This window comes from Eurytemora carolleeae, unplaced genomic scaffold (genome assembly GCF_000591075.1).
Source record: "Eurytemora carolleeae unplaced genomic scaffold, Eaff_2.0 scaffold876, whole genome shotgun sequence".
Classification (NCBI taxonomy): domain Eukaryota; kingdom Metazoa; phylum Arthropoda; class Copepoda; order Calanoida; family Temoridae; genus Eurytemora; species Eurytemora carolleeae.
In genome coordinates, this window is record NW_019396779.1 from 1 (window position 1) to 68,901 (window position 68,901).

The 68,901-nt window shown below is 33.0% G+C and overlaps 4 protein-coding genes across 4 annotated transcripts in view; 3 read left to right on the forward strand and 1 right to left on the reverse strand.

The window, feature by feature from the left end:
- Window positions 1–3,686: 3,686 nt before the first annotated feature.
- Window positions 3,687–9,784, reverse strand: LOC111708604 (protein FAM184A). Its single transcript, XM_023482030.1, has 9 exons — window positions 9,172–9,784; window positions 8,968–9,030; window positions 8,381–8,509; window positions 7,959–8,000; window positions 7,195–7,211; window positions 5,740–6,990; window positions 5,309–5,433; window positions 3,952–4,519; window positions 3,687–3,777 (listed from the first exon to the last, which is right to left on the reverse strand). The coding sequence occupies exons 1-9, from the start codon at window positions 9,298–9,300 to the stop codon at window positions 3,687–3,689; spliced, it is 2,415 nt and encodes an 804-aa protein (XP_023337798.1). The 5' UTR covers window positions 9,301–9,784.
- Window positions 9,785–11,885: 2,101 nt separating this feature from the next.
- On the forward strand, window positions 11,886–18,371 carry LOC111708614 (uncharacterized). The gene is made up of 7 exons (XM_023482040.1): window positions 11,886–12,359; window positions 12,457–12,911; window positions 12,967–13,069; window positions 13,642–13,708; window positions 16,450–16,579; window positions 17,462–17,602; window positions 18,139–18,371. The coding sequence occupies exons 1-7, from the start codon at window positions 12,239–12,241 to the stop codon at window positions 18,196–18,198; spliced, it is 1,077 nt and encodes a 358-aa protein (XP_023337808.1). The 5' UTR covers window positions 11,886–12,238; the 3' UTR covers window positions 18,199–18,371.
- A 1,295-nt stretch (window positions 18,372–19,666) lies between these two features.
- Window positions 19,667–39,704, forward strand: LOC111708612 (ATP-binding cassette sub-family D member 2). Its single transcript, XM_023482037.1, has 19 exons — window positions 19,667–19,967; window positions 20,751–20,881; window positions 21,517–21,600; window positions 22,398–22,460; window positions 23,083–23,180; window positions 24,106–24,216; window positions 25,537–25,601; window positions 25,912–25,973; window positions 26,763–26,929; window positions 29,293–29,396; window positions 31,394–31,524; window positions 33,942–34,104; window positions 34,540–34,712; window positions 34,960–35,104; window positions 35,170–35,228; window positions 35,618–35,687; window positions 36,066–36,191; window positions 38,343–38,396; window positions 39,544–39,704. The coding sequence occupies exons 1-19, from the start codon at window positions 19,716–19,718 to the stop codon at window positions 39,619–39,621; spliced, it is 2,136 nt and encodes a 711-aa protein (XP_023337805.1). The 5' UTR covers window positions 19,667–19,715; the 3' UTR covers window positions 39,622–39,704.
- A 26,382-nt stretch (window positions 39,705–66,086) lies between these two features.
- The window catches only part of LOC111708613 (calmodulin-beta), a 10,592-nt gene continuing 7,777 nt past the window's right edge, over window positions 66,087–68,901 (forward strand). The window contains exons 1-2 of the mRNA XM_023482038.1: window positions 66,087–66,288; window positions 68,363–68,563. Of these exons, the coding sequence (XP_023337806.1) occupies window positions 66,190–66,288; window positions 68,363–68,563 (300 nt within the window). The 5' untranslated portion in view covers window positions 66,087–66,189. The remainder of the gene's footprint in view (window positions 66,289–68,362; window positions 68,564–68,901) is intronic.

A 68,901-nucleotide genomic window follows, 5' to 3' on the forward strand; every position in this document is an offset into this window, starting at 1 on the left:
AAAGTATTTATCATTCTAGTCATCTTTGAGCGGTAAAATCTGGTTGGTTGTGTTCCAAATTTTAAATTAGTTTTAAATGCATCTCTTTTTTATCTAGTTTTGAGCCGGAGGGTAGAATTCCATTCCTGGAGGAGGAATACCAGCCAACCTTTTACCAAACTCAGAAGCGTGCTCCAATGAGGTTTGGGAAGCGTGACTCCAGTGAGCTCCTGGAGGAAGACGACTTCGACGTGGAAAAGAGGGCTCCAATGAGATTTGGATAGATGAATAAACCTGGGCGCGTGGAGCTTTACATTTTCTCCCGGAAATGTGACCATTATCTTGATTATATGTACAATGTACAAAAATACATAAAACCATATTTTAAAGTTTTGTAATTGTATACATATGTATCTAGTTGTAAAAACATTGAATATTGGTTATTCAATGAATAAGAGAATGTGATCTACAATATATAAACGAAAATTTGGACAATATCATAAAACCCTCAAAAGAGAAATATATATATGAAGCCCGCAGATGTTCTCAGAATCTCCTCAGAATTTCCAATCTTTGTGATTTACAAGATTCAAAGGCAAGTCTATGGTGTTACATACAATTAGACCCATAAAACTGTGGAATAGAAAGACAACTTTCAGGCTCAAATTACCATTTAAGACTAAAAATATCAAATACATACACAAGATTGTTGTCTTCTTAAAGGGGCTGTAAAGGAAAAATGAAAGGGGGTATAGGCTGAAAGCCAATCACTTTAGCTCTTGATGTTCCTGTCTCGAGAAATTGATTTAAAACTGTGTTAATATTTTTATGCGAAATTTCATATATGTAAAATTTAGAAAATCTTATACTTAAATCACGTGACCAGAACTATCACCAATGGCAAAGCAGTATACTGATCACCTGTCTCCACCTGTATCACGTGACCACTTTACTGCACTGTCATTGGTGGAACTTCTGGTCAAGTAATACGGAAGTATAAATAATATTATGAATTAAATCTATTAAAAATAGATATAACAAATATAAAATTAGCATTGGAGTAAACATAAGTTACAATTAGCTTTCTCTGGGATATCATAGTTTTCAGATTGGTTGCATATTTGCTGAATTTGATCTATTTAAACCCTCTACTTTTATACAAAATTGTATATATTTTAATTTTCGTATAAATTAGACACAGTTGTATATCAATATCTCGAGATAGGAACATCAGATATAACTTTCATGGGTCGCGATCGAGAGCTAAAGTGATTAGCTTTCAGCCTATACCCCCTTTCATTTTTTCCTTTACAGTCCCTTTAATCTCTTAAAAACAGGGTATTTTTGACAGATAGACTTCAGTGGAAATAGGGTTAAGATAACGTTCCAAAATATTTTTTCAATATTTTTGGCCACATTTTAAAGTTTTTAAACCTATAATCCGAAGCAAAAAATTTAAGGTTTTGTTCAAAACTTCACTAATTCCTGTAAAAGAATTGAGTTTTTGCCACAAACTCTGAGTTTCAAATCTCTATATTTTTGCAACCCATTGTCGTAGATCTTAGTTATTTCAAACTATGAATTCTGTTAGATCAAATGATGTAAGTTTGAAATATCAAAGGTATACATACACCATCGGATTGATAAGATATAGGGATTAGAAGATTTGAGTTTGTGGCAAAGACTCATTTCCTTTATTCTTTTTTTTACCATTTCTTGTCAAAGGCTAGGTTTATGTAATTTCTCTTAAATGTACATATAAAATTTTTGGATACTTTTAACATTTTACATATTCTCACTCGAGATATATTTTTATTCTTTTTTCTAAATGATATTTGCTTATGATTGCTATGATGGTCCCGACTTTAAAGAAAGATGGAACTGTAGTAAAATTTGACAATAGAGAAATAGGAAAATTATTCAAAAGTATGAAACAGTGAAACTTTATGTAAAAATTCAGAACTTGAAATAGGAAATAGGAATAAATAATCTAAAGGAATTGAGAATTTGTCTAAACAAAAAATAGGAAATAGGATTAAATAAACTAGAGGAATTGGGAATTTGTCTAAACAAAAATAGGAAATCAAAGTACTCAAAACATAGAACCAGGAAATGAGAAATGAACATAAACAAGAAATATAAGATGATAACTAAACAAGAATCAAGAAATATAAGATAAACTAAAACCATGAAATTAGAAAAGAACATATACAAGAACCAGGAAATAAGAAAAGAGCATAAAATAGAACCAATAGAAAAGAAAATAACAAAAACTAGAACTAGAAAATAAGAAAAGAACATAAAATAGAACCAGGAAATAAGGAAAGAACATAAACAAGAACCACTAAATAAGAAAAGAACATAAACTAGAACTAGAAGATAAGAAAAGAACATAAAATAGAACCAGGAAATAAGGAAAGAACATAAACAAGAACCAGGAAATAAGAAAAGAACATAAAATAGAATCAGGAAATAAGAAACGAACATATACTAGAATCAAGAAATAAGAAAAGAACATAAACTAGAACCAGGAAATAAGAAAAGAACATAACTAGAACCAGAAAATAAGAAAAGAACATAAACTAGAACCAGGAAATAAGAAAAGAACATAAACTAGAACCAGAAAATATAAAAGAACATAAACTAGAACCAGAAAATAAGAAAAGAACATAAACTAGAACCAGAAAATAAGAAAAGAACATAAACTAGAATCAGGAAATAAGAAACGAACATATACTAGAATCAAGAAATAAGAAAAGAACATAAACTAGAACCAAGAAATAAGAGAAGAACATAAACTAGAACCAGAAAATAAGAAAAGAACATAAACTAGAACCAGGAAATAAGAAAAGAACATAAACTAGAACCTGGAAATAAAAAAGAACATAAGCTAGAACCGGGAAATAAAAAAAGAACATAAACTAGAACCAGGAAATAAAAAAAAGAACATAAACTGAAACCGGGAAATAAAAAAGAACATAAACTAGAACCAGGAAATAAGAGAAGAACATAAACTAGAACCGGGAAATAAAAAAGAACACAACTTTTAAAAAACTTTTAGCAATTTTTTTTGCGACACCAGTAATTTTATTTGGCATTCGAATGATAGCATTAACAGAAAGTTTATGAAAACATTAAAGAACCATTTTTAATTAGTTATACTTTTTATTTAAATCTATAATTATCATAAAATAATGCTTTTCTGGCAGTGAAACCGCTTTATATAGTATATACATGCAGTGAATGTACATATTTGAAGTGTAAAACTTGTTAAACACGTGTAGTAGACTGTAGAGGAATAGCTAAAACTATTGGAACATGTGTAATGGAATATTTATATTTATTTTATGTTGTTGTAACACGTGTAGTGTAATATATACAACTATATTGTTGTAACACGTGTAGTGGAATATGTGGAACTAAGTAGTTGGAACACGTGTAGTGGAATATATACAACTATGTAGTTGGAACACGTGTAGTGGAATATATACAACTATGTAGTTGGAACACGTGTAGTGGAATATATACAACTATGTAGTTGGAACACATGTAGTGGAATATATACATATAGTTGAAAAACGTGTACTGGAATATATACAACTATGTAGTTGGAACACGTGTACTGGAATATTTACAAATATGTAGCTGGAACACGTGTAGTGGAATTTATACATATAGTTGTAACACGTGTAGTGGAATATTTACAACTATGTAGTTGGAACATGTGTAGTGGAATATANTTGTTGAGTGCAATTTGATTTTTTATTTGATTTTCCAGATGCTGTCGAATTCCTTTTCCTGAAATTGAAGAATTCATTAATATTATTATATTATTATCAGTTTGATTTAAAATTGATGATTATTTCAAGTGACATTATGTTAAAACAGTTGCAGCCCTTCAAAGTGTACCGTTGTAGATTGGGCAATGAGTATGCATTGTTGACAGTCCCTTTAAGATAAAAAGTTACTAACGTCGTTAAATCCTCGTCTGTCGTTACTCCGTTATACTCCTCAGTTCCTCTCTCAACTCGTCTTGATATTAACTCTGGACTATCCATAACCTTGGAACCTGATCCGTCCTGCCCAACCATTGGATAGAAAATATCCTCTTTCAAACTAATCCGTCCTGATTTAGGGGTTGTTGTATGGTCTAGAAAGTCCGTGCTTACTGTGGTGGAGTTAAGGTGCATGTTGTGAGTTCTCCCTCTTGAAGGGGGTCTGGACGAAGGTTTGATGGATTGCTGGGATAAGGACGGTTCTTTATTCTCATCCTCTTCCTCCCACCATTCACAATTATCAAACTCAGTTTGGAGTTTGATATAGTTTGCAGTTTGTTCCTGGAGCCTAGTCATCAGTTCGTCAATCTTGGTTTCCAACTCCGACTCCCGTTGGGTGTAGTACGCGATATTGTCGTTAATCTCTTGTTTTTTCTCTGTAAGTTTCAGGTTCAGACATCTTTCAATATCTTTCCATTTTTCTAGATCTTTCGCGTAGAGTTCCTGCTGCTGCAACATCTCAGTTCGGTAGATTTCCCGCAAACCTGGAGACAAAGGAGTTGAGTCCTTGCCACAAACTCTAATTTTCTAATCCTTTTATCTTTGCAACCCCGTTCAGATTACCTTAGATATGTCAACCTCTGATTCTGTTAGATCAAATAATCTTACAGAGTCAGATTGCAAAAATATTAGAAAATTTCCAGTTGTGGCAAAGACTCAATTCCTTTAAAGATGAATAAAATGTTAATCTAGGCGATATCTTTATGCAGAGAATTCTGTCCTGTACGTTGACCTTCAAACATGCTTTAAGATATAAATACACAGCAGAAAATATTGCTAGTCAGTAAGAAACTAAGGAAATCTATCTTGCAACCCAATGACGTAAGCCCTTAGATATTTACAGGTTTACACCATCTGGATGCAAAGATTTACTGATTAAAAAATTTGAGTTTGCGGCAAAGATTCAATTTCTTTGGTTAATTGCCTCAATTATATTTGTTAAGTTAGAAATTAAAGCTGCAGCTGCGGGAGGACTGTTTTTAATTTGCCGGTGTATAAATCGTTTCAGAAGTTCCATTCCTGTACTTCTGCATAATCAAACTTATTTTGACTTACTCATCAAATTTGGATCGTCGAGACATCATAAGCAGACATTGTTGAGTAATGGTTCTTATTAAAAAAGTCTTTGTGCTATAGGTGTAATTGATGTAAACATAGTCTATGGAAATGAATGCGGGGAAAAAGTCATTTAAAAAGTACTTTCACAATTTAAAAGTTTGGAACGGACTCAATCTGTTAAGCAAATAAACAGTTTTTATTTTCCTGGATTATACCTGTCATTCGTTCTAAGAACTCGGATTCAACTCCTTCCTTGATTTGACAAATTGTATCAGTTTTACCAGATAACAGGTTCGACATCTTGGATTCATATTCCTCTATCTTCTCAGCGTTCTCAGCTCTGGGAAAACAAAAATGTTTTTTCTTATGCTGTTTAAGAAATATAACCCCCCCCCCCGCTGCGTTAAAAGCGTAAACAGGAAATTAGAAACTCTCTCAGTCCATAAAAACCTGGCAACAGATCAATATCGTAATACGTAAAAACTTAAATTTAAGAAGGCTTAGAGCCTCCCCCCTTTTCCTCCATCCCAAAAATACGTGACCAAAATGTTGCTGACCCAGCAATGTCATGATCTAATCTAAAACGGAGCGGTAAAAAAAAAATAAAGAAAAAAAACAAGAACATAAAAAATCTAAGATTTTTTTCCTAAGTCTGTTGATTTTTCCCTCCATTTCATCTCTCATTGAATCATATTCTTCCTGATATTTCTCCACAACCTGATCATGTTTCCGTCCCATCTCCAGCATCTTCTGATCATTCTCCGCTCTAACCTTATTCACCTGAACCGCAATATCTGTTTCCAGGACCTTTTTCTCTCTGTCCCAGGACTGTTTTAATAATTTTATCTCTCTATCCTTCTGAGCAGTGATATCTTTAATAATAGTTTCTTTTTCAATCTTTGCAGCGTCAAGAGTTGATTTCATGTTTTGTGAAACATTTTTCTCCATATCTCGTCTTGCCTGTATACACATAGTCGTGAGATCTATATCCTTTTGTCGGTTCATTTCTCTCTCCTTCTCTCCTATTCTTAATTCTAAAGATTCTTCTAATGTTTTTATAGTTTGTCTGTGGGCTCGTTCTAGTTCTCGAAGTTTCCATTCGAAATCCTCCATCATTTTCTGCTCTAACTCTATTGCAATATTTCTCTCTTGTTCAATCTCCTTCTCACAAGCAGCCAGGATCTGCTCTCGTTCAACGATAGCTTCCTCAAGAGCAGTTTCAAGATCTTTCACGAGGTTTGAATCACTTTGATTCTCCAGCTGTTTTTTAGTTAAAGATTCTATTTCTTTCTCTTTTTCTTTAATTTTATTTTTGCTCCAACTCAATTCTTTTTCAAGTCTGGACAATTCCTCGTGGGTTTTCCCTATATCCGCCTTTGTTTGTTCCACAGTCACGTTTAATTGGCTTATGTAGTTTTCTCTCTGTGCGACTGTTGTTTGTAAACACTGAACTTGTTCTTGCAGTTCAAGGTTTAAAAGTTGAACTGATTGAGTAGTTTCTTGGCTTTGAGCTAACTCTTCTTCTACCCTACTCAGTTTATCTCCATTCTCGGATATTTGTTGAAGAAGATGTTCAATTCTCTTCTCATGTCGGGGCTCCTCAGCTAACAAATCACACTTGATTTGTAAAACTTCAGCCTTTAAAGAGTTGAGTTCGTCCTCTCGACTCAGAGCTAGATCTCTGAAACTCTTTACCTCAGTTTCATACTCATACTTCATCTTTTCAAACCTTTCTTCATAGTTTATACTTAGCTCTTCTATCTTTCTCTTCTCATTATCCTCGTATTCAGATCTTAGTTCTCCTATTTTTATTCTTTCTCTCTCCGCGTACTCTAGTCTCAGTTCATCTAGTTTTCTTCTCTCCACGTCTCTGGAATCACTGGGATCGATTGAACCACTATAAAATTGGTCTTTAAGGTTTCCACTCATTTATAGAACCCCCCCCCCTTAATTCATATAATTTAAATGTTATGCTTAAAAACATATTAGATTGAACATTATTTTAAAGATGATTAATTTTAGTTAAAAAAATTGTCTAATTTTGGCGGCTTAATTATCTAACACAAGGCATTAGCTGTGTCTGGTCAAAATCCAAACTTACTTTCTGCTCTGGTCAACCTAAACAAAAAATGCATCTTTTTAATCATAATTTTGAAGAATAATTTGCTTTTAGATTGCTAAATCTTTTTTCAGGTTTTTTCTGTATTTCGTTCCAATATTAGGTTCCGGGAAATTAGGTATTGAAGGTTGAAAACTTAAAATAGGATTAAAATGAAAAAGAGATTCAATCAGATTTTGTAATTTCCGTGAATAATATTTTTCATAAATAATGTATTTCTAATTATTTGTTAACATTTTTTGTAAATTAACACAACTTATTATTTTCACCCATACTTAGAATTGCAATTTAATTTTTAGTTCCCTAATTTAACAATTTTTTTTCTCATTCAAGAATTCTTAAAAGAATGTATCCTACTTAAAGTACAGTTTGGAGTTTTCATTAATATACAATATAGATTCATACTGTCCTAGCTTACATATCTTGAGATTACTCCTCTCCTAATTTATACTATACTATGAGATTATCCATTCCATCTGCAAAGTATACCTTGATACTTCTAATATTTTCCACTGGGATATTATTCCTTTCTTACTTTTTAGTCTATGCCTGGAGGTTCAGTCTTCCCTCCCTCCCAGTCCCCCTTAATTTACTAGAAGACCCTTCCTTGTCTATATAAAAGTGTACCTGGAGTCTACTACAATGCTCTACAATGTATATACAGTGTACGTCGAGATTCCTTAACCTTAATCGTACTCTCCCATAAACATAGATTTAGCTTTTATCCGTCCTAATATCTTGTTTACCTGCAGATCTGATTTTTCCAACATTGCTGCTTCACTCTTTATCTAAACAATTCAAGGATTCAATCTAATTTACAAATGTCAACTTCAACAGTTTTGATATTAATGTATTAGACATCATGTGATTTTATTTTTTATTGTTTTAAAACTTAAAATAAGTATATAATATATGTAAATAAAATCCTAATGTTAAAAATTATCAGAAAATGGAGAAAAATATGGTACGCAGAAACACTTTATGCGATGAAATTGATAAACTTGATAAATTCCGTTGCAAATCCTTCCGTTGGAAAGAAAACGTAAATACTTCAAATATTTGAAATGTTAAATTCTAAACGCTATTTTAAAAATCCACTGATAGCGAAAACAAAGTATTTATAAATGTTGTGTATATTTAAGTATTTGGAATTTAAAACTCATATCACCTTTTTTGTGTGATTTTCTTCAATATTCTTCAGTTTCAGTTCATACTGCCTCAGTTGGTTAGTCGCGTTCCGGAGTTCTTTTTTTAGTTCTAGCTCTTGGGTTTCAATATTCTTTTCTCCAGGTCTCTCCTGAATACAGAGATTGAAAATTCATGTTTACCTTCCTTCATCCATACTGTCCCATGACAATATCCTTTCTTAATACATGCCAACACTGATGGCAAAGTGATGAATTATATTTGTATATTATTATTCTACAGTTCACCCTAATGCATTTTCTATGTACATATATTGTATTCACGATTGTAAGAATAGAAGTTAATTCTCTCCTACAACATTGTGTATGTGCTATGTTCATGTATATGTACTATATACATTGTGTATGTACTATTTTTTAGCAGGGTTTTTTATAGTACTAATGCAGATACTAAATAGAACTAGCATAGGATACTGAGTAGGACTAGGATAGGATACTGAGTAGAACTAGGATAGGATACTGAGTAGAACTAGAACAGAGACAGATATGAACCATGTAAAAAGGAGAAGTTTAAAAAGTAAATTTAAGTAACCTCTAGAGATTGTCTCACCTTTTTTAACCTTTCAATTTTAAGTTCTAGATCATCATTTTTCGTGTTCAATGAGTATATAACCTAAAATATATGCAAAATAAAGTTATCTGGGTTTCTGCTCTTTGATGATTTTTAAGTTATAAAATTTAGTTTGAGAAAAAACAGAAAATCTAAAAAGTTACATTTTTTGAAGATTCTTTGTGTAAATACCTAACTCTTTACCTTTGTTAACTGAGCAATCTTTTTGTTTAGTTTGTAAACCATCTCGTCAGAGAGTAAAACCATCCCGGGTTTAACATCAGGTTTCCGTCCTGCTTCTAAACCAGGATCTAAAATTGCTCCCTCTGCCATTATAATGTGTACAGATGTATTTCAAATCACTGAATCTCCGGGTATACTCTGAGAACTGGAGAGAAAGCTCCAGGTTCGTGTGTAGCTGCTTAAAATAGATGTATGAGTGCGTCCCACTATGTAAACGCATAATATAACATAAAGGTTTTACATTTAACAGAATATTGAAAAATAAAGTTACCGGTAACATAGAAAAAGAAAGAGTAAGAAAGATACTATACAAGTTTCCAAGGTATAAACACTATAGAAGATTAGAGTTGAAGAAGTGAAAGAGGAAAAGAGACTAGATGGGAAGATAATAAAGAAGAGGCAGCATAGGAAATAAATAAGATTAGAGGGAGTAAAAGAGAGGATGAGAGGGGAAAAAGAAGAAGAGTTTAGGGATTAATTGAGAAGGAGGTGAAGGAGTATAGAATAAAAGGAGAGGGAGTGTAACGAAAAAGAGGAGAGGGGGTAAATAAGTAGAGGAGAGAGAGTAAAGGAGAAGAGAAAAGGAATTGAAGGAGATGCGGAGTGGGAGTAAAGGAGAAGAGGAGAGGGAGTAAAGGAGAAAAGGAGAGGGAGTAAAGGAGAAAAGTAAAGGGAGTATAAGAGAATAGGAAAGGGAGTATAAGAGAAGAGGAAAGGGAGTATAAGAAGATTGGAAAGGAAGTATAAGAGAATAGGAAAGGAAGTATAAGAGAATAGGAAAGGGAGTATAAGAGAATAGGAAAGGAAGTATATGAGAATATAAAAGGAAGTATAAGAGAATTGGAAAGGAAGTATAAGAGAATAGGAAAGCGAGTATAAAACAATAGTAATGGAAGTATAAGAGAATAGGAAAGGGAGCATAAGACAATAGTAATGGAAGTTTATGAGAATAGGAAAGGAAGTATATGAGAATAGGAAATGAAGTATAAGAGAACAGAAAAGGAAGTACAAGAGAATAGGAAAGAGTGGCAGAGAATAGATTAAAAGAGAGAAAAGGAGAAAAGGAGAAGATAGAAAAATATACAATGGATCGAGAAGACTAATAATGTGTGGAGTTGATGAGAGATTTAAACAATAAGAAGAAAATATAGAAAAGAATATGATACAGTTAAACCCTAAATATTAAATACATCAAAAGAATTTATGAAATGACAATTGTTCAATTGGTTTTATACTATTTTAGGTAAATTTCATTATTTGTGAAAATAAATAAATAGCCCTGAATAAGGAAGAAGAGTTTTAAAGAGCTCAATATAATCATTTAAATAAAAAACTAAATATCTGCAACATTCCATTATCAAAAAGTAAAGAATACGACATTTGATAAATTATTTCGATGTATCTAATATTTAGGGTTTAACTGTAGGAAAACAAAAGTAAGCTAGAAGAAAAGAAAAATGAGCAAAAAAGAAGGATAAGATAGTGGAATATAAATGTTTTACACAATACATTTTTTTGCAGAGTTTATGATTTATTTTGAAAAATATTAAAATAAAGGAGAAACAAATTAATGCAAAAATATTGTTGGTAAATATGGAATAGTCATCTAAAGAAAAAAATTGGCAAAAATAGTATTTTAAAGAACACTTATTTTTTATCAAAAAATTGATTGAAATATATTTGTTCTATTTTTCCAAAGTTTCATAAAATCTATTCATAAAAGAAGAGTTGTTACGAAAATTCGCCAAAAAAAATCAGTACAAATCTGCACCAAAATTTGAGCAAATCTGACTAAGCTGTCAAAACGGAATTTTCTTATAACATTTTTGTTATTTGAAATGTAAATCATATCATTAAAGATTCGTTTCATTTTGTAATATTTAATGCAAATTTAATTGCACAAGTAAATTCTCGCAGAATTTGTCCGACAAAAATGTGTTAGTGCATACTACATAGCATCAAAATGGAAGATCTTACCTATATATATGTTTTGTACCAAGCTAAGCACATTTTATACTACTAGACTTCCAGGGCGCTTCGCGTCCATATTCTATTTCAATTTTGAAAATTTTCTCTTTGTATAAAATGTAAATCAAGAACAATAAAGAGGATTTAAAAAAAAACGTGAATTTCAAAATTGGAAATCGAATTTTGTTGGAGGATAATTTTAAAATTTGAATCATCCATAATCCCTCCCTGGGGTCATGTGAAGTACAGCAAAAAAATTGGGCCCAATCTGTTCAGCCGTTTTGAAGTTTAACGATCAGATCGGACATACAAACAAAGAAACGTCAGATCGGACATACAAACAAAGAAACGTCAGATCGGACATACAAACAAAGAAACGTCAGATCGGACATACAAACAAAGAAACGTCAGATCGGACATACAAACAAAGAAACACACTTCACCGCACTTCCCACCAAAATGAGAGAGAAACGTAAATGTCGGAACTTAATTTGCCACTGAAAAAAAGTTTATAATCTGTTAAAATGTTAAACGGAACTGAAATCTGAAATCTATTCGAATAGATCCAATAATTAAAGTTTGAAAGTTTAAAGGTTTACACCATCAGGTTCCAAAGATATAATAATTACACAATTAGAATTAGCGGCAAGACCTCCTTTATTTGAAAAAGATTGGAAAATGTTATTTTGTGATAATACAACTCAAATTTTTTTTACATTCCCAAACAGAAATATTTTGTGTGAGAAATATTCGAAGGTTACGATCCAAAACAGAGGAGTGAAATGTCGTATTCCAAGAAGAAAGTATTCCTTTAACCTTCTCTTTATATTTCAGCTTACCATTCACCATTCTTTTCTCTCTCTGTCTCTTCACCTGTAACGCAATAAATATTTAGTATATTTTTTAATCGGGAATTCTTATTAAATCAGGTTAAAATTAAGCTGGTTTTAGAACTAACATATTATTTACAAACCTTAACAATTATTTCCTCCGAAGCCCGGAGGCTCTCTCATCTGTCCTCAGCTCTCAACCTCAGAGTTTAGTACAGCCAAGACCATAGATGGTTCAGGGGGAAAATGCCGTAAAGTTTTTCCCAAAGGGGATTTTATCTCCAAGTATGGCGGTTTCTTGTCTAATTCTGGTTTCTATATCATCCCTTGTATCTGGATCAAGGCTAAATGGTAAATTATTATTTCATAAATATTTAAATAAAACTTTAAATGAGAAGCATATGTTACAAATGCCACATAAATCTATAAATAAATTCTTATTGTATAGATATATACCGTGAGCTGCAGGAGGAATCAGGTTTAAACGTTGATTATCCGAGTTATCAGTTCCCCTTCCAGAACTACCAGGAACAACCTCGTCAATATCAGCCCAGGAGGAATCCTAGTGGACCAAGACAAACTAAACATTCCTTCGTTCGACCCAATGTATTTAGCCAGGACGAGGATCTAGATGATATGGTTCTGGGTCTAACCGAACCTCAGCTCGGAGTTCAAGATTTTCCAGCTCCGGAGCCGGTTCAAGCTGTACGCTCAGGAAAGTTTCCCAAACTTAGTTTCAAGATGAAACAGTTTGGTGTGCACCCAGAGACGGAAGAGTACTACGCTAAGGACCCAGATTTTCTCGGGTTTCGGCTCCAAGAGAGAGAAGCAACCCAATCTCTAGTTGAACACGTCGATCATTCTGTGTTCGAAGGAGTTCCTGAGATAGAAATTGATACAGAGGTATATTATTTAAAAGAAACATTTTGGATGATTAAATTTACAAAGTATTGATTAGGATCCACAGAGTGAAGAGAAGAGAGCAAGGATGGGTGTTGCGTCCCGACTCCGATGGGATGGATACACTGAGGAGACAAAGGATGACGACTTTTTCTACACAGGTTAGATTCTTCAAGTTCTTTAGAATCTAATCCATAAATATTTATTCTTAAACTTAAATACTCTTTCAAGCTGATAATCAAAGATAAAATGATAAAATTCAATTTTCAAAATTGTTTTATTTAAAATTCTTGTCTACGTTAAAACATCCTTCAGTATTTGAAAATATGGTAAGTAAAATTAATCCCCTAAGCTGTTTTACTATTTATAAAGGAATAATTTTTCAAGTTTGAGATTTATTTTTGACTGCTATAATGTGTACACAGATATCAGTAAGGGGAAGATCATATAGAAAATATGATTGTTATGAACAGGAATATTTTTTGCAGTGAAAAACCTCTCATCGGTTAATCTTCATGCAAAATTAATTAAATCATTTAGTTGATCTAAAAGTTTTAAGTTTATTTTTTTATTTCTTTTTCTCGATAAGAGAAAAAGGAATTGAGTCTTTACAGAAATGAAAACTATCCAATCTCGTATCAAAAAGACATCAGAGTAAAATTTTCACTTATAGTTTTCATTGCTGGGGAACATAATAAGTGCAACCCTTTCATTTCAACAATGATATTTTTAGTATTTGTCGCCAGTTCAACTGCATTCGTTGTTCTTGGAGTAGCTGGAGCTGGATACTGCTACCAGAGGTAAATAGTGTTAGTTCTAGGAGTACCTGGAGTACAATTTTGCTACCGCGACCGGAGGTAAATATGTGTAGTTCTAGGAGTACCTGGAGTACAATACTTCTACCAGAGGTAAATATGTGTAGTTCTAGGTGTACCTGGAGTACAATACTCCTACCAGAGGTAATATGTGTAGTTCTAGGAGTACCTGGAGTACAATACTTCTAACAGAGGTAAATATGTGTAGTTCTAGGAGTACCTGGAGTACAATACTTCTACCAGAGGTAATATGTGTAGTTCTAGGTGTACCTGGAGTACAATACTTCTAACAGTATCTTTGCAATCTGATGTCGTAGACCTTTAAAATTTCAAACTATGAATTCTGTTAGATAGACTACTCAAAGTTGAAATATTATATATTATTACATTATAACAACATTTTAGTTTTTTTATCATAAAATGTTAGTTCCTTGCGAGTGTTTGATTCCTTTGCACCTAAAATGAATAGATCTACTAAGATTTGTAGATTAGACTTAATTAGATTAAGTTCTCTAAAAAACATTAAATCCATAAAAGAATATTTTTATTCATATTTTCTGGGTAAACAGAAAATCATTCATTCAGAAACACATCTTCAAGGAATCCTCTATTAGAATATAAAACGTTAATTATTTTGTTTCCCTTGCGAGGGTTTAGGTTTCATTATTATCCTATTCAATGATTTTCTTAGGCTACATTTTTATTATTTAAAGGAAATTAACCATTTTTTCGCATTTAAAATGAAAAATGTTGAACCTTGAAATAAAGAGAGGCAATTATGAAATTATCTCATATTTTTTTAAGGTTTCGAGCATAGATTTATTTAAAGAGTGGTTTGGAAGAAAACTTTTATTTCTCCGTAAAGAATCCAATTTGTTATTAAAACCTGAATAATGAATGAATGACAAATTACTTTGAATTAATGATAAGTTTTATGGAACAGGGAAACTCATTAAACATGAATCCATTTCACTTTATTTGTTGATTTTTACGCTCTTGATAAAAATATTTGCTTTTCCGTCATCTTAACATTTTTTAACAAGGCTATGTAAAACAATGTCTGGGATGGATAAAAAATATTTTAAAGAGAGTGTTCACGAAAAATGAAAGGGGGTATAGGCATACGGCGAAAAATAATCGCTTTTGATCGCTACTAATATTACTTCTATCTATTGAGTCTATAAGGAGAAAATTGTTAAAAACGACTTATACTGAAGAACGTAGCGTCCAGTATATTAAACAAATAACAAATATTATGAAATATTAACTATATACGAATGCTTCGAAAAATAATCGATGACTTTAGGTTACTACATCTGAATGATTTGTTTGAAATTAAATTGAGTAGTTATTTCTTTCCGAATTTGTATGGACGCTACATTCTTCAGTATAAGTCGTTTTTAACAATGTTTTCCTTACAGACTCAACAGATAAAAGTAAGATTAGTAGCGATCAAAAACGATTATTTTTCGCCGTAAGCCAATACCCCCTTTCAATTTTCGCAAGCACTCCCTTTAAATAAGAGTTCTCAGACTGTAACAGTAAACAACATAATAAATAACCAGCATAAAATATGTCAAGGTTATATATGTACACACTAACAAGAATATATACATAGATAAAAATTATATTGAAAGAATAATAAATAAAAGTGCCTTTTCTTGCTACTTTCATACTATCACTTTTGCGAAAGCATATTTTTCTTTTTTTATTTTAGAAATAAGTAACAAAATAAAATATCTTATGATTTAATTGGGAGATACCTTTACCGCCAAATATCAAGTTACTCTCGAAAAATTACTGCAAATATACAGGAATAAAATGGTATGCTTTTATATAGGCCTCTATGGAAGGTTTTTTAAATGGTCTTTTTTGCACCACAAGGAATTTAGAAGGTCACTAACAGGGCTCTCTAGAAAGCCTCTAGCAGGTCACTAAAAGGTCTTTATAGAGGGTCGCTAGAAGGTCTCTAGATGGTCGCTAGATGGTCGCTAGAAGGTATCTAGAAGGTCCCTAGAAGGTCACTAGAAGGTCGTTAGAAGTTCTCTAGAAGGTCGCTAGAATGTCGCTCGAAGGTCGCTAGAAGATCGCTAGAAGGTCGCTAGAAGGTCTCTAGAGGGTCGCTAGGCGGTCTCTAAAAAAATCGCTAGAAAGTCGCTAGACGGTCTCTAGAAGGTCTCTAGAAGGTCGCTAAAAGGTCGCTAGAGTCTATAAGGTCTTAGAAGATCGCGCAAAAAGGTCTCTAGAAAGTCGCTAGAATGTCTCAGAAAGACCCTTGAAGGTCAGTAAAAGGTCACAAGAAGGTCTCTCACTCTCCACTAAACCCTGCTATTTTTTCGGTCAGAGTATAACAAATCAATCTTATGATCCTACTTAATAGATAGATCTCTAGAAGGTCTCTAAAAGGTATCTTACGGTCCTACTTAATAGATAGATCTCTAGAAGGTCTCTAATCTCTAGGAGGTCGCTATAGAAGATCGCAAGAAGGTCGCCAGATGGTCTCTAAAGGGTATCGTTATGGTCTTGCTTACTAGATAGGTCTTTAGAATGTTACTGATAGGTCTCTAGATAGTTCCTAGAATACGACGGTTTATCCAGAAAGTAAATTGAATTATTTATTCACAAGATCAGAACACGTATTTCATTTTACACGGAATTAAATTATTCAAGATTTTTTTGTTCTTCAAAATTTCTCTAATCTCGTTTTAAACGTATATATGTTTAAGGACAATGAAACGAAGGAAGGATAGTGAGGAGCTAGAATATCCTTCCTATGGTATCACTGGTCCAGCTAAGGATGCATCTCCGGGTGGGGATAGGAAACTGGCACAGTCTGCACAGATGTATCATTATCAGGTGAGCGGCTGAGAGGAACAGTAGTTGTAATTTCCTTCATTTATGCAGTGGGATGTTCGATAAACAACGGTACCCTCAAAATATTTGTCTTTTGACTTTCTGATTTATGCAGCTGAAAATAATAGATAGATAGATAGATAGACAGAAAGATGGATAGATAGATAGATAAATAGATAGATAGAGATGTAAAGTTCAATAAAAATGACTTTTGTGAAACATCTGGAAAATTCTTTAAATAACGAGTCATTAAACAAATTGTGAGCAGTTGGTTATAAAGTATTGTAAGCGTAATGTCCAATGACCATCTATTGCTAGACGTCCCCATCACAGTGTTGTCTGATCAAGTATAAATTAGATATCAGTGGTTATCGTTTTGAAAATTAATTATTATCATTTGTTGTTTTGAGATTTGAGCATTTTTACTGAAGGAAAACATATAGGAATTATTAGGATTAAACACATTTCCGGAGAGAAAAACGACAATATCTTCAGAGGCGTATTCAGGGGGGGCTAAGCCCCCCCTGGACCAATGAAATCTATTGATTTCAGGGGGTTTTCAGGCCCCAACGGGTGCTGAGCCCCCTCCCCCCTGGAAAGAAAAAAAATTTAAGCCCCCCCTGGACAAATTCCTGAATACGCCCCTGAATATCTTACATTATATTGATCAGATAAATGTTTCTAAGGTACCGGCGGGAATCTGACACTATATTGATCAGATAAAGGTTTCTAAGGTACCGGCGTGCATCTGACATTATATTGATCAGATAAAGGTTTCTAAGGTACCGGCGGGAATCTGACATTACCATCTTTGTATGGAGGACCACTTGAAATTATGCTTACAGTCACTTTCAGACGGAACATATATATATTTGTATATTCTAGCACCAGAAGAGTCAGATGATCGGAGCCGGAGAGAAGTGTGTCGGAGGAGGTGTCGGAGGAGAGCATAGTGAGGTGGAGGAGTCAGACGGAGAGGAGGGGGAGGGGGACTATACTGTTTATGAATGCCCAGGACTTGCTTCGGTAAAATTTAAATCTTCATATTAATATGAACTTTTTAAAAAAAAAATTCAACAAACACATGGAAAAAACCTTTTAATAATAATAATTTGATTGGGTATTTCAAAACAAATATAATAGATGTCAAAACTAAACCAATTGAAACCCTTACATTTCTAAATATATCTATTTAAATCGCGGTTGAAAAAATAAATGGGACATTTTTAGTATTTACAACTTATTTTTCCTGGTCGATAAATATTCAACAATTAGAAATAATCATGGTCATCGAAATTGGTCATTAGAAATCGGTTTTTTTTAGCTTGAACGTTTTTAACACTATTTGCAACGTGTTTATTTTTTGATAATGACGACGATTTTATTTAAATTTAGTTTAAATTGTTCTCTCACAAGCATGAAATGTCATTGATCAAGCCTTAAAAAAGAAAAAAACCAACATGTGTACTTTGGAATGGCTGAATGATCCTATTATAGAAATAAGAAATTGAATAATTAAAAAATTAATTAATTAATAAAATTTATTTTTTGATAATGTTTAGACTGATGAGATGGAAGTGAAGAACCCACTATTTGACTACGATCCAACCCCCAAACCTTGAAAACATATCAGAATATAAAATTACAAGTTTTACATAATTTTCTCATCGGCCATCTTCTTACTATGTTCTTAATTCAAGATGTTTAAACAATACTTTGTTAGATCATTTAAAATATGTTTTAATTATTACTCAAACTTTTGTTAGAATATATACAAATAATATAAAAATATATTTTAATCATTACAATTTCTAAAATAGTGTATTATTTATTTTATTATAAATAGTTTGAAATAAATATTTTTAATTATGAATTTTTCAACATCAGAAATATGTAGTGAATGTAATAGAAAAAATATTTTTTAAGAAAAATAATTTTTCTATTCTTTTTAAAACTTACCTTAACTTATATAAAATAATCAAAATCTTCGGTTTCAAAAGTTCAACCAAAATTTTAAAAATCATCTTTGGTAAAAAATTATTTAAAATAGTTAAATGGTCATATTATAGAGTAATTTTTGCACCACGAAAACATGTGCAACTGAAATGCAAATGAAGTTTATACCGAATATCGTAAGTGAGTCGTTATTTTTTTACCCTTACTGAATTGGTTTGAATAAAATATTTGCACTGCATGTATTATTTACAATTACTTGCATTTTATCAATTAGACATTGCACTGTGAACTAGACAAAGGGTCAATATTTCCACTGCATGTATTATTTACAATTACTAGCATTTTATCAATTGGACATTGCACTGTGAACTAAACAGAGGGTCAATATTTCCACACTGTGAACTAGACAGAGGGTCAATATTTCCACTGCATGTATTATTTACAATTACTAGCATGTTATCAATTAGACATTGCACTGTGAACTATTCAGAGGGTCAATATTTCTTTTGCATGTATTATTTACAATTACTAGCATTTTATCAATTAGACATTGCACTGTGAACTAGACAGAGGGTCAATATTTGCACTGCATGTATTATTTACAATTACTAGCATTTTATTAATTACACATTGCACTGTAAACTAGACAGAAGATCAATTTTATGCGGCATTACTAATAAGATTTTTTGCCCTCGTAGATCCTCTAGTTTTTATTTGATCTTCTTATAACTTTTCCATGTTATTTTTAAATTGGCTTTGCCCCGAAATGCCCTGCTTCGCGCACCTCTGCCCCTCTAGTAAAAGTAAATTCAACCTATATGAAGCATAAAGTCTGACCGCGTCAACCTTGATGCACCAGCTAGTCCTGTCCTTAGAGCTAGGTACATTACAAACTGGGACCGGAAAAGTTGACCAGGCTAGGAAATTCAAATGTACTACGGCTGCCCGTGGTTTGACAAGCCTGAAGTGATATCTAGAATATGATTATAGATGATATGATATTGGCCATAGATAATTAAAAATGAAAAAAAGTCTAAGTTAAAAAGTATTTAGATTAAGAGTACATTACTCCAGGTACCCAGTATACCTGATAGAATAATAAAGATAACACTGTTTGTTTTATTATCACTTGAAGTACACTGAACTAGGAACAAGGTTCTGTATATTCCAGAGCAGCATTAGTATGGGAGCTTTTTCTAAATTTGCAGAGCAGAGCAGCTCCGGCCCTGCTGTCTGTAGAGCTCTATATGTTGGTGCTATCATGGCATATATCGGGGGCGTGGCAGTTCCCCGCTGGATCAACTACAAGAAGGCGGAGAGGGATTTGAAGAAAAAAACTATATCCTCGGTTTCTAAACATTATCCAGGAAAGGAGTCAAAACAGAAGGCTGCAGTTAATAAACAGTTCTTTCAACAGCTCAAGAAACTGTTAAAGGTTAATTAAGCTTGGTTGTACTTGTCAATTTGTCCTTTAAAGGTTAATTCAGTTTGGTTATACTTATCAATGTGTCATTTAAAGGTCAATTAAGCTTGGTTATACTTGTCAATGTGTCCTTTAAAGGTTAATTAAGTTTGGTTATACTTGTCAATGTGTCCTTTAAAGGTTAATTAAGCTTGGTTATACTTGTCAGTGTGTCCTTTAAAGGGAGTGTTAAAAGTTAAACCGGCATGGAAAGCTTAATTTAAGATCTCTTTAAAAACATAAAGTAAATATTGTTAATGTTAACTATAATTGTCAAGTTTCTTTTACAAGACGTCACATATTTCCAAAATTCTTGAATCGTCTTTTTCTTTATAAAAGCACAGATTACTCAAGATAGAAGAAGAAGAAATATATTCATTGATTTTGTTTGGTATTTTTATCATTAAAGAGAGTGTTCGTGAAAAGTTAAAGGAAATGTTTGCTGAATACTGAATACTTCGGAATTGATCACCGCCAATTTTACTTCTAGCGAGAGTGGTGTAATGAGGAAAAACGAGTTTTTGTTTAAAATGGAGAGTACATGTAAAGTTGCATTATTCCACTCAAACCGTAAATTATTCAATCAAATCTATACAGTTAATTACTTAAATATTAAAATACATCAATTCTGAATTTTATAATGATAATACATCATAATATTTTTGTAATTGTATATATATGAATATATGTACAATGAATTGTAATATATAATATATATGTATAAATACATATATTTACCATGAATTACTTGTTTAGATAATGATTCCTGGTTTATGGAGTTTTGAGGCAGGTTTACTCTCCATTCACACTTTTGTACTGGTGGTTCGAACCTTCCTCTCCATACACGTAGCTCAACTGGAGGGACGGATGGTTAAACATATTGTCAGGTAGACCAGTTTTATAATATATCTGATGGTGGACCTCGTCAAGTTTATTCTATTCTAGAACTGAGCAAATAAATTGAGTCTTTGCCTCAAACTCTGATTTTCTAACTCTGAAACCCAATGTTGTAGACCTTCGATATTTCAAACTATAAATTCTATATATTCTATATATTTAGTAAAAAAATTAAGCCCAGCTCAAATAAACTAAGTTTAAAGTTTCAAAGGTTTACATTATCAGGGTTTAAAGATATAGAGATTAGAACATTCGAGTTTGTGGCAAAGACTCGCGATACCTTTATGATTACAATGAGGTATATTTAAAAACAAGTTTAACGAAGAAACATGTTATGAACTCTTTATAAATCATATAGATCCGGAATGATATGAAAAGTTGCAAGTACAACTCTGGAGAAATTGTTTTAAGGTTTAGTTTTTGGGAAGTTTTTGAAAAAATTCTCATCGATTTTTGCTTGAAGGCACCTTTCGACACCGACGATAATTTGCAGTCGGAATTAATTCGGAACCATAGCCAAGGGTCTGTTCCTCTGTAACTGAGAAGAAGTATTTTCTAAAAATTGAATTTAAAGTGACATATTTTCGAAAGAGAGAAAACGAAAGACGAATGTTTCTTGTTTAAGGAGAGATGTCTCTAGTTTCGCCTGGTTGTTTGCTTCCTGGTTTGGGGTTGCTATACCTGCTACTTTCATCAACTCACTCATCAGGTTCAAACCAAATATTCTTTTTTTAAATTAAAGGTAGTATAGACGTAATTTAGATCAAGTGAAGCTCCGATTAATTACCTTAACATATTTGTCTGATTATGGATGAATAAGATATCCTTATTTTTCTGATGGTTTCTCTATCAGACTTTCGGATTTGCGCTGTTGAGATAATGAAGAAAATTTGTCAAAATTCAACTCCGTTTTAAGATAAAAAACGATAGTATCTTTCTCATTATTATTAGTGTAAAGGTTAAAAATCATTTATTAAATAAAGGTCACTTTAAATAGAACTCACTTTCCCTTTAACGCTCTCATTTTGTTCCATGTTCCAAGTTCAACTCAAACCTTTAACCATTAGTGAAGTTTTTTCTATACCTTGTGTTTACAATTATTATAGAATTATTGCATGGAAACTACTTAATATTAAAACTTGATTCTACGTGGTGAAATGTAAAAAATAAAATATTCCGTGAAATTTAACTTTATTTTAAACTCTAGCTCTATTCTATAGAATAGATTTAAATATTTGGTGCAGTTTAGAGAATATAAATTATATTTCAATTTGCTGAAAATTTCTATAGTAGTCGGCACTTATATCAATACACCGAAGACGACTTTTCTTATTAAGTTTTTAGTTCTTACACACTTTTTTGAATTACAAGTTTACAAGTGTTTATGTTTATATGTGTATCCATGCTGTTTGAAAGCTTGGTTGTAATCAAAATTCAACTTGAAAGTCGTCTTCGTTGTATTGATAAATACGAAACCGACTGTATTTAATACCCCCTGTTATCCAGATACCTGGAGAACAAACTTGCATTGGCTTTCAGAACCAAACTAGTAAACGAGGCCTACCACAGGTACAGTTAGATAGATACAGGGTGTACCTTTAAATTTGACGGAAATATTAAGAATTTTGTCCATTTTCATTTTATTCAATACTGGCTGGAGTGCCCGGCGTTGCCCGAGTAATCAAAAAAGTTTTAAATTGAATATTATATAGATAAGCTGAATCTTCAGATTTCGAATATCTCTGTCATGTTCCAAGATACAAAAATACAACTTTTTTGAATGTTCAAAGTCCGAAAGTTATTATTTTACATTATATTTATATTATATTACATTATATTTATTAGATATCAAAATTTTAGAACATTCTTTATACAATTTCACTTGGTAGGTTTGTAGGTAGTTTGATTTGTAGATAGATAAATGGATATATATATTTATAAAAGCAGGTAAGTAAGGTAGGAAGCTAGATACTGATAGGTAGGTAGGTATCAAGTTAGGTAGCTAGGAAGCTAGATACTGATAGGTAGATAGGTATCAAGGTAGGTAGCTAGGAAGCTAGATACTGATAGGTAGGTAGGTATCAAGGTAGGTAGCTAGATTGATAGGTTTATTGGAATCTTATTCAAAAGTTCCCAGTTTAGCTCTGGTTAAGCGTGGATGCAATACTATCTTTACTGACACTGTCTCCAGGTACTTGAGTGATCAGACCTATTACCGAGTCTCCAACCTAGATGGAAGGTTGGATACTCCAGATCATTGTCTCACAGACGACCTTTCAGCTTTCTCAGGAATCAACAATATTTTAAAGAATATGAAAAGTTTCAGATTTTATATTCGGTTTGAAAAAACGCTAACAAGTAAAATTATAAATTCATATCTCATATTTTGTAAATTTGCACAATTTAATTTTTGAGATTTTTGTCAAAGTAGTTTATTAGAAGATCTTTATTTAGAATTAAATCTGGATTAAAATTGGCGAATACGGGGAAGGTAAGAAATTGATGCATGCTGTTTGTTTGTAAATATAGGAAGTTCAGAATCCAACCAGGATTAAATTGAAAGATTAATTAATTCCTCTTTTTGAAGGCCTCCGAACAAACATTTTTGTTAAGACATGGTTCTTGAGCGATTGGGTAACCCGGAAAGAATGAGTCAACTTAAAACTGTTAAAATATGGCGATCTTATGGTTGGCTTATAATTTTATGATTTGAAAAAAAAGAAACGCGAGTAAAGTTGCAGGGAATCATAAATATAAGGAAACAGACAGTATAAATTCCGTACAGTCGTCTTTGAAGTGTAATTTTTTTGTGGGTAACCCTGTATAACCCTGTATTAACTAATTTAAGCGCAGGATTTAAAGATGCAATTTATCCTCTTTCTAGAGGATGTCGTCGTTGCTGGTTTAAATGTCGTCTAATTCAATAGTTTAAATAATAAAACACAACCAGTGGTTATATGTTTACATTCCTCCCAGAATCGGCAGTACAGATATGTTTACATTCCTCCCAGAATCTGCAGTACAAATATGTTTAAATTCATCCCAGAATCTGCAGTACAGATATGTTTAAATTCATCCCAGAATCTGCAGTACAGATATGTTTACACTCCTCCCAGAATCTGCAGTACAGATAATTGCATGGAACTTCCTTTTATATTCCTTGATTTGATTAGTCGAATCCTAATTTTGAGAAAAGATAAATATTTGATTTTAGCAAGTGTTGCTCATATATATTCACATATATCTAAACCTCTACTGGACGCAACTCTCATCACATTCTCTCTATTCAGGATCGCTAAAGCTCAGCAATCAAATACATCAGCAGGTGATCAAGTGTAAATGATCAAATATTAATTTTTTTGTCTGTAAATTGCACCCCGCAACCGGCGAGTTTCCCGACGCTCTAGCACCAGCGATCCGGCTGGCAAGTACATTTTTGGAACAGGAGAAAAAAATCGCAGTGGTAGGCTACCACTGCGATTTAATGGTCTCACGCTCTCAAGCAAAAATCGTTGAAAATTTAGCCAATTACTTCTAAAACACCAAAGCTAACAACAAGTGCTTTACATTGCTAAAATGTACATGAAAAGGGCCACAGAAAAGCAGAATCGAGTTAGTGCGGTAAAATCTAAGCTTAGGGCGTTGCAAGCGACACTTCAAAGTCAGCCCTGTCTTAAAAATTGATGAGACTGTTTATAAGCAGGCTGAATCTATGTGCTGCCTATCTGGTCCTCGAATCTTACCATCAACCTAGAAATGGACAAATTATATAATACCTAAAATGTTCTACCTTGATGAGGAGACTGTTAACGTAATATCAGGTTTCAAGTGAGGAACAATTAGAATGGTATCGTCGTTCTTGAAAAGTACCTCTTCTAAACAAATCCTCAAACCCCCATCATTCAAACTATAAGGTTTACAGGACACTGTTGTGAATCAGGCAATAATTCAAATGGAGAGTCAATTTGAATTATGTCGGCAGTCCCTTTAATACTAAACGTTTAGTTTAAAGGGACAGACCGTCTATGTATGGTAGTTAAACTGAGTATGCAGTGTTGTGGACAAATTCTTTAGGATTCATTTAAGACATATAAAACTGTTCCACGATATATAATTACTGAGTTTGAGTGTATAGTAGACGTTCAAAATCATGAATTGGGGGAGTACGTTTTCAGAATCGGTTTTTTAAAATTATTAAATAACGACGACGAAAAATAAAGTAAAAATTATACAGTAATCTAATTAGATGTTTAGGAACATATCTCTCAATATAAATATGTCAATAAATCAATGCTAAAATCAAATATTTCGTTTTCATCATTAAATTGAATATCTTATTTTCTATGAATTTGTTCGCAGATTTCTTCAAATTCCTCAAATGTCGTTTTTTTAAAAAAAATTCCAGAAAATCTGCAGATAATCTTTGTGAATAATTTAGAGATTATAGATACTAATAATTGAATAAGTATACTTATTTTCGATGATAAGATTATTTTTATTTTCTCAACCTGTTCCTAAACAACTAGTTAGTTTACTGTAGAATTTTGTATACATTTTTTGTCGTCGTTATTTAATAATTAAAAAAACAATTCAGAAAATGTTTAGTTTAAGAATTATGATTATGTTTTTAACTTGTTTTTACTAGGTCCTATATTAGCTGGTGTAGTGGTATGGGGCACTGCCAGGCTACTAAGATTGGTGTCACCAAAGGTGAAGAAAGATTTAAGAGATATAAGATAAAACAAGAAAAAAATAAAACAACAATTCAATGTCGTCTTTAATTTAACTTAAAAATATGAACACCGCTTATTTAATTTCCATGTCATAAATAAATATGTGTACGGTTGCCAAGAATACCACAATCTAAAGTCTTAATTCGAGATTTAAAATTAAAATTATTCTTGTTATCGGAAAATAAACGACGTATCAAAAAAGATTGAAGATTTTAAAATTTCAAATTGAAATACACGATCTGATGCGATGTGGGATCCGGCCTGTTTAACAGATTTGAACATTTTAGTTTGGTGAATTGGTGGCAGAGGAAGCAGCTAGAAAAGGTCATCTTCGATATATTCATTCCAGGTACTTCAGGCTTATTTACATTTACCGGAAATGCAAAAGGTTTGTCGACAAACAAATTCCGGAAAGTTGACATTACCGAAAAGATAAGCTCTGCCTTTTTTTTGCAAAGCTTGGCCGCATTTATATGTAGTGCAAGGCCTCCTTATCTATCCTTACTGCAGCGATCGGCACCATAAACTATCATAGTCTCAGCAGTCAGCGATCACCCCCCTCCCCCCACCTCATGCAGCCTGCACAGTTTGATCATTCCGAAGTTTGTCTTTTTTATGGAACCGTTAATTACTTATTACAAATTTCTCGTCATAAATACTGTTTCTCTTTGACTGATAAAGGCTTAACCCTAAATGATAAGGCCATAATGAACTCTTTGAATATGATGACATCAAAGTTGAATTTGGTTTAGTGCTTTGAAAATAGGAACAGAACTGGCTATAATTTTCACCAAAAAAGATTGCAGCTAAAGGGAACCGTAAACGTAAGAAGAAAAAATAAATAAATCCGTACAGTACAGTACAGTACAGTACAGTACAGTACACTACAGTACAGTACGGTACAGTACTGTACAGTACTGTACAGTACAGTACACTACAGTACAGTACAGTACAGTACAGTACAGTTTTCTCTAAAATCTTATTCTTTGTGGGTAACCTTGTACATAACCCATAGCATAACCATGTCTCTATTTCTGTCAAATACAATACCAATAATAAAAACTGTACTTTTAATGATCAAAATTCACAACATTATTGTTAGTTTTTAGATTTGAATTCTTTATTTATTATTGCTTAGGATAATAGCGAATGCTGAAGAAATTGCGTTCTACTCCGGGCACGAGGTTGAGCTGGTAAACCTGAAACAAGCTTACTCCGGACTAGTAGAACAATCTAACAAGATTTATCTGAGTAAACTCTGGTATATTATGCTAGAACAGTTCCTCATGAAGTACGGTTGGGCAGGTAAAGGGTACAGTGTACTTATTTTGTCATCCTGTTCCTTATCTTCTATGACTTCTATATCATTATATCCCCCGTCATTATCCTCTCATTCTGTCCATCCTGTTCCTTATCTTCTATGACTTCTATATCATTATATCCCCGTCATTATCCTCTCATTCTGTCCATCTTATTACTTATATTCTATGACATCTATATCTTTATATCTCCCGTCATTATCCTGTCATTCTAACCATCCTGTTACTTATCCTTATCTCCTAATTCCTTCTATTTAGATCTTTTTACTTCCCCCTACCCGTCTCTTTTTTGTCCCTAAATCCTCCCACTCTCCTCGTGCTCCCATCTTTTTCCAATTCTACTCAAATTCAATTTTTACCATCTCTCTCAATTCTTCCCAGCTTTCCCTTCCTCCTCCTGTTCCAATTCTACTCGTTACCTATTCTGTTCCCTACCTCCTTAAATCTTTCACCTGTCCCCTTTTCATCATGTTCAAATCACACTCTTTCTCCTTCATCCTTAATTCATACCACCAGCCCTCGTCTCCTTTCCTTGGCCCACTTCTCCAACCATGTTTGTCTGTTTGTTTGTCTGTTTGTTTACTCCGAAATTAATTGATGTAAATATTTCATGAGTAATATATTTAATCATAGGATATATTATTCTATTTGCTGCAGGCGGCCCTGGTTTTTTTTTCTAGATGCCAAAAATATAGAATTTGGGGTTGATTTCGATCGCGTTAACACACCTTTTTTGATATAAAGAAAATTCACAATTCGCTTGAAATAAAAAAGGTTTTTAAAAAAAATATATTTACAGGAAGATTGATAATAAGGTTTTCAACTTGACAGCAAAATTTCTCGATGAATGAATGATTTTAGATAAATTTAATTCTGAATACAAAGTTGTAAATTGAATAGGATCCTCTGAATGATAGTAATCTTCAGTCTCCAAACAGTTTCTTTAAGATTTAAACAAACATTGTCAAATTTAAAACTCTTATAACTTAAAAAACCCCATTTTTGAATTAAAAAATGTATGAAGCGATTTTTTCGTTAAACAGCTTAACAAATTTTGGACGAGTAATTATACTTTTATAAATTTGAATAAAAATACACTTTAGAACAATCGTAATTGATTCGGCAATTATATTTTAAACAACAAAATTATTATACAGGGTGCCCAACGAAACATGACAGATGTTGAATAGTTTTGAATGTCGTCTTCCATATACTGTATTAATTATTTAAGACTTTTTGTTCAAAATCAATTTTACTATGATATGACTGCTATAAATAATATTTGTTATCATTCTCTTTGGTATCAAACAACTTAACAAGTTATGGAAGAAGACATTTCAAACTATTCACTAACTGTCATGTTTCGTGGAACACCCTGTATTTAAACAACTTCTGTATATACAATTTTAAAAAAAAAAAAACCTCCATGGACCCAAAAAAACCTCCATGTCAGCTATATATATTTCATTCTGTAATCTTCAAACTATTTAATATTCACGAACATTCCCTTAGATATAAATTGTTTTGAAGTTAAGAAAGTCCTTTAAATTTAAAAATTGTATTCAATCTATTAAACTTAAATTGAATTGGACCCGAGGATGATATTTAGTTTTCACTCTCCGTTCAAGCTACATTGATACCCTCCTTTAAATAATCTAAAGCTATAGTATCCATCCAGAATATATAGTTGAGTAAATTCAGTGTTACCCACAAAGCACGAGACTTTACTGACTGCTTGAAACTATTTAACCAATCTTATGATTGAAACAGGGTTTCTGACTTGTAAAAAAAACTTTTAAAGGTACAGGGTTACCCACAAAGGATGAGACTTCAGAGACGACTGTTGGGAACTTATACTGCCTGTTTCACGGAGTACATTTGAATTTCCGAGCCGGGTCAACCTTTCCGGTCCCATTTTTTACTGTACCTAGCTCTTTGGACAGGACTTTCCGGTGCAACAAGGTTGACGCGGTCAGACTTAATGCTTCATGAAGGTTGAATTTTCTTTTACCAAAGGGGCAGAGGTGCGTGGTTTCCTTATATTCATGATTCCCTGCAACTTTAAACTTATTTCTTTCTTTGTCCAATTATTAATTAAGTCATTAAAAGACTATATCTAAGACAGAAGTCTTAATTTCACCATGATATTGTCATATTTTAAGAGTTTTAGGTCGTCTTTACATTTTCATTCTTTGTGGGTAAACCTGTATATTATAAAGATATAAAGATAAAGTCACCACCTGCTGGAATCCATGATTAAATTTGAGGGAAAATACTGAATAAATTAAGAACAGTCGACTCTAAAGTCTCATGTTTTGATAGGTTCCCTTGTAGAAATATATTGAATAGGAACCGGGATGGTTATGATCTCTATTCCAATCCTAACCTCTCAGAAGGATCAGAACGGAGAAACTGGGATCAGTGATCGTACAGAATACTACACCACTGCTAAGGTTTGTTTGTACATACAGTGTACATAAAAATTCAAAGATTACCAAGTATATCCATGAAATGCTTCAATTTGACAAAACCTTTGATAGTAATTCGCTAAAAAATTTGTAAAAAAAACGTTGTACAAAAAATAGCCTGCTCAGTAGTCAGTACTCACTATTTTAAAGAGGTTTCACCTGTTTTTTTTCAAACTAGAAATGCATTTTTAATATCGCAGTAGTCGTCTTAAAATTATCATGTTGAGAATTACAGAACTAGCTTTCAATATCTTAAGCTCGTAATTATGGCAAACTCCGCTTTCTAGTTGATTCGCGCCATTTTTTCTAGTGACAAATTTAGTTTTTTAATTGATTTTCAATCCATGTTTTTTTCTTTATACATTAGAAAACTTAAATTTTTACGGATTGATGGATTTTCCATGCAAAATGTACAAACTACCGGCCAAAAACTTTCTTTTTGATAATTTTAATCATTGAAAATATTTTTTTCGAGGTTTACAGTTGATTTCTTTCTGCTTATTAAACAAAGTTAGTTCCGTTTAACAATCATCAAATCTTCAAACTGGGTATTTCAGCTTTTGTTTCTGGTAGCAAATTCTTTTTTAGTTATCTTTTATTCAAGAATTATGTTATCAATATTTATTTGATTTAGAAAATAATTATTAATAAAATCTCCGGACTTCATGTTTACGTAAAATCAAACTTTTCTTGGAAAAATAAAATGAATAATCAAACCTGCGGGTTGTTATTGAAAATCATTGAATAGGATAAAGATCCTGCGTCATCTTTATCATTTGAATATCAGACCCTTCACTAAAAGGGAAAATAATGTTAAATGTAATTTCACATTTTTCTATAATTTTGTAAAGCATTAATATATTCAAGGGTTCTATGAAAAATAACTTTCAGGAAATTAATTCCTTTTTTATTTAACATTTTTTTAAAATTCAAACGTAGAAAAAAAACTAAAAAAATCAAAAAATCAATTAAATTTTTCAGGACATAATTTTTTTTTACGTGAGTTACTTAATACGCACTGAAATTGGAGTAAGAGAGTATGACTTCGTCTTGGAAATTTTAAAAGTTGTCTTTTAAATTTTAGAATAAAGTAATTTTCTGAAAACCGTTTTACTGCCTTTTGACTAACATTCCCAGTACCTATGAAATCCCCATCAGAGGGAGGTTAAATTACTAATGTTTTGTACGCAAAATTGGTCTTGGGATCCCATGGTAAAGTAAAATTTCCTTAACTTAATTGTAAAGTAGTTGTAAATAATAATTAAAAAGCTATTTATTTGGGGTGGGTCAATTAGCGTAAAATAATACACAGGTACAAAACGGTGAATAAGATAATATGAAATAACAAAACGTGGAATGGTAAAAACGTCAAAATTTTAATTTGCTTTAATCCGAAAGAACAATAATTCAATTTTATAATCTAAAATTTATAAGTTACTTTATTTTTTTTAAGCATTTAGCATGTTTTAAATTACGACGTTTAGTCTTGAAGTTTGAAATTTATTTGTTTTATACCAATCTTTGTTTTATTAAATTCAGAAGTTTTTTTGCCATTTTATTTTCGACGTTTTGTATATGCTGTAGCGCATCCTGTTGTATACCCACTACTGTTGTTTTGTATATGCTGTACCGCATCCTGTTGTACACCCACTCCTGTTGTTTTGTATATGATTATGCTGTACCGTATCTTGTTGTACCCACTCCTGGTGTTTGTATATGGCTGTACCGCATCCTGTTGTACCCACTCCTGTTGTTTTGTATATGCTGTACCGTATCCTGTTGTACCCACTCCTGGTGTTATGTATATGCTTTACCGTATCCTGTTGTACCCACTCCTGGTGTTTTGTATATGCTGTACCGTATCCTGTTGTACCCACTCCTGGTGTTTTGTATATGCTGTACCGTATCCTGTTGTACCCACTCCTGGTGTTTTATATATTCTTTACCGTATCCTGTTGTACCCACTCCTGGTGTTGATTTAGAACTTGTTGACGAGTGGAGCGGATGCTATGGAGAGGTTGATGACAGCATACAAGGAGGTTGTAGAACTAGCAGGATACACACATCGTGTACACAATATGTTCACAGTATTCGAGGATTGTGCTAAAGCTAAGTAAGTATTTTAAAGAAGTTAAATCAGGTGAAAAGCAATTTCAACCAAACTTAGAAAAAATACAGACTGCCAGTTCAGGATATTACNATTCCTACAGCCTAGGAGAACAGAGCTCTGCTAGAAAGCTCTCTGCACTATACAGTTGCATTCCTACAGCCTAGGAGAACAGAGCTCTGCTAGAAAGCTCTCTGCACTATACAGTTGCATTCCTACAGCCTAGGAGAACAGAGCTCTGTTAGAAAGCTCTCTGCACTATACAGTTGCATTCCTACAGCCTAGGAGAACAGAGCTCTGCTAGAAAGCTCGCTGCACTATTTGCAGTGGACGCTGAGAAAGGTGTCTGCACGTATGGAGGGAGGGAAGGCCACGCGGCCCTGAACCCCGTGCTCAATTAGCTAGCCTCCTTCTTAACTACAGTAGCCACGGCTGGGGTACTAAGTCAAGAAATAGGAAAAATACAGAGCTACTTTGTCTAATTCTAATCCAGTTTTATATCATCTCCAATTAGCGATCGGAGCCCTGTCTGGAAGGGCCCTTTCCCTGCTCCATGGGCAAAGCTGCTAAAAGTGTGAACTGCTGTATGCATTCTGCATACAGCAGTGCACACTAAATGCGATACTTCCTAAAGAATTCCTCTGGACTTGAAAACAGTAAAACATGTGGCTGCAAATACGATTAAGAAAAACAAAAAAACGTAGAGGGGGACATCTATGCAATGAATGGGTGATCCTGCTCTGTCTTATAATGGCGCAAAGACAGCGACTCGTAAACATTCTTTCAAAAGCAGCGCCATAAATGGACGGGCACACGGAGGCAAGAAAAGAGAAACTGCGGACGCTCAGATGGAGAAAGGAGACAAAAGATGAACATTTGAAATTATTAACTATGCCTAGTGCCATTTTATTTTACAAAAATTATAAAAAATAAATTATAAAGCATTGTTAAATAAATTATAAAAACATTAAAAGATTAACAAAAACAAGAGTAAGAAGATTAAATTTAATGATCTTTAAATTGACAGTTAAGAAACAAAAACAAATTGTACTTTTACCAAGGATGTGAGGGGTTTAGGGCCTGGGGTGCTGACAGTCGGCTCAAAAGATACCAAATTTCATAACTTGAATAAAAGAGGAGGGGGTCTGATTCCAATACATTTATACCCTGGATTAAAACTAAAACAAAACTGAACAAAGTTAATATTAAACAGCGATGAAAAACAAAACAACAACATTGTAGCGTTCTTGAACAATATAAGGGAGTTGACGTGAGTTTCAAGTTCATCCTGCACATAGATCCAGACTGGAATATCATCCTGCACATAGATCCAGACTGGAATATCATCCTGCACATAGGTCCAGACTGGAATGTCATCCTGCACATAGATCCAGACTAGAATATCATCTTACAAGAACTGCAAAGTACTTGTATTTACCTCTTGCTTTAAAGACGTAATTGGCAAAGTTGTCGTAGATTTTTTAGCAACTTTTGGGTCACTGTGCCTGATAAGTTAAGTCTCATTAACTATCAAACCAGGATCTGATCTGATCTGATGTTAATGAAAAAGATATCGAATTTAAACTTAAATTAAAACGGAAAATATTTCATAAATACTCAACTTATTTTGAATGATTCAATTTCTAAAGCTTCCTAATTTGATTATTCCTTACTCATTTTCTCATTGAAAATAAACTCGAGTGTTTTCTTCTCAAATTCGATTATATAAGTTTACTCTTAAGTACCTAAATAGGACACATTAATCCAATTGCAATTAATTACAAGTTCTCACGCAAAAATCAATGAAAATTTGGTTTGCCAATTACTTTTAAAGAACTATGGCTAAAACTAGTTCGTTAATACATAAAAAGGTATAAGTGGAATAACATCGCGACACTTTAAAGTCGACCCAGTCTTAAAAATTGGTGAAATTTTTCATAGCTGTCTGAATTGGTTTGTATCAGTTTTCTTTTAGTAGATATGTACCTTAATAAACCCTCGGATTCAAGTTTATTCGTTGGATGTTTCCCTTGAATAATCCAGAATAGGATTTAATTTAACTAATCCTATTCCAGTAATAATTAGTTTAGTATTACGAAATAAAAAATTATAATAATTTCTGGTATTTTGTTATTTAAAATCTTTCATTCTTTTTAATTTGCTCCAGGTATAGATTAATAACAATACAGATAAAATACTAGATGTTGACTTTTCAAGAATTTGGGGATTTTTGTTCACAAAAAACCTGAGGCAGAGGACTAAGGAGTTACGCGCATTCTCTCTCTCTGTCTTGTAATTCAACGCTGCCTGCGCGGAACTCCGTTGGGGTTCTGCCTCAGGGTTATTGTGGACGAAAACCCCTTAAATCTTGAAAGGATGACATCTTGTGTTATATCTGTATTGTTATTAATCTATGACTACAGGTATGACCGTGGTGTGGTGAGTGTATGTCAGGACCTGGAGTTGAAGGACGGACTTCCTGTTATCCAGGGAGTAGTTGAGGAGTCCCAGGAGTATATTAGCCTGGATAGGGTTCCTATTGTTACTCCGAACTGTGATGTCATTGTGTCCAGTTTATCTTTAAAGGTAAACAATAAACAAATATAAACATGTTTCCGTCCGCTCCACTCTTAAAAGATAAAAAACTGTTTAACAGATAAAATTGTAATATTTAAAGGGGAGTTTGAACGTATAAGCTGAAAGATGTTTGCAAAAAATCTATTTTCTAACTTTATCTATTCTCTGTATGAAAAGTATACGCCAGAAAGATGCGAAATTAATCAGTTCTTACAAACATTATTTCTAATTTATTACCTAATACTGGTAATAGTGAAAACTTGTAATGTTCTTCCTCACGTCTTCAGATTCATGTATCCAGGTTCATGTATCCAGGTTCATGTATCCAGGTTCATGTATCCAGGTTCATGTATCCAGGTTCATGTATCCAGGTTCATGTGTCCAGGTTCATGTATCCAGGTTCAAGTATTCAGGTCCATGGATTATTGAATCTGTTTTGTGCAGGTTCAACCTGGCCAGCATGTTCTTATCTCTGGTCCCAATGGATGCGGAAAATCATCTTTATTCCGTATTCTCTCTGGCTTGTGGCCGGTTTACAAGGGAAAAGTGGTTCGACCCAATCCTTCCAAGATTATCTTCATCCCACAGAGACCATACATGACCATTGGAACATTGAGGTAAATTAATAAGCTGAAATTTCTTTCCATGAAATTCTGAACGATTTGAATTTTCTCAGAGTTATTATTTTCGCTTGAGAGTTTGGACGCAATAAACTCTGTGTTCCTCTACTCTTCTCTTAAGGCTAAAAGTATTCCATGAAATTCTTAGACTCTTATAGAACTTTATGACATTCTTAAAGGAACTGAGTTTTTGCCACAAACTCTGATTTTCGAACACCTATATCCTTTACAACCCGATGTCTAGGGACCAGGTGATCTACCCGGACAGCCAGATTGAGATGTTGAGGAAAGGTTGGAAAGATCATGATCTAGAGAATATTCTTGAGATTGTAAACCTCAATCATATTGTTACCAGGGAGGGAGGCTGGGACGTTTCTGCAGATTGGAAGGTTTCTTTTATACATTTACTTTTTTTTTAATATTTTTTATTTTGTTTATTATTTATCTGTTTTAGGATATATTATCAGGTGGGGAAAAGCAGAGAATGGGGCTGGCTAGACTATTCTATCAAAAGTAATTTATTTTATAATTTTCGCCAGAGCCCGAAATTAAAGAATTGTTGGATCCACTTAAAAGCATATTCATTGCTCAATTGAAACCGGTTTTTGACGGATTTAGGCTGCGGCTCAAATTCATTAAATTCGGGCACTGAACATGTTTTCTGACTCCTTTATGTCGATGAGTTTGTTTTAAGGAATTGGAACTTTCTACATAATTCGATTTGATGTTGTCTTCCAACGTACTTTTCAGTGGGGACTACTGTATGCAAAGTATTCAATTGTGCAAATAATTTAGTTACTTAAAGTCCTTCCGGTATAGGAAATGGTTACGGAGCAAATAAATCCAAGTTTAGAGCTTAAAATATGAATTATGCATTTTACATAAATACATATATTTGCTAGACCAGTGTGGGCTCTGTTAGATGAGTGTACGTCTGCAGTTAGTATTGATATAGAAGGGAAAATATATCAGGTATTTTATATTCTTTTTATAAAAATATTAATATTCTTTAATCTTTATGAATGCTCAAATGTAGAAAGTTACTTTAACGTAGTTCATGAAACATGACTTACCCACAAAGGATGAGCCTTTAANGTACACATACAGACAATAGGGCAAAACGGGACAGTACACATACAGACAATAGGGCAAAACGGGACAGTACACATACAGACAATAGGGCAAAACGGGACAGTACACATACAGACAATAGGGCAAAACGGGACAGTACACATACAGACAATAGGGCAAAACGGGACAGTACACATACAGACAATAGGGCAAAACGGGATAGTACACTAAATGAATCATCAGCCCTTTCTAAGGAGATTATAATATTAATATGATCAGGCAGCTAAGGATGCAGGAGTCACACTTCTAACCATTACTCATCGTCCGACCCTAGCACAGTTCCATACACATCTACTACAGTTCGATGGACAGGGAGCCTGGAACTTTGGAGCTCTTTCTCTGCAGGTACATAGGGAGTCATTGAAAGGGAGCGGGGAACTCTGGAGCTCTTTTTCTACAGGTAGATAGGATTAGGGAGTCATGTGGCAACTTCGGAGCTCTTTAATTATTGGAAGAAATGGAATGATGGGCAGGGATCTTTAAAGTTTGGAGCTCTTTCTCTCCAGGTAAATATGGAGTCATGCTTTAATGCCTTAACTGGACCTCAATGTAACTTTAAGTTAAGTTAAGATTAAGATATTGTCTTAAATGTCTTTTAATTGTATATTATTTAACCAAAAAAATAATTGTTTCAAGCTGCAGTGAACCATGAATGTAAGAAAAAGAACTGTGGAAAACCGTGTAAAAAGAATGTGTATTCTGTATAAATTCTATTGCTCATATGTAAATCTATCGTTTCTAATTAATTTCCCAGTTTTATTTCCCCTTTACCCGCCCCGATTAGAATTTATGGTTCATTGAGCATTCAAGATACATCTGGGATTTTCTCTTCTCAAATTTATAAAACCTCAGAGTTCAGGGAATTCCGACATTCATAAGAATCAAACGACGACTTGTATTTAGTCAATAAATAGCTAATGTCAAGTGACATTCATTTGAAAAGGGGAGTATTGAGGGTGTTATATATACTCTTCTTCTAATTGAATCCCATGGGTATTATGTTGTAACATATTTGTGTATCAGGAAAGTAAGACTTTACAAATTTCAAAACTTAAAAATATCACAAAATAAGTTTTTATGATTTTAACAAAGCAAACCGATAAAGAACACAACTGCTCTTCCTGCGCGCCGTGCCAAACCCCTTACAGGCAGTGTGAACAAGTTGATCATGGGTTCTAAAGGAATTGAGTCTTTGTCACAAACTATGATTTTCTAATCTCTATATCTTTTTAATCCAATGCCGTAGACCTTGGATATTTCAATCTATGAATTCTGTTAGATCAAATATTTAAGTTTAAATTTTGTAGCTTTACGCCATTAGGTTGCAATGATATAGTGATTAGAAAGTTTGAGTTTGTGGGAAAGACTCAGTTCTTTTGATGCAAAAAAATGTTGATTAGAAGGGACTGCAAAGGAAAAATGAAAGGGAGGCTGAAAGCTTAGCGCGCATTTGAGGAGTTGATCGAGACATATCAGAGTTTTATCTGGTGTTCCTGTCTCGAGAAATTGATATAAAACTGTGTCACAAACACAGATTTACTAATCCTAATATCTTTAAAACTTGANACTCTGGAGCTCTTTTTCTACAGGTAGATAGGATTAGGGAGTCATGTGGCAACTTCGGAGCTCTTTAATTATTGGAAGAAATGGAATGATGGGCAGGGATCTTTAAAGTTTGGAGCTCTTTCTCTCCAGGTAAATATGGAGTCATGAATAGGGAACTTTGGAGCTGTTTTACTGCAGGTAGATGTGGATTCCTAAATAGGGAACCTGGAACTTTGAAGATCTTTTACTGCAGGTAGATGTGGAGTCATGAATATAGAACCTAGAACTTTGGAGCTCTTTTACTGCAGGTAGATGTGGAGTCATGAATAGGGAACCTGGAACTTTGGAGATATTTACTGCAGGTAGATATGAAGTCATGAATAGGGAGCCTGGAACTTTGGAGCTCTTTCACTGGAGGTAGATAGAGAGTCTTTTGGTAACTTAGGAGTTTTTTTTTACTAGAAGATTATTGAGTTGTTGAGAAGGAGCCAAGAACTTTTTAGTCCTTTCACAATAGGTATATATAAAGAGCCAAGGACAGGGAGCCTAAAACTTTGTAGTTTTTCATAAAAGGTACATATGGATACCAATACTTGGAGCCTTAAACTTGGATTTACAATCTTGATTAAACGGCAAAATCTATTAGAATTATCTTTCATAATTTACGTTTCAAATATTAAATTGTTTTCGCCACAATGTTAACACCATCTTTTCTGTTCCAAAGAGATATATTGGGTTGTCAAAATTTAGTGCGATATAGATCTTTTTTGGCGCTAGAAATAGATTTTACGAGGTTAGATATTTCCTCTGTGAGAGCCGCTAAGTTTTGCGCTAGATATATCTTATGTCGTACATAAGATATATACGTTACATAAATACGTAATGTCATAAAAACTCCAACTATTGTGCAGGCTGCAATAAAAAAAAACATTTGATTCTATTTGTATTCAGGTGTTCTCTAGTTTAGAGGAGGAGAAGAATAAAATAGAAGAGAAGCTGAGACAGGTTTCACATTCAAACCCTTTATTCTATTTTACAAATTTTGCAATTTTTATCCTATTTGTCGGTTTGAGGAATTTAACACCTTCTGAAGGAGATGAATTTTCAATCAAAGAGAGCTTTTAACGTAGTTTTTAAAAGCTAATTAATCTATCTATTAGTATTGAAAAAAAAAATAATAAAATGTTTAAAAATTATAAATTTCAAATTATAATCTTTAAAAATCATAAAGAGAAAACGTGTGGCTCATAATAAATCGACTTTTCAAATTATTTCCTTGAAATTGTATAAAAGAACACACTAGTCTCTTCAGCTCACGTCAAACTAAAGTAAATTGTATAAAAGAACACACTAGTCACTTCAGCTCACGTCAAACTAAAGTAAATTGTATAAAAGAACACACTAGTCACTTCAGCTCACGTCAAACTAAAGTAAATTGTATAAAAGAACACACTAATCTCTTCAGCTCACCTCATACTAAAGTAAATTGTATAAAAGAACACACTAGTCTCTTCAGCTCACGTCATACTAAAGTAAATTGTATAAAAGAACACACTAGTCTCTTCAGCTCACGTCATACTAAAGTAAATTGTATAAAAGAACACACTAGTCTCTTCAGCTCACGTCAAACTAAAGTAAATTGTATAAAAGAACACACTAGTCTCTTCAGCTCACGTCAAACTAAAGTAAATTGTATAAAAGAACACACTAGTCTCTTCAGCTCACGTCAAACTAAAGTGAATTTCAATCATAACTCATCATAAAATGTTTTGTTGTTTGTAACCGGATTAATTTGCTTTTCTCATTCTTCCTTATAATATTAGAGGAGATACAACACACATTCTTACAATTACTGTTTCACATACTTGACATCCTTCCTCATAATATTAGAGGAGATACAACACACATTCTTACAATTACTGTTTCACATACTTGACATCCTTCCTCATAATATTAGAGGAGATACAACACACATTCTTACAATTACTGTTTCACATACTTGACATCCTTCCTCATAATATTAGAGGAGATACAACACACATTCTTACAATTACTGTTTCACATACTTGACATCCTTCTGTCGATTCACAGTGAACTATACATCTAGTTATCAAAGCTTTTTTCCCCTTCTTTCTTTTTTTCTTTCTTTTAGGTTCCTGAAATTGAAGAGCGTCTGCGTGAGATACAGAATATCATTGGTTCAGAGAAAACTATTCTTAACTCAGACTAAAACTTGATGTTTTAGAAGATGATGGTTTAATTTATATAAATAGTAAATATAGTTTAATTAAAGAAGGTTTGTATTCTGTGAAAGGTTTGTATTTTGTCAACTGTAATCAGGGCCGTATTCAGGAATTTGCTCAAGGGGGGGGCATAATCTTTTTTGACATTTTAGGTGTTTGGGAACTAAATCCCTCCTTAAAATCATAGTTAGTGCTCTTCCACCTCTCGGCCTTTGCCATAAACTCCAGTTTAATAATCTCTATATCCTTGCAATCTGATGGTGTACACCTGTTATATTACAAACTTACACTTGTTTGAAATAACTAAGGTCTACGACATTGAGTTGCAGAGATATTGGGATTAGAACATCAGAGTTTGTGGCAAAGACTCAATACCTTTCCACCAAAAAATTAAAATTGTTTTAACTCTAGCCAATCAATAAAAAGGGATTTAAATTGCAGAATTGCAAAACACGATTTACAAGTAATGAAAAATTCCCCCCCCCCTTTTTTTAAGGTTATAAAATTATTATATTTTCATTGCCAGCTGTTCTCTCGAATGCATAAAGTTTTGACTAAATCTAGTTGTAAAAGTGGCAGGGTCTCCAGTATGGGCGGAGGGTAGGGGGAGAAGTAATTAATCTCTGTGGGTCTGACAGGGATAGGACGAGGAGGACATTGCCAGGAGGAGGAGTAGAATAGTACTTAGAGAAGACCAGGATTCAGGGATCTATGGATCCAGGATCCTGGAGGGGGTTAGGGGGGAGGGGGGAGATATCATAACTATATATCAGTAATGGATTAATGAATATTTTAATGTTAAAGTTAATATTCAATATATATATCAGTAAAAATCTTCAGCATGTTTTTTTAAACAAATTAAAACAAAAGTTTTAAAAAGTGATTTGGTCAATAATTTCTCATTGGACACTTGACAATGATATTTCTTTCTTGAGTTTATTAGGATGTAATGTTCCAGCAACGTTATATAATATATATGGTAAACTCCCTTTCAGGCTGAAAGGGACTGAAAAAATTCATACCGAGAGATTTTCTAAATTCCCCTCTAATATATATTCTATTCTCTATGACTGTCGACCCTCCATCAAAAAAATTACATTTTCCAAAACATTTACAATGAGGAAGTTTTTTTTTCTTGAAAAGAGCAATTTTCTTCGTTTTCACTGCTGCCTAAATTTGCAAGTCAATGTACAGAGAGACCGTGCTAAAAAATTATCCATTATCAAATATCTAAATGAAAAAATAAAACTCCATCAAAAGTGTGCAATGTCTAATAATGTTGAAAAAAGAAAAAGTCTGATTTAATGCTAAAACTCTATTTGAAAAGATTAGAATTTTATTGCCAATTTAAATCAACCATGGTTACATTAAACTAAATAGTGCTGGAAACTACTAGATGAAAACATTGTATATTCTGATTAAATTTATTTTTCAACAATACAAGTATTTTTGCGCAGATTTTAGAGATTGCAATAAGACGATTAAAACGCATGACTAGGTAAACTTCCAATTTGATCGGAGGAGTTGTGCAGAATTCAATTTTCTACAGAAAACTCGAAAATATTTGGCAACAAATGTATTATTGTCACTTCTCTGTCACTCACTATCATATACTCAGATCAGCTGATTGGCTCTACAGTGTACAATCTGTAAGCTGTTGATTTCTGTACATTAACCAGGTACCTCAGTTTTCTTGAGCCTGAAACTTGGATTCCTTGGTGTTCCAGAACCTGGACTCTGGGTATTCCAGAACCTGGAACTCATAGTATTCCAGAACCTGGAGCCAGAAATCCTCAGTTTTCTTGAGCCTGAAACCTGGATTCTTTGCTATTCCTGAACCTGGAACCAAGGAGCCCTTAGTATATCCTTAACCTGGAATCTTGGTGTTCCTGATCCTGGAACCATGGGAGAGTTCTGGGTAAATCCTAAACCTGGAACCAGGAGTCCCGGGTATAAACTAAACCTGGAGTCCTATCTAATCATATATATAGAATCCTAGGTAATTTTATACCAGGAACCTGGAACCTGAACCTGGAACCTGGAGCTCTCGTAAATCCTAAACATGGAGCCTGGAGCCTGAAGTCCTTATAATTCTTAATCTGGAACCTGGAACCTGAAGCCCTTAGAAATCCTGAACCTTGAACCTGGAACCTGGAGTTCTCGGAAATCCTAAACCTGGAACCTGGAACCTGGATTTTGGCAACGGAAACTTTTCATCTTAGTTTCTATATCGGTTCATCTACCCTCTACATTCAGTAGATCTAGGAGATTAAAGATAATGAATGGATATTTAAAGGGAACTGATATTCATTTATCTACAGTGGTAAGCGATTATATCAATACAATACAAGACTTCTTATTTCAGTTTTGATTGTTAAGAATTTTTTTTCGAATCACAAGTTTACAAGTAATCATATGAGAAGCTTTTTAAATTGACAGCTTCTCTTGACTTCTATATTTTTATGTTTCCATGCTGTTTAACAGGTTGTCATTAATCAAAATTTAAATCGAAAGTCCTGTTCAATGTATTGATATAATCGCATACCAATGTATCAGAAATTAATAATTTAAGAAAACCAGAAATTAAAATAAAATCTAGTTTTCATAATAATAATTTCTTAAATCTCTCAATTATAAATTATCATGGTGGGGAAAATAAAGTTGTATCCAACCCTTGAGATTTTTCTGTTGGGACTATAAATCACCTTCTTTCTTTTTTTCTTTCTTTTAGGTTCCTGAAATTGAAGAGCGTCTGCGTGAGATACAGAATATCATTGGTTCAGAGAAAACTATTCTTAACTCAGACTAAAACTTGATGTTTTAGAAGATGATGGTTTAATTTATATAAATAGTAAATATAGTTTAATTAAAGAAGGTAATCCTGTATCCTGTATCCTGTATCCTGTATCCTGTATCCTGTATCCAGTATCCTGTATCCTGTATCCTGTATCCTGTATCCTGTATCCTGTATCCTGTATTCTGTATCCTTATCCTGTATCCTGTATCCTGTATCCTGTATCCTGTATCCTGTATCCTGTATCCTGTATCCTGTATCCTGTATCCTGTATGTTGTTGTCCCTGGATAATTGGCACCCTCTCCTGTTTACTGGTTCTGATTCTTCATGTGGACAGAATACAACACACACTATCATTAACCAAGTTTATGTACAAAAACATGCCAGGGAACAGTAGATTGTACATAAGAATATGTATGTACAGTTGCAGAGTTTGCAGCTGATCGGTATATTAATTACTACTCAAGATTTATCTATGCAAATCCAGGGTGTAGGGAATATCATTTGTTTTGTATAGAATAAATCCTAGGCAGGGATTTATTCTATATTTCTTGAGTATTGACATGTCTGTGAGGGATTATATGTAAATATCAAGGGTCATGTCTTCATTCTCCGTCCTAGGGTGACAACATTATGTTTCACACACACGTTCGATACAATACATAAATATTTTATACAGAGTTTTAAGAAAATAATGCTAGAATTTGATTTATGGACTAGAATCAACGAGGGATGCACCCCCCTAACGATTTATGTGCACCCCCCTAAAAACCGGTATTCAGAAAAAAAAAGCTTAAAATCTATATTAATTTACCTGAAGGCTGACTATTAGTCATCTGATCATAATTACCAATCATTTTAAATGAAACCCCGCGAAAAAAATATTGTAAATAAGATAAAGGTTACAAGAAAGAATTTGAGAAATAATAATAAAATGGACAAATTGTGAAATTGTCGATTTATAAGTAAAAATCTGAACATATATGTAAGTTTAATGTTTAATAAATTAGAGCCTGCCTCTGGCTCTAGGGGGGGAGGCCTAGGTGGGTGAATGTCTAAGGGGGGGGCAGAGGGGTACCGCCCTCCCTCCACTACGCGCCTGCTTATACTCTGAAAGCGTACTGCATATTTGATGTTTGCACTGTCTGAATAGGCCAAAATCTCTTTATATCCTATTTCGGTGAGCTGTCTTCATTGTACACTCAGGCTAATACACACAGCCAGGTATCAAGTTCCAGCCCCACACATTTGTATGGCGATTCCATTAGCGCCCGGTCCAATCAGGATTCAGGTATGTGCTTGGTGTCTATTCTGAACCAATAGAAATAGTATGGCGGTAATATCTATCTTTCTATCTATCTCATTATCCAATAAGAGATATGAATCCTTTAATCGGCGCTAATAGTATATGAAAATATTTACCTCTACTGAAACTATAGTGCCCCTGACTAGGATGCAACATTATTCCAAATAAAATTCATAGATGAAAGAGATCTCGAGAGTACAATCACCCCAGACTAACCAGAGAGAGAAGCATTCGGTTTCTTCTATTTGAAATCAAATGTGTTTTGGTCTATAATTCAACCATCTTAAAATTTACAGATTTGTGTCTTTTTACTTTTTCATTCAAAACGTATATGCCGACATAAAAGTATTTAAGAAAAAAACTAACAAATTATGTTTAATGGGTCAGATTTAATGTAAAGCTTCTTTCTTGAACCAAGCCTCCAACAAAATATCTTCTCTTGGAGCCCCACTCTTGCCTTCTAAAGGCCCACTCCTGTCTATTAGATCAGAGCCTTAATCCTTTAAATCGAACACCTCTCCCTGTCTCCTGGAGTCCAACTCCCGTCTCGAGACCCCTTTCTCCCGCTGCCTCTTGGATCACCGTTCTTGTACTTTTCATCCCCCTCTTGCCTTATGGAACTCCCCCCCTCCCACCTGCCTCCTGGACCCCCCCCCCTCCACTTACCTCCTGGCGAACAGCTTTGCAAAAAGTGCTGAATCCTATTGTACAAACTTCTCAAATTAAAAGCAAAGGATTAAATATATTCTACAGAATCAAAATAGAAACATTTTCAATTTTTAATTAGACCGTTTTCAGCTGTTTTTAACCCTTTTGGGCCCCTACGTATCTATCTCAAGGACTACCTTGTACCTATGTAACTTCAAATTATCCATATTAAGAAAGTGAAAACAAGATTCACAATGTATAACATCTTTATCTAGAGAACCGCGGTGTTTGAAATATCTATGAAATAGCATTAACATGTGATAAGAATTGAGATTGAATATTTTTTATCATTTGAATAATTTGAATTTTTACTCCACCATTTTATAATTATATTCATTGTGTTCGTGAAATAGAATAATATAAGACTATCATTGATGTAAGTTTAATGAAAATAATCTTAGTTGGTAATTTGTTAATGCACGGAACTATATTAAATTGTTAATAATAGTTTATTAGAGAGTAGCTTGGGAACCCAGCTTTGCAAAAATCGGTCCAGGTGCTCATGAGTTATGATCAGACACTCAAACAAACAGACAGACAGAGATAATATGTAGATGAAATCATTTCTTCTCTAATTGATCCCGCCAACACAATGCGAAACCATGCACACAAAGTTTGTTTAATTTTTGACTCTCAGTTCCAAAAGTTTATCACAACAAGATATGAAGGACATTACACAAAAATATGTTGCTAAGATATTGTACTATTTCACGGGCAGCCGTTGTACATTTTAATTTCCGAGCCGGGTCCCAGTTTGTACTGTTCCTAGCTCTATGGACAGGACTAGCCGGTGCAACAAGGTTGACGTGGTCAGACTTTATGCTTCATGTAGGTTGAATTTACTTTTACTAAAGGGGCAGAGGTGCGTGATTGAACCCATAACTTTTAAGTTAAAATTTATCCGACTTTGCTGGTGTTTTGTTACTTTATGACCTCGTATCGTCTATAATTTTGATTTTACAGTTTAAGAAAAATCTATTTATTTTGATGCAAATTATAGAAATTAAAATTTCTTTTTATTCCTTTTAATAGATACATCTTCAATAAAAGGAGAAATGATTGAAAACATGTAGGATGTCAAAAAAACATGAAAGGAATTGAGTCTGTACCACAAACTCTGATTTTCTAATCCAAATATCTTTACAACTCAATGTTGTAGACCTTAGTATTCCAAACTGTAAATTATGTTAGATCAAATAATCAAAGTTTGAAATTTCAAAAGTTTACATCAACAGGTTGCAAAATACAAGGAGTAGAACATTTGAGTTTGTGGCAAAGACTCAATTCCTTTACTTGAATAAATCAAATTGATCGCGGTAAAACGCCTTTTTTGATTGAACCATGTTTTGTAAGAGTTTTAGTAAAAATACATTCCAAACTTTTTATGTCACTTAGCTTCCTGTGACTTTTTCTCTCGGCGTTGATTTATAGATTGGATGGAAGAGACCTGAGACTGGAGCAGTCCAGAACTACCAGCCATTCTTACACAGACAATTGCAGAAAACCGAGTCACAAGCTTAATTAGGAGGGAGGGAGGGGCTCAGCCCCCCGTAACTGACAAATCGGTTCCAAAAGGGGTTCCTGAGTTATGATCAAACATAAATACAAACAAAAAATCAACGCCAAAACAGAGAATTACTACTTTAAATATATATCCTAGGCTTTAAGGGCGCTTCGAGCCCATCCTCCATTAAAACTTTAAATTGTAGGTCTATCTTGCTATGAGCATTTTCTCTTCGTACAATATAAAATAATAACAAAAAAATCTGAGCATTTATAAACCTTCCCTGAGGTCCCACAAAATATTTGGGCCCGATCGGTTCAGCCGTTTTGACAAACAAACAAACAAACAGACAAACACCATAACAAACATAAAAAAGATAAACAGACGAACAAACAGACAGGCAAAAAAAATCTATAGATATAGATACAGATAAGGTATGAATATTGTTTTTAAGTGCTGGGAATTGGGCTTAAGTAGAGTTATATGTTCATTCTTCATAATATATTGCATAATCTACTGGTTCTTAGTCCCTGCCTGCAGTAATTAGATTAAGATTTTTTTTATGAATGCAAAAATGAGAAAAAAAATCCTGAAAAATTTAAGCAAATTGAACACAAAGAATTATTGTTCCACTATTTTTTTAGAATCACCGTTTAACTAAATAATAATATTGTTTGTTAATTTTCCTTTATTTAAATTCTACTCACAAATTTTATGTAACAGGGGGCAAAACCGATTCACAGCGATTACCTTGAAACCTTTACTTTTTCAATAATGTGGAAGAAAACGTCGTTTTTCAATCTTGAAAAGTGTTTAATTCTGATAATTTCTGCATTGTTTCAGATGCAAGAAATGCGCATGTTTCTTTTGTGGAGAAACCACAAATACAAAAACAGGGATTCGTATTATATTGTTCTTACTTGATCAGACAAAGGTTATTAAGGTAGTGTTATGGAAAAATTAAAGGGTGTATAAGCTGCAGAAGAAGCAAATCTGGAATCGATCGTTACTAATGTTACTCCTATTTAGAGCGCTGTAACCAGGAAATGGTTGAACACGCGTAAGGCCAAGGTCTGCGGAGAGTCCATGGGTAAATTCAAGAAGTTCCATTATACCAAATAGATTCTAGCACAATAGATGGCAACGTAGATTTTGTACACTCTCAGAACAGCTGTATTCTGTCGTCACAAGTGTCAACAGTTTTATCTGTCCGACAAAATTTTTAATAATAGTGATAATTTTAGACTAAGTGCTTGTCTTACAGTAAAATAAGTGCAATTGTATGTGTTCTTTATTTTCTGTTATTACACTTTTTTATTCAATCTTGGAAAACATATCAACTAATGTGAGAAAAGTTCGTTTTCCTTGTTTTATTTGACACTTGTGACGTCGTTTATAATTGGTTCATTTCTCTGTTGCCACCTATATTTTACTTGATAATTTATTTGCATTAAACCACTTAAACTGTAAATCATTTAACTATATTTATATTATAAAGCGGATCGTTTAGCGGATAAGTTTATTCCGGTCATTCGAATGCTGTTAAAATATATAAATATTTTTTTCTATTTTTAACCTTATTTTTTTTAAACTTGATTTTCCGACTGAAGCTGAATTTTTGAAAAATGTCGTCTTCGCTATTAGTAATCCATAAAATTGCAGTAATGCACTAGTTGGTCCTAAGTTTTTTTAAAACGTCACAAGATCAGCTTACGAAACTTAGAACCTTAGTAGCTTAAGAACATTCCCGTTGTTCTACCGAGTTCCCTAACAAGAATTTTAGCCAAATTGGTCAGTAGGTTTATGATCGGATATACAAGCAAGCAAACAGACAAACAGAGATTACTACCATATTTTATAGATAGATTCTGGTAACTAAAGCAACATTTAAAAACTAAAAAGTATTAAGAGGAAAAGTGGAGAGAAACGTCCTAAAAGTATAAGATGATATNCGATTGTATTTTTAGGATGACAGAATTCTTTAACAAAAATACGATTGTATTTTTAGGATGACAGAATTCTTTAACAAAAATACGATTGTGTAAGAACAAAAATTTAGTTTTCTGCATTCAGATCTAAAAATACGGCGAAAAATTAGACAGGGCCGTAGACATAAAATTTTCCGGGGGGGGGCTAAACTTGTTTTTCTTTTATTACCCATTTAGGCCTGAAAACCCCTTGACTATCAAAGGTGTCACTGATTCGGGAGGGGCTCCCTCCCTTCCCTGTGTACGCCACTGATAATAGATCCCTTTAAGAGCTACAATTAGATCCTACATTGGAATTTAAAACAAAAGAAAGGATATAGATCCTCACGTACGACAAACTTTCAAATAAACTTAGAAATTGATGGATCACAGTTTTACGTAATTTTGTAAATCTTGATTTCAAAGTTTAAGGAAAATGTCTTTCATTGACTCTCAAAATAAAAATTACTGAAAAAAATCTCTACAAAACGTTTCGTAAACCTCTTTTTCTCTCTAGAATTTGATAAATCTTGGCAGTTTTCTTTCTTGTTCTTATTGTAGATATCCATGAGGATAGTTCTTGCGAATAAGGCGTGGATCGTATTCAACAGCGATAAGTAGTTGAACTACATAGACGTAGTTCAACCACTTCTCTTTTGCACCTGTTCAAGTTAAAGAGGAGTGGTTCAACATATAGCCATCAACGAAGTTCAACTACTTCTTGTTATTCATAAAGTTTGATTTTGAATTATTGAGTTTTTATTTATATCCTTACAGAGACTATATTTCAATTGACCCTGTCTCTATAAAAAGTTATGTTCGATATATACACCGGTGCATTTAATGTTTACTCTGAGCAAAATTGATTGAGTTATCCCTTTTCTTCTTCCTCCAAATTGATAATTTTTAATTGCAGTTTTTCTAAAAGAGTGACTTGCGGATTTCTTGCCACAGAAACAATGACAGTCCCTTCAGTTATTACTTTTTTTTCTGAGAAGCATGCAAATGCTTGCGATTCCGAATACAATCATTTTTGTCTGATACCTTTTTTAAAATATAATTCTTCCTTCAAAATGTAAATGTTCAATTTCGACGTAAATTTTGCTCATTAAACAATAACTTGTTTGAAAACGTCAACTAAAATCAATTGAAATTCGACATTACGCTCAAAATAATGAATTGTAACATCAAAAACGAGTTTGTCTAACTCTAAGATCTTTCTCAAAAATATGTTTCGGTATAAAGCCATAATTAGCGGAGAACATTGTGTTTAATGAGATTCTTCCATTTTGTTTCTATTATCAGTCCTACCACTCTGGTTCACACTAGACACAATATATATATATATATTGCTTTATATTTATACTTGATAGGTTTACGCTCAACATTATATCAGACTTATCTTCCGTCAGCAGGCTGCCAAGTTTATATATTGATCTTATACTTTCTTCTATCCTGAGTCAACCCTCCTCCTCCTCCTTGTCCTACCCTCCTGCTCCAGCTCCTACCCTGATACTTTTCTACCTCCTGGCATATTGCCAGATCTCTGTGTCCTCATCTTGGTACACTTCTCATCCTTGGACATCCTAGTTCTCCTGGCGCTCAACTCAACTACCTCAATCCAAAATATAAATAAATAAATGAATATGTATTTTCTATAGATTCGCAAATATTACTATACTAGAACATCTTCTAAATTAATTGTGAACATGTTCTCTTTGTGTACATTGTAAAACAAAACAAAAATAATTTGCGGATTTTCACAAAAAATTTCGCGGATTTTCAAAATTTTCAAAAATTTAATGACGATCGAATTTTGATGGAGACAAATATTTGAAATTTTGATCATTCATAAACCTTCCCTGGGGTCCGTAGATGTCCCACAAAAAATTTGGGCCCGATCGGTTCAGCCGTTTTGACGTTTATTGGATACAAACAGACAGACAGACAGACAAACAGACAAACAAGCCAAATTTATATATAGATAAAGTACTAAACTCTGTTTGTCTAATTGAATGTTCATAGCTTTATTTAAAAGTTCTTAACTAGCTAGGTAGGTTGACTTTTATTGGAAAAACATAGTTTCCAGGTAAAGCTGGGTTCCCATGCTAGTAAATCGATAACAGGTTGAAACATGAATAGATAAAACGAGGATTTCAAAAAAAAGATCGAGATAAAGAATAAAAGGAAAAAATATGAAGCAAACATTTTTCTTTCTGTCATGCACTTATTCAGGAGTGAACGCAATTCAAATTATTAATTGCAGCATAATGTAAATGATCTTACTTACTACTAGTTTGGGAACCCAGCTTAGCTTGGATACTAATCTTTCTCTACATAGCCAACCCACCAATTAAAATGTGAGACAAATCGGTCAAGGGGTTCCGGAGTTATGATTGGACTGAAAAGCAGTCAGACAAACACAGATTACTACCTTATTTCTAAGAAAGATGCATCGACTGGCAAGCACATTTTTGGAACGAGTGAGAGCCGGCCTAATCTGGTAAATATAAGTATTAGCTGGGATCACTTGAAACCCTTGCACTGTAAGCTAAATGTAAAATATATAGCATGGTTTAACTGTTATTGTCACGGTTCTAGGATTTGAAAAGAATAAATATAAAAGGTATTGAAGAACTAGACTAAATTAAATTATATTTTCCCGAAGAGAAGAATGCAATGCCCACTAAGCAGTTTTCAATCCTGGATAAAGATATTTGGTGACAAAACTTCATTCTCTGAGTATAGAGTATGGAGCTTAAGTAAATTTTATTTTCATGCCGCGTGTTCGTTATTACTCTATGGTTAATTTTCTTTAATGTACAGGGTGTCCCACATCATATTGGATCGTTTACAGCTCTAAATTGAGATTTGAGGGACTAACCAAAAACAATTTTAAAAGTAAATTATTCGAAAAAAGTTTTTAAGGCTAATATAAAAATTTGCTTGTAGAAAATATCAGGTTTTTCCAGTATTTTCTGCGTATTTTGGAGTTAAAGCTTGGAGATAATCCAATATGATATGGGACGCTCTGAGGCCGTTCTTTCCATAAACTACATTGGTCGACAACTTGACGTCTCCTATATTGGTCTTCAAATGTACGGAGAAATATTTATCTATCAGATAAGAATTTAGCATGATACATCTAGCGGCCAACATATCGTCCCAAAAGTACGTGAACTACACCACCACTTTCTATGGAGAAAACGGGCTCAGTAGTTAAAAAATACTGTATTATTCGGGCGATTGCAAATATAAATATTGTTAACCAGCAATAAATTATTTAAAGCCGATTAAAGTTATCATCTATTTCTCCTTGTTAGAAAACACCATTTTAAGATAACTATCATAATATATACATTAAAATTCAGAGAAATGCATTTTAAAGAATGCACTGAAGCAGTTTCCAAAATGGGGAAAAATATAAAAACTACAAAAGATTTAAAAATGAGATTGAGGTCAAAGATTATCTTTAGAAATTCACTAGAAATCTTCGAATTGAAGAGTTGAACTGCTGCCATTATCATTTATCATATTATAAAATCACGATTTATGGCCTATATCAAATAATTATGGTTAATAAAAGAAATTAATAATCTGCGTGTGGATGAGTAGAGATAGGATACATATTTGACGCGGAACAACGTTGGAAAAAACAGTACGCGCTGCTTGAAATGAACAGTGGGTCAATTTAGGATGATCTTTTCCCAACATATTCTGCGATCCGTTTATTGCCGGATTTTTTCCCTCTCTTTTCTATTTTGTGAGGACCTCTTACAAACAATATCATTGTTTTAATGATATACTTTACGATGTAAACCACTGTGAATATTCTAATTTAAAAGGGATTGCTTAAAATATCAAAAAATTCATAATACCAGATTTTTAAAACGAAGAAAGTTTGAAAAAAATTAGCAAAATTCAGTTATAAAGTGAAAATTTAACAGATATTATTGAGTTTGCTGGCTCTCTCAGAAACGTATTTGATCTTAAGATCATAAAATTCAAAATTAGGGTAAAATGTTTTTTTTTGTTACTAAGTGAACAATTCCTTAAATTTTCATTAATAATTTGTTTAATAATATATTCACTTTTACATAGAAATACTTCTCAATAATATGGATCAGGGGTTTAAACCAAACTACGTAAAATATATTGTTAATTGAAGATCTTAAAGATCACAGATTATTTGTGAAATTAAACCTTTGTCAAGGTTCCAGGATAACTAATGTAAGAACTTTTCGACAAAACAGAGGCCTTTCCCATTGGAGACCCACCAAGTGGGAATCACCCTGACACCAGAAGACAAGGAAACCAAAAGAACAAAAATGAATCCCTAGGAATCATGCAAACAGAAGAAATGATCAGAAAAAATCGGGAAACATTGAACATCACTCAGAATCTATGAAACCTTGAAACCCACCAAGGAAACCTGAACACCCATCATTAAAACCTAGAAAATCCTCACCTGGAAAGCTACAAGAGAAACCTTGAGATCCAGGATGGAAACCTTTAAACCCATCAGGGAAACATGGAAACCTACCAGGGAAACATATGAAACCTACCAGGGAAACATAGAAATCAATCAGGAATATGAAGCAAACATTTTTCTTNGGAATTATAGAAATCAATCAGGGAAACCAACCCAGTAAAATATGAAACAAGCTGCCTAACAGGAAAATTAATTGCAGAGCAACCTGGTAATTCGGAAACCAGGAAACTCGGGAATAATTGCAAATTTTCATAAATCAAAAAAATTTAGCAAAATAATTTAGTTTTTGTAAAGCTCTTAGCCATGGTAGTCTTAAATATGCAAAAACATATTCAAACAATTAAAAAAATTTCAAAATTTCTTCTTAAAACTTGTGCACTCGGCTTACTCATAAAATGTTTAAGCCAAATAATCCAAAGCATGCTAAATAGAAAGGAATTAAGTCTTTGTAACAAACTATAGGAAAAATAAGGCATTCAGGCAGAATTTCTAAGAATTGTGGCATTTGGTGTAAAAGCAAAAACCTAAACATTCCCAGGCCATCACTTTTTGAGACATGTCAGAAAAACTGCAGAGATTGGTTTCCTGGGACCCCCCCCCCCCCCCCTTCCTATGTGAGTAATAGGGTTAAAAAATTAAATCTATTTTTCTGAAATGAATGAATAGGGTGTTCCTAAAATAAGTAGAATAAAGTAGATTTAAAGTATTAAGTAACATGCAATGAAGAGAATATGGGGTAAAATATCAACATTTGATAAAAAACGTGAATATTTCTTGGTAAAAGAACAGGTTAATCAAATAGAGTATTCAATTCTGCTCTAAGGATAAAAAGATTTTTTTTTTGGATGGGGGGGACACCCTCCGGAGTATATAGTATTACTATGAACTTTTCAGAAGAAATGAAGGCTTACAGATTATAACAGTTCATGTAACATGTACAACATGTTTGTGTAACATAAAATCCATGTACGCAAACTAGACAATTAAATCATATTTACCTTGAAAATTGTGAGGCATACAGATTATAATGGTACATAAACTGTACAGCATAGTTTATGTAATTGTATACTTTTACAAATAATGAGGCATACCGATTATAATGTTACATAGACTGTACTATAAAGTTTATATAATTGTATACTTACAAATGATAAGGCATACAGATTATAATGTTACATAGACTGTTCTGTAAAGTTTATGTAATTGTATACTTACAACTAATGAGGCATACAGATTAAAATGTTACATAAACTGTACAGTAAAGTTTATGTAATTTTAACTTACAAATGATAAGGTATACAGATTATAATGTTACATAGACTGTACTGTAAAGTTTATATAATTGTGTACTTACAAATGATGAGGTATGCAGATTATAATGTTATATAAACTGTACAGTAAAGTTTTTGTAATTTTTCACTTACAAATGACCAAGGTTCTAATGCTAGGAAAGTTATTTTAGATGGGTACGCATCTTTTGTACTGCAGTGTACTGTCTATGGGCGGTAATGTAAACGCAAGACGGATGTCACAGCCTGACATGGGATCCATCTTTCCCATAAAAAATCAGTGAAATATTCTGGTCACAGGAAACTTTTATGTGAATTATCAAATTTATCAAAATGTAATGCTTTTAACTCTCTCGGATACTAAAAAACACTGGTGCATCTATTCTTGTTTACAAATTCCGCCCAGAGAGAACTGGTTTCAATATGTACGCAGAGTATACGCAACTGCAATTAACTTTCCTTGCATCATAACCTTGCAAATGATTAGGCATACAGATAAATCCATGTACGCAAACTAGACAATTAAATAATATTTACCTTGAAAATTGTGAGGCATACAGATTATAATGTTACATAAACTGTACAGTAAAGTTTATATGATTGTATACTTACAAATGATGAGGTATGCAGATTATAATGTTACATAGAGTGTACATAGAGAGTAGTTTATGTAATTGAATACTTACAAATGATGAGGCATACAGATTATAATGGTACATAAACTGTACAGTAAAGTTTATGCAATTGAATACTAACAAATGATAAGGCATACAAATTATAATGTTAATTAGACTGTACTGTAAAGTTTATGTAATTGAATACTTACAAATGATAAGGCATACAGATTATAATGTTACATAAACTGTACAGTAAAGTTTATGTAATTGAAGACTTGCAAATAATGAGGCATACAGATTATAATGTTATATAAACTGTACAGTAAAGTTAATGTAATTGAAGACTTGCAAATAATGAGGCATCCAGATTATAATGTTACATCTACTTTACTGTGGAATAGGAAGACGACATAAAGGAAATCGTTTGTTGATTTGATCTTGTTGAAAATCAAATAGTTTTACCAGTAAATTGAAAATCAACTTATGAAGTGAAATAGGTCTGTGTACAATGCACAATTGCTGTGTTTCATGTTAATTGGATTATTCAAAATCCTAACAGTCGTCTTCCTGTTCTATGGGTTTAAGAGTCTCACTGTATATGCACAGTACAATACATTGTATCTGTAAATATAATTACCTTTTTACATATCTTCACAAAATGTAACTTTATAAAATGTAACTTTACTATTTAAAACAAATTTATTTAAAAATTCAAATATTAAGATTTCATCAGTTTAGTTAAATGCAGATGTAGCTGTAAATGTAATTGCAAAATTAAAAAAGAGTTTTTTTATATTAACCTTACGACACTTACAGATTGCAGTGTTACATCCATGTTTTTTGTATATGTAATTGTATATTTACAAATTTGAAAAAATGTAACACTTTTGTGTAATCCTTAAATGTGTAAGATGTCCCTTAGACAGTAAAGTTTGTTTTACATTCATTTGATTGTATTTGCATAATAAGAAATTAACAATTGTAAATTCGGTATTAACCCTACGAATTGAAATTGTATTGAAATACTTACAGTATAATTTGTGCAACATGCATGTCTATATATCTACAAAGGAATTGAGTTTTTCCCTCAAACTCTGATTTTCTATTTCCATATCTTTGCAATCCAATATCGTAGACCTTAGATATGAATTCTGTTGGATCAAATAGTCTAAGCTTGAAATACTAAAGGTTTAAACCATTAAGTTGCAAAGATATTGAGAAGAGAAAATTTGAATTTGTGGCAAAGACTCCATTTTAAAAATGTAACACTTTTATCATACTTAAAATTGAAGAATGAAAATATAACAACTGTACAGATTTGTGTACCATATATTTTGCATGTATACATGCATGTTTACGCAATTGTATATTTAAAAGTTAAAATCAGTTAGTAGAAAAAATATACAGTAATAAACCTAGGGGAACTAATTACCTAATCAAATTATAATTTTCTCATCTCTACACATTTGCAGCCTCATGGAGGAAACCTTTGAAATATAAAACTTTGACAGTTTGGTCTAGCAGAAGATATCAAAAGCATTAGAAATTATTAGAAAATTAGAGTTTGATGTAAGTTGTCAGTTTCTAAGCTAAATTCTTCCTTTTTCAACTCTCTTAGTTGAAATCGTGTACACGGTACATGTATTGGTAGTTTGACGCTATGCAGAATACGCATGTACCGTAATTCTTGATGATATTTGATGGATATTTGATGGATATCAGATGGATATATGATGGATATTAGATGAACTGATGAATCTAGAACTAGCAGCGATGTCCAAACTCATGTCTTGAATATGAAGAACAAGAATTGCGTTTGGACAATCATTGCTTGAAACTGGTTTTCTCCGATCCCTCCTTCTCAGGTCCTGGTAATCTCCCCTACTTCCTCTTCCCTGCTCCGGGAACTGGTCTCCAGCCAACTGTCTCAAAATCCTGGAACACATGGGTTTGGAGGCTGCTCCGGGTCCTGGTGTGGGTAGAGGATCACCTGGTCTCCGAGTGAATGGTCCCGGGAAGGATGGTTGGGTTACTGAGGCTGGTGTAAGGATTGGTGTCGGCCAATATTGATCCGAGGTTTGGGGGGTTCAGCATCCTGCTTATACAGCCAAGAGATAAAGGCCGGGCCGGGGTATACCCAGATATATATATAGACACTTACATTTATCATGCCTTTATTCACCATCCCTGTAATCTAGGCTTCTAATACTTTTACAATAATAATAAATTCATATATTTCTATATAGACAGGAACACTGTTTTCAATTATCTTCATAATTAAATAGAAATGCAGGGGACATAAAAAGAAAATGATATTTTCAATAACGGAAATATTATCATAAACAGAACCGGTAAGATTTATCATAGCACATTATCGTATTGACACAATAATAAATTTGAAAAATCTTTCATACTTTTGTATCTCATGTCATTTTATCCTGCGTATCCACTGTATCCTGTGTATCCTGTGTATCCTGTGTATCCTGTGTATCCTGTGTATCCGGTGTATCCGGTGTATCCGGTGTATCCAGTGTATCCTGTGCATCCTGTGTATCCTGTTTATACTGTGTATCCGGTGTATCCTGTGTATCCAGTGTATCCTGTGCATCCTGCGTATCCTGTGTATCCTGTGTATCCTGTGTATCCTGTGTATCCGGTGTATCCCGTGTATCTAGTGTATCCGTATCTTATGTAACCTGTGTATCCAGTATGTTCCCTGTTTCCGATTATCCAGTGTATCCAGTGTATCCAGTGTATCCTGTGTTTCCTGTGTATCCATTGTATCCTGTGCGTTCAGTGTATCCTGTGTTTCCACTGTATCCTTTGTTTCCACTGTATCCTGTGTTTCCATTGTATTCTGTGTATCCAGGGTATCCTGTGCAGTCTTTGTGTACATTGTATCCAGTGTATCCTGTGTATCCAGTGTATCCAGTGTATTCTGTGTATCCAGTGTATTCTGTGTATCCATAGTATCCTGTGTATCCTGTTTATGCAGTGTGTCCAGTGTATCCAGTGTATCCAGTGTATCCAGTGTATTCTGTGTATCCAGTGTATTCTGTGTATCCATAGTATCCTGTGTATCCTGTTTATGCAGTGTGTCCAGTGTATCCAGTGTATCCAGTGTATTCTGTGTATCCATAGTATCCTGTGTATCCGGTTTATCCAGTGTATCCAGTGTATCCTGTGTTTCCATTGTATCTTGTGTAACCAGGGTATCCTGTGCAGTCTTTGTGTACATTGTATCTAGTGTATCCAGTGTATCCAGTGTATTCTGTGTATCCATAGTATCCTGTGTATCCTGTTTATCCAGTGTATCCAGTGTATCCAGTGTATCCAGTGTATTCTGTGTATCCAGAGTATCCTGTGTATCCTGTGTATCCTGTTTATTCAGTGTATCCAGTGTATCATGTTTATCATTTGAATCCTTAGGCTTCTTTTAAAACCTAACAAATCTGCATATCTCAAAAAATAAAATATCTAAAAAACCTTGTACAGGGTTACCCACAAAAGATGAGACTGTAGAGAAGACCTTAAGCCTTATAAAAATGATGATTTTAAGACTGTATTGAGTCTTCTGCCTTACATTTTGTCGTGTAATTGCTTAAATTTAATGATTTTCTAGAGAACAAACCCATTTTACAGTTGCAGGGAATCATGAATATAAAGAAACAGGCAGTATTAATTTCGTACAGTCGTCACTGAAGTCTTATCCTTTGAGGGTAACCCTATATTTTGACTACTTTTTTAAAATCCTTTAATCATATTTTATTTTTAAATCTTTTTTCGTATATCGGCTATTTGTCATAAGATTGGACTTCAGAAAGGCGGTTGATTTGTTATTTGTTATTTGTAGCGTTCAACTGTTACTCTGAAAGTCGCAAATTTTTTAGTCGTTATAATTTTTTCACGGATTTATTTGATTAAATTGGCGCATTTCAAAAAATGATAAATGTTGACATTTTTTCTGGGAAAGCTTTTCATCTTTGACGGCCCAGAAACATTTCCTGAGGTTACGGATTTGCCATAAAAACTGTTTAGAACAGAGTACTTTGAAAGGAAAAGGTTACAAAGTCATAATAACTGAAGTATTGAGAACAATGCGCTAAAACTGTTCTGATGAGAATAAAATGAAATATGAAGAATTGAGGTTTGCATTCACATAAAAACGGGATGCATACTGCATGAGGAAGGGAGTGTACAGAATTGGTCAGGGAGGATGGGTAAGTAGGGAGTGCAGAGAATTGGTTAGGGAGGATGGATAAGTAGAGAGTGCAGAGAATTGGTTAAGGAGGATGGATAGTAGGGAGTGTAGAGAATTGGTCAGGGAGGATTGATACGTAGGGAGTGCAGAGAATTGGTTAGGGAGGATAGAAAGTATTGAGTGTAGAGAATTGGTTAGGGAGGATAGAAAGTATTGAGTGTAGAGAATTGGTTAGGGAGGATAGAAAAGTAGGGAGTGTAGGGAATTGGTTAGGGAGGATGGATAAGTAGGGAGTATAGAGAATTGGTGAGGGAGGATAGAAAAGTATGGAATGTAGAGAATTGGTTAGGGAGGATTGAAAAGTTGGGAGTGTAAAGAATTGGTGAGGGAGGATTGAAAAGTAGGGAGTGTAGAGAATTGCCTAAGGAGGATTGAAAAGTAGGGAGTGTAGGAAATTGGTCAGGGAGGATTGAAAAGTAGGGAGTGTAGAGAATTGGTCAGGGAGGATTGAAAAGTAGGGAGTGTCGAGAATTGGTAAGAGAGTGCAAGGATTAAAATGCACTGTGTTTAAAATATTTTTATTTACAATTATTAAGACAATAGATTCAAATATTATGATTAAAAAAATTGTTTTCAGCTTTAACTAATTATCATAGTGTTTAAATTTGCAGTTGAAAAATTAATGAATTGTAATAATTATTACATTTTTAACCATGAAACTATTATAAGATTATATACACCGCGATGGTTAAACAGCAAACAAGCTCTGACTTTCGATCATAATTTTACAAACAAACATAAATATTTTGCTTTACGTTTTTACATTTTTTAATGCATCAATTTAAATAATAACATAGCATGTTTTAGAGTGCTTGAAGATTTTAAGAAAACAAATCTTCTATAGATGACGACATTCATTGGAGAAGTTCTGGGCGCTTTACGTAGGGTCTCAGACTATTCCAGTTTTATGGGATATATTATAGTGTAAGGATTAATATGTACGATCTGTAGACAAAATAAATCTACTAAAAGTAGATTTGATCAATATATTGGCATTTAATCCTGCCACTGTGTGTAGCCAAGTATGGAGTAAAGAGACTATCCTGGAGATTTAGAAGCCAGAGCCGCTCATCCCGTCAGATGGTCACGAACTAATACTCCTTTTTATAAAAACCTTCAGAATATACTATTCAAAACTTTATGTAAGTGAAGAATTAGTAATTTTTGCAGAAAGGGTTGTTTTTAGAGTAAAAAAATGGATGATGAAGGACAGCAGAGGTTGATAATGATCGGATTAATTGAAAGTATTGGATTAGGAGCGGGGAGGAAGGATTTAATGTACAGAGGGGAAATTGTTTTGGAAAGGGTTAGATGGAGAGAATTAGAGGAATATATGAGGGAGGATTATAGGAGGGGGGGTAGAAAATGAAAAGAAAGGAGAAGGATATTACCGGGTTATATGAATAAGGAATAGAAAGGCGAAGAGGAGTATTGAGTGAAGGGGTAAGAATAGGAGAGATGGGAGGAAGAATTAAAGGGAAGGATAGATAATAGATAGATAGATGGTTGGAGGAGTAGGATAGAAGAGGGATAGATGGATAGATGGTTGGATGAGTAGGATAGAAGAGGGATAGATGGATAGATGGTTGGATGAGTAGGATAGAAGAGGGATAGATGGATAGATGGATAGATGGTTGGATGAGTAGGATAGAAGATGGATAGATGGATAGATGGTTGGAGGAGTAGGATAGAAGAGGGATAAATGGATAGATGGTTGGATGAGTAGGATAGATGGATAGATGGATAGGTGCTTGGATGAGTAGGATAGAAGATGGATAGATAGTTAATTGCATAAGTAGGATAGAAGAGGGAGAGGAAGGCCAGCCACAACGATTTCTCGTCCGAGCCACATTCTCCTTCGTTATCACTAACCTTCGTGATATAAAATAAATAGCAAAATATTCGGCATACCTCTGCCTATAATTTTCCCCATGGAACCACCCGGAAAAATTCTATGGTTTCACTATAGTTAACAAAAAAGATTGAAGTTTTATAAACTTGGAATTATTTGCGGCATTCTACACCAGGAATATCTGAAAATGGGCGTAAAAAAGTTGAACATTTTTAAAGACATTAAACTTGAAATCTTTACAGCAATTGAAACTTTTTTTTCGGTTTACAAAAACTTGATATTTAATTCATGCCCTAACGTGGTTTTATCTGGAAGGATTAGACACTTTAAAAACATAATATAGAAAGGACGAGGATTTCTAGGTGGCTCGGACGAAAAAATGAGGAGAAGGAGGCTCGGACGAGAAATTGTTGTGGTTGGCCTTCCTCCCTCGTTAGATAGAAGAGGGATAGATGGATAGGACAAAAGAAGGAAGAGGTGATAAGAAGTAAGGAAGTATATTGATGGTCTATGGTTCTCACAGAAGTGAAAAAGGGAGAAGATATAGGATAGAAGAGTAAAGGAGAAGAATATTAGAGTAAAGTGTTGAAAGGAATTATATTGATGGTCTATGGTTCTAACAGAAGTGAAAAAGGGAGAAGATATAGCATAGAAGAGTAAAGGAGAAGAATATTAGAGTAAAGTGTTGAAAGGAAGTATATTGATGGTCTATGGTTCTCACAGAAGTGAAAAAGGGAGGAGATATAGGATAAAAGAAAGTTAGGAAGGATTGATGAGAGGAGGATTTACTATCCCTCTGCTAGAGTCATATTATAGAGAGAAGTTGATGTCATCAAACAGATGAATAGTCAGATAGATAGATATTTCTAAACATAGATAGATAGATATTTACAAAGAAATCGCACCCTGGAATGGAATGGAAGTACGAGAAGCATTCGGTTTCTTCAATTGGAATAAAATCGCGCTTTAGCTTTGATTCAAAGATCTTTAAACTTAAAGAGTTGTCTTTTCTTTCTTTTTTCAAAAAAAACGCATAATTGCCGATATAAAAGTATAAAAGAGAAAAAGAAAAAACATATGGCTAATTGGTCAAATTGTAATGGAAAGTCTTAGCTTGCTGGGAATAGGACCGAACCGTTAAATCGGCATGAAAGTGATACTTTATTCAAGGTCGTATACAGAAAAAAATCTTGGGTAACAGAACATGATAGATAATAGATAGATAAAAATCAATTTTATGATATTTTACTATGGAGATTTTATCATAGATAAATGTATAGAGATAATCTACCTCTGAGATCCCTTAAATCCCTCCTTGATCACCCAGACATGCCCTACTAGTAAGTTACTGTACTAGCTCCTTAAATAACATAAGACAATGTTTTATCATTATTATTTATCATTACTAAAACTGTATTTTGTAGGTTTGAAATATATGTGTTTAGAGTTCCTCGAACTAGCAATCGTCAGTGATTATTCTCGAACAATACTATATCTTCGGTCAGTGTAGTGCAGATTACTGCAGTACACACCTAAAGCTTAGTTGAGGGTGATCATGTCGTCTTCCTATTCCATTATTTTCTGATTATCACTGTAAATATAGGTTTTATTAGAAATATTTCTCTATTTAATCAAAAAAAAGAATATTCCAAGGACAAGACTAGGTATAGACCTCTACACAGTGCACAATTCCCCAGATATATTTGGCAGATTATCTTAATAATGTTTGATCGATTACATTATTCTTCATTGTATGTTGTGCATAAATTTATACAAACATGGCATATTCTGATTTCCCTGATTAAATGCTTGGTTTCCAAACCCGAGTTTTTATATCTCTGCGAGAGTGAAAATCACTTTTTTGCCAATAAGGACAATTTACATTGGTTTCACATAAAAGGGAAACGTTTAGTTTTCAATGTCACTTAAAGAAACAAACCTAAAGAGTTTTGACCAAAAGGAATTGAGTTTTACCACAAACTTAAATTTTCTAATCCCTATTTCTTTGTAACCTGAAAAATATTGAAAAATTACTATTTAATTTAACAGAATTTATAGTTTGAAAAAAATCTAAGGTCTACCGACATCGGGGTTCAAATTTAACTCACAATAGTGGAAAAACAAAAGTGGGTTTTCACATAAAGATTTTAAAGCCTTTTCTTCGAGAGCTTTTTAGAGAAATAAGTTGTGTGTTTAAAACATGAAGGAGTCAAGATTAAGATTGACCGAGGCGGAGAATAGGGGGAAAGGAATTGAATCTTTGCCACAAATTCTAATTTTCTAATCCCTATATCCTTGCTACTCGATGTCGGAGACCTTAGATAGTTTAAACTATGAATTCTGTTAGATCAAATAATCTAAATTTGAAAAAATCAAAGGTTTACACTATCAGGATGCAAAGGTGTAGGGATTATAGATCTATCTCCCGGATTTTTTTTTAAATAAACTTTTTTTAGCTTTCTAATCTTAGGCCAATAAAAAATCCTTGTCCAAAGCTATATGTACATGTACATAGCTTATAAGTACATAGCTTATATGACGTACATAGCTTATATGTACATAGCTTATAAGTACATAGCTTATAAGTACATAGCTTATATGTACATAGCTTATAAGTACATAGCTTATATGTTCATAGCTTATATGTGTCATAAGTTTTTTTGTCACACCCCTTGTAAAAAATATTTTGTTGAACTACCCTCAATACTGTTTTCGCGTTAAAGTTTGCAAGGCTAGAAAGGTGAATTAAGCGAATAGTTGCAGCTTGCCAAGGGTCTAATTGTGCAAATAGAGTCTTTCTCATTAATCTCTAGTTTCCTTCTCTCCTAGTTCGAACTCGTAAACAAAGCATTTATACTCTCAAATTATTCTAACCGTGACATTTTACGACGAGAAAAGTAATGTAACTTTTTTGTTTCCGTTTTTTATCTTGCAATATGAACGGAGAAAAAACAAAATAAGTTTAACTGATTTCATAACAAGTTTATAATAGCCTTTAAGTATAGAAATATCAGAAAAAAAAACATTGAGAAAACGAAGAGTTTTTCTACAAAAATTCAAGGGCGATTAACTAATTTAAATAATGTTTTAAACATTTATGAACATTAGAAAACAGTTTAGTTTGTCTCGTTTTAATGATCACATTTTACAATTAATTTTTTTTCTTGACAAATATATGATTTTAAAAACAGAGCTGGGAACTTTTGAATGGTGGATATCGGAATTAATGCTTGATCCACTCTTTTTTTTAATCTCCAGATTAAATAATGCTTGTTCTCTTCTTTATATTAATTTCCAGATTAATTTACTGATCGGGATTAAGGATATTCCATTTTAAAGTTTTCAGCTCTGAGCTGAAAACTTTAGAAAGGTGGATATTGAGATTAATACTTGATCGTCTCTTTTTCTTAATATCGAGACTAACCTAATCTTGTACTTTCATCGTAAAAAAAGAATAAAATTTAACCAATCAGAGTCGTGTATATGAAGCCGATAAATTTGAAATTTTGCGCGCCATTTAAGATTAATATGCACAAACGGGTGGAACTCTTTAATTTTAAAAACCAGTTTTTGTTTTTTTCTTTTATATCAAAGAAAGAACGGTTTAAAAAGAAAATCAAAAGTGTGTCCATTGGATATTCAGATTAAGTAATCGGGATTAATAAAGTGTAAGTATTCAGGCCTGAATTATGTGTTCGGAAAGCCGCCGCGTTGTAAATGTTTAGTGTTAGTTGAGATTTGAACCCAGGATTATATAAACTCAATTCTTAGATATTTACGGAAAGGAAAATAGTTACAAAAGGATTATTCTGATGGTAATAATTGGGTTATATTTTGATTGGTTTCTCTCAGTTTTTATTTCGATTCAGCTGTGTAATATGCAAAAATTCGATCATTGCTAATTCATCTAAATGGATCAATATCTCTAATCCTTATGTATTAATAAGTGTGCAAAAAATGATTATATCAAAAGGGTTATCCACAAAGGATGAGACTTTAGAAACAACATTATTGAATATAAACTGAAATTATATTTTTTTAATTCTCAGAATCAAGTATTAATCTCCAGCAACCACATTTTCTTGTAATAATTTTATCCTTAAATATAAAGTAACCACATTTTCTTGTAATTTCTCTATTGTTTCTGAAGCAAGAAATGTGCCAGTCACTTTTACATATGAATCCACAAAAATCAACAGTTTTCAAAAACAAAAATATGCATATCTAAATCATACTTGATCGCATAAAGCACTGTGTTCCTTTGTTATTTGTAAATTTACAACCTGTTTGTAAATTGATTTTTAAAGGTAAATGGATTGAAAAACATACCTATTACCTGTATAGTATATATGTATGCATAATTTATAAATTGTATTTAAGTACATGATCTCAATTATATAAAAAAAACTAAAAGTCCTGATAAAGATTTTAAAAAGATATGTAGTTAGACTAACAAATATCTAGAAAATATCTTGTCTAACTCTAAATCGTTATCTTTACAATTTAGAAATCTAATTATCACTTTCATGTCTGTCTCTTTGGAATTTAAAGAGAGCTTCTTCACAAAATATAATTTTAACCTTGAATTTTGATTATTCATGTTTGTTTTTAAGGTTTATTACAAACCTTAAACCCCTAATGTTGTGTAATTGAACAAGCAAGATTAGTAAAAATCACAGTAAAAAAAACAATAAAATGATAATACAAGGTGGAAAATATTCTTTCTTTTCTAGATTAAAAAGTGTTAAATTCTGATAATTCCTCCATGTTCTTTTAGTAGAAATACGCAAGTCACTTTTGAATAGATACACCATAATTGTAAAAAAATCCGTTTTCTAAATTATTACCATATAGATATCTTTTTCATGTTGATAACAGATTATATGGGTACCGTTGTTAATTGTCCATTTCCCTCTGCATGGATCGGGTCACATGAAATTACGCTTACAGAACAGTCTCATAAACTTTTAAGACCTTTTTATTACGACGCTCTATATATATTTGCTTTTAAACTTTCACTATATTTGACCAATCTACAACATCTTTAGAGTAAATTAGAGTATGATGTCTGTCTCTTTGGAATTTAAAGAGAGCTTCTTCACAAAATATAATTTTAACCTTGAATTTTGATTATTCATGTTTGTTTTTAAGGTTTATTACAAACCTTAAACCCCTAATGTTGTGTAATTGAACAAGCAAGAATAGTAAAAATCACAGTAAAAAAAAACAATAAAATGATAATACAAGGTGGAAAATATTCTCCCTTTTCTAGATTAAAAAGTGTTAAATTCTGATAATTCCTCCATGTTCTTTTAGTAGAAATACGCAAGTCACTTTTGAATAGATACACCATAATTGTAAAAAAATCCGTTTTCTAAATTATTACCATATAGATATCTATTTCATGTTGATAACAGATTATATGGGTACCGTTGTTAATTGTCCATTTCCCTCTGCATGGATCGGGTCACATGAAATTACGCTTACAGAACAGTCTCATAAACTTTTAAGACCTTTTTATTACGACGCTCTATATATATTTGCTTTTAAACTTTCACTATATTTGACCAATCTACAACATCTTTAGAGTAAATTAGAGTATGTGAAGAGTAATCAGTTCTTTTTCTTTGAAATTTTGAAATTAAAATTTTTTTCAGAAAAAAATACTTACGGTTTAGTGATTTTTCTTGAAGATTTCTAGCTCTCTGATCTACAGAGAAAGTAGATGGTTCTACAGTTGAGCTAGATCTACTGATAAACCTAGATGATGGAGGAGGGAGTCCACTATGCTACTGAGGATGGGAAGATGGACACTATTAGAAGAATTAGAATAGATAATATTGAAGATATAGAAGAAGAAGAGGTCAGAGTCCAGAACTAAAGAATGCAAGTTACAGCTTAAATGTTAAATTTCAGCTTGAATTAAACCTTTACTTTAAGCTATAGCTTAAATATTTATCTCACCGAAATTGATATGTTAAATATTTAAACCCATTAAAATCCCATTATAGTTTCTCATCATTTTCTATCAATCAATCATGAGTTTCTGAAAAATGTTGCAGCTCTATAACAGTCATGGATTAAATTAAATTGAACCCCGAATTTATTATTTTACAGAACTTTTAACGTAAAATTCTCGCATTCTTTAGTATTGGACTCAGTAAAATCAATATACCTTACACAGATTCATAGTTTGGTCACAAGCAGAAGCAGCGCATACAAACCATAATGATTTGATAATGTCTATTGTCTGAGATTCTTCATTTTCAATCACAATTTAATCGGCCAAAATGTGTTTTTTGTTGTTGCAATTTTAGGTTCTGAATATTAAAATTTATGTATTTAAGGTTTTAATAGGACAGACCTAAGTTTTTTTTTTAATTTCTTATAACTAATAAATTATGGCTGAAGCTGTCCAATAATATTTTTTAACACGATTTTTGTTAAATATTTTTATTTCAAACTTTCATAAATCTAAAATAGTTTATTTTGGATATATTTGGTTTATCAAACAACGTATCCAGTTTATTTTGGATATATTTGGTTTATCAAACAACGTATCCAGTTTATTTTGGATATATTTGGTTTATCAAACAACGTATCCAGTTTAGGAATTTTACGACATAAATCAAAGAAAGTTTGAATTTGCAATAAAAATTACAAAAAGTCCTCATTAAAAAAAAACACTCTTCAGCACCACCCTCCCCCCCACTTCCCCTTTAAAATTCAAAATTCAAAGAGAACAGAAAAATTGTTCCAAATACTCAATTCTGAGAAATCTGTTTCAAAGATGAATTTTGACGGCACAATATCATGCAAAGTCTCCCCCCCCCCACATCTTTGCATGTAAAAGCAAAATGTTAGAATGCATTTTGTATTGGGCATATTTTGCTGTGCTTGAAAAATTCTAAAATGATAATTTCAACCTAGCTATTAAAACATTCATCCTCAGATAAAAAAATTTAAAAATTTATTTGTTGCATAATTTAGTTTTCTATCCTTATAAGAATATTGTCTTTATTGGATGTCTATAAACCAAAAGCCAATAATTCTCTACAATTTTATTTAAAACTCTAAAACCGAATTGAGGTACTGAATCATTGATCATGATGGGCAATAACTTGCTAGTGATGGGCAATAACTTGCTACTGATGGCCAATAACTTGCGAGTGACGGGAAATAACTTGCTAGGAATGGGCAATAACTTGCTAGTGATGGGCAATAACTTGCTAGTGATGGGCATTAACTTGCTACTGATGGCCAATAACTTGCGAGTGACGGGAAATAACTTGCTAGGAATGGGCAATAACTTGCTAGTGATGGGCAATAACTTGCTAGTGATGGGCAATAACTTGCTAGCGATGGGCAATAACTTGCTAGTGATTGGCAATAACTTGCTTGTGATGGGCAATAACTTGCTAGTGATGGGCAATAATTTGCTAGTAATGGGCAATAATTTGCTAGTATTGGGCAATAACTTGCTAGTGATGGGCAATAAGTTGATCAAACCACAAAATAATGTAAAAAAATGTTTTTAGCATTTCAAAACTGTAATCTGTAAAAGTTTGCTGAGAAAAATGGAAAGAAACTATAAACCAATAAAAAGTATCTTTTTCTGGGTTTTTTTCTTGTCCTAGAGATAAAATTTGGAATAAAGTAAGGAGAGCAAATAATTAGAATAAACAAAGGAATTGAGTTTTTGCCACAAACATAAATTTTCTAACCCTATATCTTTACAACATGATTGTATTGTATTTCAAACTTACACTGAGCTTTATCTACCATAATTTAAGTTTGAAATATCAAAAGTCTACTAAATCGGGTTGTAAAGATATAGGGATTAGAAAATTTGATGTTTGTGGTAAAAACTCATTCCTTTAAAATTCATATAAGATTTGTTTGGTACCTTTTAAAAGTCAAAAACAATTTAATTTTAGATAGAGTGGGAGGATATAAAACCCTGGCCTATAGAGCTGGATACTATCCTGGAGAGATTATACACATTCAAGGAGAAACTATACAACAAGCTGAAGAGAAGGACAGGGAAGGAGGATATCCAGGTTGGAGAGAGAGACCGGGTTGAACCAGGAGAAGAATTGACAAGAGAGCTGGAGGACGCCTGGTTTATGTTCACCAAGGTCAGGAAATTCACGGATTAATTAGCAAAGACGATATTTCTAAAAGATGGTTTGGGTTTCCTTCTGAATAGAAATATAATTTTCATTGATTTTAATTCATATTTTGTTTTAAACATCGCAGATCTTATTTGATGAATACCAAGAATTATTTAAAATAAAACTGCTTCTACGTGGTTGAACCACTTAGAGAAGTGGTTTAAATTTGTCTAAACGGTTCAGCTATTCAGCTATATCTTCATATACTCTTATTTTAAACCAATTTTAGCTTGATATCCCTTTGTCTCATAACGCTAATGTTTTTACATGTATATATATAAACACATATTTATATATATATA

Excerpts from the sequence above, each read along its gene's own strand:
- LOC111708614 (XM_023482040.1), top strand. The coding sequence starts at position 12,239 with ATGGTTCAGGGGGAAAATGCCGTAAAGTTTTTCCCAAAGGGGATTTTA. Across the intron at positions 12,360-12,456 it reads ATCTGGATCAAGGCTAAATG|ATATATACCGTGAGCTGCAG; the intron begins GTAAATTATTAT and ends CTTATTGTATAG. Across the intron at positions 13,709-16,449 it reads GCTGGATACTGCTACCAGAG|GACAATGAAACGAAGGAAGG; the intron begins GTAAATAGTGTT and ends TATATGTTTAAG.
- LOC111708612 (XM_023482037.1), top strand. The coding sequence starts at position 19,716 with ATGGGAGCTTTTTCTAAATTTGCAGAGCAGAGCAGCTCCGGCCCTGCT. Across the intron at positions 23,181-24,105 it reads CGACCTTTCAGCTTTCTCAG|CAAGTGTTGCTCATATATAT; the intron begins GAATCAACAATA and ends ATTTGATTTTAG. Across the intron at positions 34,105-34,539 it reads TGTCCAGTTTATCTTTAAAG|GTTCAACCTGGCCAGCATGT; the intron begins GTAAACAATAAA and ends TGTTTTGTGCAG.